Below are 72089 nucleotides of genomic sequence, written 5' to 3' on the forward strand. Positions count from 1 at the left end.
GCTGCCCCTACTTCTTATAATTAATTCTTGTCATTTACATTTTCATTCTCTCTTTAAGCTATTAAAAATGTTTTTATATATTAACAAATTTTGTAATTCGGAATGTTCTTCTTTGTCTCTTTCAGGTTGAAGGACAAAACATTGATTAAAGTCGCCTTGTGGAAAAGGCTTGGATGTACAATGATAGGGGCAATGTGCAAAGGAGGGCATTAAAGAGAGTTAATGAATTGATTGAAAAGGAGCAGGATAAGGGAGGAATGGTGGATGCCAGTTTTGGGTCAAGTGTTTGTGTTGATGATTCAGAGGGATCTGAGATGCAAATTAGTGATGAGGAAAGTGATCAGGATCTGTATGTTGAGGATGAGGAAGTATATGAAGAGACTGTAGCCTCTGTTGAGGATCTGCCTGATCTTGGAGAACAGTGTAGTGAGAGTAGTGGTGATCTGCAGAGCTCACTGGCCGATTGGGCAGTTGCATTTGGTATTTCTCTCATTGCTCTGTCTGCGCTTCTCAGCATCCTTAAAATCTTCCATCCTTCTCTGCCAAAGGATGGACGAACATTGCTGAAAACAAAAACAAGCTACAACATTAACACTTTAGCTGGTGGTCTGTTCCATTATTGTGGAATTCTGAATTCTATGGGGAAAATCCTAAATAAACTGTGGTCTTCTGTGCCTGACAGACATGCCTTTAAACTGCAGTTGAACTTTGATGGTCTACCTCTTTGCAAGAGTACCAGTACACAGTTTTGGCCGATTCTTGGTCTGTTGCAAGGATACACTAAGAAACCAGTGTTGATCGAACTGTTTTGTGGTACTTCTAAGCCAAATTCATTGGCTGAGTATCTTCATAATCTGGTTCAAGAGTAAAAAATGTTGAAAAGTAGGTTTCCATTCAAGCAGAAAACCTTCTTTATAAATGTTGTCGCTGTTGTGTGTGATACTCCAGAACTCATGACAGTTTTAGACAAGCAACAGATGAAGAACACCACATCCATCACTCACCTCTTGCAGATGTTGGCATTAACATGATCGCTTGCTTCCCATTCAAATATATGCACATGGTTTGCCTGGGTGTAATGAGGCGTCTCTTAGATTTGTGGATCGGCACCACTGGCCCCTTTCGCTGTCACATTTCGTCTAGTCTAGCTTACATGGTTTCAGACAGACTTCATGAATTTCTTAGGAAAATTTAAAAAATTGGTTTGGGGGCCATGCAATCCATGGAGTCAGGTGATACACAGATTATCAGAGATGGGAAGTGGCAGCTACAGTCCTGATGTTAACGAGGCATCTCCTAAAGTGGATAAAGAGCATACAGATGGGCCTGTGCCAGAGTGCTTATCACAGCAAGTTCGTCAATTAAAGTGCTCACTATTGATGATATAGTTGTGAAGTCCAAAGAGAGAGATTCTTGTATCAAAATTGATAACAAGTTGGTTTTAGTCCAAAACATAGTTGAGGATAAAGGAATAGTGTACATTGTGGGCAATGAATATAAACAGGTGGAACACTTCTTTAAGTATCCAACTGACTCAAAAGAGTTGGGAATTTATGTGGTTTCTAGCCTCTCCACCAATCTCAAGTGTTTCATGATTGGAAAGAAGCTGTAGAAGTATGTGAGATTACCATTCCAAAACAAATTTGTTGTTGTTCCACTCCTGCACTGAGACTAATAACCCTTATCTTGTATTTTAGTTGGCTATGGAATAGATAAGTTGATTAAGGATTAGGAATTTATGTGGTGATTGCCTCTCTGCAGATGTTTCATATTGTTGTCTTTGACAACTCAAATGAGGTTGAAGTTGTGCCTTCAGTCTGGATAAAAAAAAAAAGGAGAGTTCTTGTGGCCTACAAATAAAACTGATGTGGCAAAGCTGTAAAATCCCAAGAATGTCCGGGAGACGGATGGAAGCCCTATAGGGCCAGAATTATTTTCAAATCACACAAGTTAAATTCTGTGACCTCTACCTTTTTTAAATTGAACTAACAGTATGTCATGTGTTACTTAAAATGTTTTTGTTTTTTGGTATTATTTTTCCAGATGACTACAATGAAGCTAGGCTCAAACTACCTCAAGCTGTTGAACACACCGACCTTGGAAGTGATGGCAACGATTCACGAATTAAATTTAAAAGAAAAAGAATGTAGGTTTTGTGGTTGTTGTTTTTTTTTTTTTTTTTGTATTATTAATCTTTCATGCATAACACTGCAAATGATTAAATGTGTTGTTAGACCCAAGAACATTCTTTTCCCTGGGGAAGAGGATGAAGACGATGAGATGGAAAACACCCTGAAAATAACAAAGCCAAAAAAAAGGCTAAGAAGCTTCAACGCTCTTAAATTCTAATGCATTTTGTCACAGCAGATAAAGTACTAAGATTTGGTTTGTACTTCTCAACAGACTGGATTCATTGCCCAAAGTTCTGAAGATCCTTAGGCAGCACAACACTCCTGCATTAGACCCAGGGAAGCAGAACAGCCCCAAGCTCCTCCCAAGTGGCCACAGCAGTCCTGACCTCTTCCCAAGTGATGGCGACACTCCTGACCTCCACCCAAGTGGCCACAGCACACCTGACCTCCACCTAAGTAGACACAGCACTCCTGAGCCACACCAAAGTCAGCACTCCAGCACTACCAAGTTTCCTTCAAGCTCGCACTCCAGCAGTGAGAGCAGTACACCGAGGCACACCAGCAGTGAGAGCCATACACCGAGACACGCCAGCGCCAAGATGCGTCCACTGAGGCACACCAGCACTGAGAGCCGTTTTCCAAGGCACGACAGCACTGAGATCCATATTCTGAGGCACGCCAGCACCGAGTATGTCCACCCAAATGAGAAAATGTGATTTAAGGTAAAAAATACTGGGTCTCAAAGGTGGGGCGGACATTCGTGAGTGTGTTTGGAGGATCATGCACGCAACGATCATAAACTCCTTGGCGAAGAATATTAACATGAGAGGAATAAATGGAAAGATTGGCTTCCAGCGCCTACAGATATGAGATGTTGTGCTTGTTAAGTTGACCTTCATGCCAATAGCGTCATCCATATGTTTAAGAGTTATTGATATTTGGGTTCTTAGAGAAGGAGAGATTGAAAATGGGAGGATAAGATGAGGAAAAAGGAAGAGGAAGAGAAGGGGAGTGGAAAGGAGGGGTAATAAGGAAAGGGGAGGAGAAAGGAAATGGTGCAGGAAAAAAGGAGAGGGAAGGACAGGAAGAAGGGATCAGGAGAGGAGGGTGGAGGAAGAGAGAGATAGGTGAGGTGACAAGCAGAGTAAAAAACATGATTTATCTTTTATTGGAATAGATACAGTGGCTAGGACTCAGTTTTGTTTATTTAGAGAAAATTGATTTGGGTAGTGGAAATTAAGAATGGCCGTGCATTGTATCACATGGAGCCACACATGATTAAAAAATAAGTAGTCATATGTCTTCCTTGGGTCCATACTCAGCCACCACAGAACCTGGGATGGGACATAAGACTGTATTTATTTTTAAACTGTGTGTGGCTCTGTGCGATACAACACTCAGATATGCTTTCTCCTGGAGCCATATCAGAACCTGGTAGGAGGATGGTTACAGCTCATTACTGGACTGATCTGCAAAATTACAGTCCCTATGTGTAGATGTCACACCAGAATGTCAATAGGGCCTGGGCTCTGTTTTAGTGTAATTGTACAGTAGCCACATTAGGTGGTTATACAAAAACTGAATTTCCTGTGTGTATGTATGTTTTAGCTGCTGTCAGGTGTAATTGTCTGATATCTGGGGCCACAGACCAAGAAATCGATTCCACCGTCAAAAGATGGCTGCATCTGGCCCCAGATAGAAATGTCCTGCCACAGGAGACAGAGGATGAAGAGAAAAGAGTGTGAAGAGAGAACAACTGGCTAATGGAATGAAACGTCGCACAGATGTTCAGGAGTTGTCTGCAGAGTCCAACTGGTTTGTGGACTGAAACATGGCACAGATGTTCAGGAGTTCTGTGCAGAGTCCAACTGGTTTGTGGTCTGACAAATGGCACAGACGTTCAGGAGTTGTGTGCAGCAGAGTCCAACTGGTTTGTGGACTGAAACATCGCACAGACGTTCAGGAGATCTGTGCAGAGTCCAACTGGTTTGTGGACTGAAACATCGCACAGACGTTCAGGAGATCTGTGCAGAGTACAACTGGTTTGTGGACTTAAACTCTTTTTTTCATATTCATTCATTACACATACAGTGCTGATGGGGGAGGAGGGGAAGGAGGAGGTGAAAGGACATGAGAAGCAGGGAGGAGAGGAGGGGAGTGAGGGACTGCAAGAAAGATTATCTGTAGGGGTGTAAATCACAAGTTTCATCATGATATGATATATCGATTCTTTGGAGAACGATACGATATATGCTTATCACAACGTCTGCTACAATACGATTTTGATTCAAATCGGGCCTGCGATCGATATGAGGTGAAGTAAACATCAGAGATGCTTGCTACAAGCTACAACTAGGACCTACGCTAACTGATGCAGATCTTCCGAGATAGAACTCCCTGACCCTCCACTTTGTTGGAACCCTTCCACATCATCAGCAGGTATCTCAGGATCACAGGTGTTTCGCCCCTTAACCTGAACACCTCTCCTGAGTGGGGCAGCAAAGGCTGGCTAGCCTTCACCAGCAGAGGGGTTCCAACTGTGGGCTCTTTTCAGCCACAGCCATCTTGAGCTGGACTCGGCTGCTGAAGCAATGTCCCTGGTGGCTTTCTTCACCAGATTAGGTTCCAGCCCAAAACTCTGAAGGAAGTAGTTCACCGATTTTGCTGGGAAACCGTGGCAGCTGACTTCAATGGGGTAGCTGATTGCATGCCACCCCTTTAACGCAGCTTCATTGACCAGGTCCTGGTATTTGGCTTTTGCCAAACAGCTATGAAAGCCATTACTAAAACTGTGTTTTTGATGTGATTGCAGGTGAGATAAGTACACAAGCACCATATAGGGTCAGGTCAAATTCCCCTCTCTGCTCCCAGTGACTTGTTTTATGTTGTTTAATACGTGTTGATGATTTATATGAGAGTCGATAAAGCAGCTAACTGATGCTAGCGTCAGGCACTAATGTAGCCATACAGTCACGTTAGTGGCGGGACGTTATTGTTTTGAATGTCGACATTACTGTTTTGAATGTCATGTTCAGAGGATGTTAGGATACAGAATTCCAGTAAAATACTGTGTTTAACTTAGATTAATATGTTGTTAGTGAACACGGGTGCCCATTTTATATTGTTTATCCTTGCCAGGCGAATTTATTTTTATTTCTTTACATTGTTTTTTAAATGGATCTGAGTCATAGCTATGGTAGAAGCCTGAAGTAGCCTAGTCATAATGGGGTTTATTGGATTAAACTGAATCTCGGTAGAAGCCGGAAGTCGACTAGTCATAACAAAAATGGCTGTGAAGACAACAGCTACAAAAGCCATTACTAAAACTGTGATGTGATTTTTGATGTGATTGCAGAAGAATAAAATCATCTGGCACCTGGTTGTCATGAATCTCATTCAGTGTGTAACACAAGCTATTTAATAAGAAAAATAAATATAGACTTGTTGTACTCATCGTTCTTTTGGAGTTGTAGTTCAGTTTTTGTGGAAAAAGCTGGTCAATTTCAAAATAAAGGCATGTCTGGATGACGATATGGATCGATATTTTCACTTTGCAGCGATGACATTGGATCGTTGACCATTGAAGCGATATACTGATCCATATCGATGTATCGTTACACCCCTAATTGTCTGATAAATGTGTTTTGTATTGATGTAATAAATATTTGTTCATAATACTGTCATCACTGAGGCATTTTTTTTAGTCTGGGCCAAATATGGCAAGTGTGTATTAAAGAAGTGGCTTGGTTAAGGTTTCGTTGAGGTTGACATCTGGAACCAGTGCTGAAACTTGTCTGGTCCAACACAGGGCCAGAAGAGGGCCAGCTATGGTCATACATGTGGCTGAGATATGGCTATGTCATGGGCCATATGTGGCCCATTTCTGGCAACCAGATTTGGACCACCTGTGGACCGTAATTCATTGCGGTATGTGGGCCGAGTGTAAGTGAGATGTGTGGCCCACCACTGGGCCAGACCAATTTTGCTATGTGGGTGCATGGCCTCACTGTGGACATCTATCAAGGTGGAAGTAGGGTGAGCTCGGACGAATTGTGTAAGTTCTCTGCGTAGGGAACAATCAGACACATGTTGGACAAATTGATCTTGGAGTAACACATCCTTATGTAACAGGCCATTAGGAGCCTTTTTGACAACTTTATCCATTAAACACATTAATGCATGAGAAAATTCTTGGAGTGTTTCTCCCTCTTGTTGCTTCCTGGAATAAAAATCTTCCTGCAGAGACACATATGACTTAGTACACCCATACCCATGACCTCTTGATGAAATGATTTATAAAGATTGTTGTGGACCGGGTAACAGCGCTGAATGGTGAAGAGCATCCAGTTATGTTCATAGGCACAGGTATGCAAGTAGCATGTGTACAACATTCACACTGATAGAGAGTTAAGGATTTTCACTTTTGGCTCATTCTTGGTCCCTTTCTCCCTCAGACTCCGGCTGGCTGCAGAAAGCTGTGAAGTTGAATGTAGAGGATGGCCGGGTGATGGAAGAGCTGCAGCTGTTTGAGGCTCCCCACCCCATCAACTTTCTCCAGCTGTCCTCCTCCACTGTAAGGCTGATCACAACACACAAACACACTGCACTGACTGATTCATAAAGGATGCAAACTGACTGACATGATGGCTTGTTGCACTATTCTTCTTTGTGCTGATGAAATTTTCTGTGTATGAAAACAGAAAAAGTAGCCCGTCTACTAAGGCGTTGCTTACACTCTTTTCAGTGTGAATTTTATCATTCGATCATGCCAGGACACAGTAACTATGAAGTCTGTATGCTCTGAGATCAGATCTTGCTTGAATTTGGATAGACCAAACGCAAGCAAGACATGTGTGGACAGCATGTGGGCACAATGCAGACAATTTATCAATACACGTGTTGTGTTTCTACAGGGCCAGCTTTACACTGTAATCAACGATGTGATCGTACAGCTGAATGCCAGGGACTGTAGCTGCTACAAGTTCTGTTTGGACTGTGTCCTGGCCCGAGACCCATACTGTGGTTGGGACATGGTCCAACAGCAGTGTACATCTATTGCTAGCTTGCAGTCTGGATCCGTGTATAAGCTCTGAGCTTCTTGTATTTCCAACAACTCCTTCTGTAATGTGTCCTTTTACTCTGTCGTCTTCTCATTCAGGATATTGCTGATGGAGATGTGAGCATGTGCCCAGAGTCTGATAGTAAGTTGAATATTCACTTACATACATTTTTCAGCTTAAGATATACCTGTAAACTCAAGATGAAACATTCTTGAAGTGGACTCACTGAGTCTGTGTTTGTGTTTCCGCAGTCATACTCAACACAAGGCCATTCAACATCCCCCTCACCGTCAGTATCTCCCAGCTCCTCCCGTGCTCTTTGGACAGCAATCTGCCTGTGTCCTGGTGGTACTATGGCCGCATCATCCCCCCCGGCCCCCTCCACAGTGTACTCAAGCAGGGTCTGCTCATTGAGAAGCCCACCAAAGCAAACGCTGGCCTCTATTCCTGTCATACTATGGAGACAGTCAAAGGCAAACCATATTACAAGATGGTGGTCCAGTATTTCCTGCAGGTTCAGGAGGACCAGAACTTGATCTACCTGATAGTGCCTTTGGTTACCGCCATGTTCCTCTCCTCGTGTTGGTCATGTTCGCTGCATGTGTCACAGGAACGGTGCGGCTCGTCATTACATCAGCAACAGCCGTCACTGCATAATCAACATCGACGTTAACACAGAGTGTGGCTAAGCTGAAGAGGAGGAGTTGGTGGCAGAAAATGAGGATACATTCAGCTGCAGCAACAACTATATGGTCATCGAAATTCCGGAGTAATCACACACGCCTGTCTTTTTTTCCTGTCTCTGTCTCTGTTGTATTTCTCTCTGCGTTTTTCTGTCTCCTTCAGTTTTACTCTTTTTCTGTGAGTGTCTGCATCTGTCTTTCTCGCTCTTTCTCTCTGTCTGTCTCTTTTTGTCTCTCTTTGCTCAGACATGACTGGTTGACTGCAAGAGCTGCCAGTCCCAACCCTCCAACATGACCACACCAAGTCAGTCAAATTTGGGAAGATTTGAGACCAGACAAGGAACGACTGTGGCCAGGGACATCATCGAGACCCCGTCTTTCTCTTTGTGTTTTTCCATGTCTATCTCTGTGTTGTGTCTTTGTCTGTCTCTGTTTGTCTGTGTCTTTGTTTGGTTTTGTCTCTTTCCAGGGTATCTTCATGAGGTCAACAAACCGATGCCTTGCCATGGCGGAGGAAATGCATCGTCAAAATCAGGACCTCCAGCCATCGGAAATGAGGACATCCTCTTGCTCTATCTCTATCTCTCGCTACCTTCTTGCTCTTTCTCTCGCGCTCCTTCTGTCTTTTCACTGTCTGCTAGTCTCCGCAACTAGTGCATGCCCAGCCATCCTGGTGAGGGATCCCTCTGACTTGGCCCGCCCAAGGTTTCTTCCATGACAAGCAAGTCTTCCTTGGGAGTTTTTCCTTGCATGCTCTGAGGGTCTAAGGCTGGTGGTGCCAGGCAGGAATGCTAGGTTTTCAATTTCTTTGATTTTGTCCATCCTTTATTTGCTTTTGTTTTCTCCTTTTGCTTTTCCTGCTTTTCCTCTCTGTCCACAACCTTTTATTTTTATACTGGGCTATTATCATCCAACAGTAGTAATAAAGAGACATTTGAATATGAATGGAAATGACTGGTATAGCATGATGTCTTTGGCTGAAACTATGTCCATAAAGCCAAATATTTGACAGAGGTTTGTTTAGCTCAGTGAGTGCAGAGTCCCACACTTAAAATGTGCACATGTGCCTGTCACTGAGACAGGTTGGCTGGAAAAGAGCCGACCTTCATCAGGTAAGCCTCCACATGATGTTTTTAGCAACATTATGCAACCATTTTATGCATAGGCTATAGTATAAACAAAGGTGTCTGTTACCATTTAAATGAGACTGATACAACAAAAAATGTATGTTGCAGAGCGGGTTATCAATATGCAATGAAAACTGATTCCACCGCTGGATTTTTGCATGGGCTTGCCTGAGTTTTTAAAAGTGTTGTGTTCTTGTTTTCACATTAAAAATATCAATTTCAATTTGTGAAAAAAATATTGTCTCAATTTCAGAACTTCTCTGGTGCACCATTAATTTATGGAAGATTTTGTACCTTTGTATCGCACAGTGTAGTAAAAAAGATTACCAGGTTTATACATGGATGACGTGTATTCCATGAAGAAACTCTTGCTGCTCCTCTTGCCTTTTTTTTTTTTACTGCAAAAGAGAAAAAGACAGCTGGTGTATTCGTTAGGCAAGCAGGAAAAATAGTGATTTGTTGTTTATTGTGGAGGAATTACCTTTCCACTGAGGCCTTAGAGCACATGACCCAGAGGAAATCTTCCTTGGGGACCATGGAGTCCAAGACCTTGTTCACATCACTGGTGAAGGTCCCATCTACATGCCTCCTGCTGAAAGCCTCACCCTCTCTGTCCATTTCAGATCTGGATATGTAAACATGCACACAAGATAACCACTGCTCAGTAACTCCATAATGCTGAAGCTTGCCATTTGCAATTTGATCTGTGTTATATCTATAAGATATATAACATTAATTTGATTTTTTTGCAACGTTTGCAACGTTTCCGAAAATATGTCCTGCTGAATTACAAGATAATGTGTATAAAATAATGCACAAGACATCTAGATACTGTATTTTCATTTTGATGTAATGTTACCACCATAAAACAATAGCAAGGCTTGGTTTGGAATATTTCACTCAATGTAAGTGTGATGTGGTGTCAGTGAAGCATTTCAGCCGGCAGATACAGAATATGTATGCGACATTATACATCATGTAAAAAAATGTCTTTGTTTTTTCCAACTTTGAGGCTTCTTAAAGTGTTAGTTTGGATTGCTGCCCATATAATGATTTTGCTGGTTTATGCCAGGTCTAGTTCTGATCCAGTTTTTTAACTTTGTATCACAGAATCGTGTTGGAAAGGATTTAATAGATCAAAGTTGGTGGATGTATTACACTCACATGCAACAGCAAAAATCACTACATGGGTAAGAATTCCAACTATCTTTTCAAGGGAAAGACGACTTAAAACAAGGGGTTAAATCTCTCCACAGAAACCCAGACCCAAATGTTACACTAAACATACAAAATCACTGGTATGGTTCTTTAAATGCTCATTTTCTTCTTTTACATAAACTGAACTGAGTAACTGTAGTCCCATCTCAAAACTTGCTACCTATCTAAAATCCTAGAGTCTTTGGTAAATCAGCGTGACCTCTGCACTCCCAAATCAGTCGACTTTTAGACCTATGATATTATCCCTGCTGCTTCCCTGCCTGTAAACAACTTCTTTAGGTCTGGATTGCATAATGTATTGTGGTGACCCAGTTCAGATATCTATCTAAAGCATTGTCCCCAATGTCCAAATCGATTTGGACATAGGGGACATAGAATAATCTTTGTTCTCCTCTACCCTAGTTTAAAAGTCTTGACATGAAACATCTGTATCATGTCACAGTCCTTTCCTTCCAGGAGCCTTCCAGGCTCCTGGCACCTCTTGCAGCCACACATATTTAGCGTCAGAGCATTTAAATTAAATCAATTGCGACTGTGCTCATTTACATCATCAGTCCTGGTAAATCAAATGCTTAATTAAGAAACTGCAACAATCCCATACCCATCTTAACATAATGAACAATATTCCTCAGAAATTTCTCCTTTTATCAATGAATATCTTGTCTGAATATGTCTGGATAACAGCTACTACAAATAAGAACCAACAGTGAGCAGTACAGCAGTCTAGTTTCTCTCTTAAACCTAATTAAATTGCTTGTCTAGTTTGGCAACATGGACTAATTTTGTGTCATGATTAATTATTTTGATACATCTTCAGTGCTGAAATATCTCCTACACACACTACAGCATAGTGGTTTCTCTCCTTTGTGGAGTTTTTTTTTTAAAATCTACTTTCTGTGTAAAACTTTTACCACAGCCACAACAGTTATATGGTTTCTCTCCTGTGTGGATTCTCATGTGTAAACTCATGCTCTGTTTCTGTGTAAAAGTTATACCACAGGCTGAACAGCTAAATCGTTTCTCTCCTGTGTGAACTCTCATGGGTCTTCCCAAGTCTACTTTCTGTAAAAAAAAAAAAAAAAACTGACTGAGGCTCTCTAGTCTCTGTCCAGTTGTCACTGTCTTCAGTCTCAGATTCAGAAGCTGGATCTAAGCTCCCAGCTGGTTCTGATCCTCCACAGTCCTCTCCATCAGCTAACCATTCGTTCAGCAGAGCTGCTGGCTTGAGGCTCTGCCTCTCTGTTCTCTTCAGGGTGGCTTTGATAAAGCTGTAAGGACTGATCTTTCTCTTCATCATCCTCAGTCTTCACAGTGACAGGAGTGAATGGGAATTTGCTGATATCAGCCGCCTGCAGCCCTTGAAGCTGGGTACAGAGTTCCTCCTGGTTCAGACTGGGGCTGCACTCCTTCTGCTAAGAGGGAACCTCTTCATTACTCCCCAGCAGCTGCTGATGCAACTCTGAAATACACACATTTGCACATGTGTGTAGTGCACAAAGTGACAGTTAACCCAACATTTCAAACAACATTCGACCCATCAAACTTCTTAGCCTTAAGAATTTGGTTCACGCAAATTGTTTTTAATCACCAAGGTCCATGTAAATAACATGTAATCCATAGAGTTACAATTTTCAGTGTGCACAGCATTATAAAGACCCACACACACCATCAGTTCATGAGCACTCTGAAACTACACTACAGCCAAGTATGATGCAGAGGTAATAACACAAGTTATGGACTTGCTTGAAGATTTACATTGTCCCAAACTAATAAATGAAAAATGTATATAAAAAAAGGATACACAATGGTGAAACTGGACAAATAATTTTAATGAGTCACAAGATTTCATTTTACAAAATGATTTGCATAAAAGAATAATCAACAGCCGATTTACACTATTCTGTTTACATGTACTGGAAATTTCGCCCTTTACAAAGCCACGGTAGCAGAGGCTAGTAGTTTATGTTGTGGCTGTCACTGTGTCACTGGTGCTAAACTGGCTTTTCACAGGCATCTCACGCTTAGCTGATGTTGTAATGAATTTGCTGAAAGTATTTTTATGTTTGTTTTTAAATAGTGTGAATAGACTTTTGCCTTTGATAGACTATTTGTTCATTTCATATATTGTTAAGAAATCTCTGAATTAAAAAATGCAAATCCCCCCCCCCCCCCCCAAAAAAAAAAAAAAAAAATACAGAGAACATGGACCGAACCGTGGGTTTACTGAACCGTGCACTCCTCATGAGAATCACTGAATCATTCCTGCAGAAACCTCAGGGTCAGAGAGTTAGCCAGACAACTGTGTAAAGGATTAAGCTTTATCCTGGTGGCAGCACTTTGAATCTGTGGAATACCCCTCAGCTGTGTCAGCCAACTCACTCCACTGATATAACTTTGGTATCAAACACCATTTCTCCAAACGTGTTGGTCCAACGCGGAGGGGAGATGAGTCTGACCGACCCTCTCTGTGAAGCCACACCTCGGCTTTCTCTGCCGCTCCTTCTCATCCTGTGAATGAGACAGCTCCTCAAACAGACCAAACATCTCATCGACAGCTGCTGGTCGACCAACAGTCTCGGCTCCTGGAGTTTGGACATGTCTTCAGCTTTCTCAGTCCCTCTAAGGTCTTTGACTATGACTGAAAACATGAAGCTCCAAGCCAGTGTTTCTTGTATTTCCTGCCTTTGCTAATGTGCTCAACAACTACAAGCAGTAAGTAATTTCTTCCTCTTCTAGGTGCATTACCGCCACCTTCTGGACTGTGGTTCAGAATGACTTTTGCTACTTGGTTGCTTTAAAGTCTCCCATTTAGGTCAGTAGGCCTCAACTAGTGAACTGACCTGCCTCCACATCCTGTAAATGTGTGTGTGTGTGTGTATGTGTGACAGGACAGTTTAAAGATACATTCAGGATTCATTTCAACCAGCAAATTCTTCACACGTTGATGCTTGTTGACACTGAAGTATAATTTGTCAGTGGAAAATAATCATTTTAGAACTATTTTAGCCAGGCACAAAATAATAATAATAACGGTGCGTTTTATTCTTGCAATTGCATAGTCTGTGTAGGCACAACTTTTACAGCCCAATATTTCATCACATTCAGATGGCACTGTCCTGTAAGAAGCAAAAGTATGTTGAAGATCTCTAATAATTTCTTAAAACATCTTCTCTTGGCTGGCATATGGGTTCTGTGGGACAACTGCCCCCCTTTTCTTCTTTGGGGTTAAGTTCCTCCAGTTCTGTGGTCTGGTTTGAATTACAACTTTATTTTCCCAGGTGGACTCCCATCCAAGTACTGGCCATGCCCTCACCTGCTTAACCTCCATCATGGCTGCTAGCTGAAGAATGAGTACATGGAGAGACCGGAGAACAATGCTCTCTCTGCATGTGCTTTTTGTATTCACACTGCCTTCACACATACAGATGGTGTGATTCTGATGGCCGAGCGTAGCTGTAAATGTCTACAGGGCCTAAGCAGGGTTTTTCTGTTAATGGATTAACTAAAACAAATAGCAAATTCAGGAATCCCACATGAACAAATTAAATCAAATCTAGCTTTTTTTTTTTTTTTTGACATAGACATTTATTTTCATCTCACTGCTACTGCTACTACTGCTGTTTTGTACTCCTATGCACCATAATGCTGCATATTTTCTTCATACATTTCCATTCAACATTCTGAAGTTATATAACCCTGTATTCTTATTTATATGCTATTCTTCTTTGTACTAATATTTGATCGTGTTAGTATTTGATGCTGCAATATTTCCATATGGGAATCAGTCAAAGTCTAAGAGATTTATTTGATCTGACTTTATTTTGTCTTAAATTTTATCTTGCCCCTGCAAACCTTCAATCACAAATAAAAATCTTGTATGCTTTTCAAAAGGATGTTGATTGATTGTTGGTTGGAATAAGAAATTGCAGTATATCAGCTTGGATCTTTTTTCTTTTTTTCTTTTTTTTTTTTGCAATTGATTAGACAGGTGAGTCAGGAGATGGTCTGAATGAAAAGTCTTTACTCTTCACTCATTTTTCCTTTATAATATTTATTCTTAAAAATGAGTAAGCAGACAGTTCATGTGTTCTGTGAATACCAAAATGTGTGTAGAACAGTACAGAACAGTAAAACACTTTTCATTATATTTCTATAACAAGATCTTTTGAGCGGCATATCAAAAGTCAAAACAAAGGATGTATTTGTATTACAACAATCCTTTTTTTAAACATTTTTTTTTCATCTCAAGAAATAAACCACAGATTTCTAGAAAGGGATGTAAAAATATACATCGATCTGATCAGTGTTAAACAACAGGCTATAATTTCCAATGCAGTTTTTACTTGCACAAACTTTAGTGAGGAGGTGATGATGCCATAATGCAACCACACCAGAGGGACCAATCACGTGTTTCAGAGGACTTCACAGCTCAGACAGGAGGGGCTTCAGTCTCAGAAGACACTTCCTCAATCTCCCTCATGACTTACTCAATCACACACTTCCTCAGCTCAACAATTCCTTATTTCTTCCCTGCTTTCTGTGCCTCCTCCTGAGAAACTGTAAACAGAGAAATTTGAGTTTCCTCCCCTCTGACATTCTCATCTGATTGCATTTTCATGAGGAAACAAGGAAGAAGAAAAGAACTGAAGTGAGAAAGATGGACAAAGCAAGGAAAGAAGGCAGGGAGGGAGGAAGGAGTATTTAGAATCAGCTGAATCCTGATTGGATGCAGCTCTAATGGGCTGAGATTGATTTGAATAATGAGACCAGCTCATTGGCCCTTAAAACAACCAACTGGCTAAAAGAGGCAGGCCCTGGTGCTTCCCCCCCGCAATGGCTCAGATAGCGAAAATAAAGTGTGTAGCTCCTTCAGATCATGTTCAAGGCTTTAGAATGTCAGAAAAAAGTTGAACGCCACACATCACACCATCCATCACCCTCATCAACAGTAAAAGCATCACTGATGCGTCGATGTGACACCAAATGCAAAGCATTCACATCTGGTGTCACAGTTTCATATGAAGCCTGTGTCACTGTTGCATCCCAAAGAGAAGCAGAGGAGAGAAGTGAAGAATTGAAAGAGGCGGGCAAAAAGGAGGAAGAGGTGCAGATAAGGGGACAGATAGGTTTTGAAATGTTCATCTGATGGACGTCCATCTTCTTCTCTACAGGCGGAGCAGGAAATAAAAATGCAGGGGTGGAAGCACATCTGTTTGTCACTCTGCGTTAGGCTCAGCATAATTGCTGTGAAATGACAGAGATCCACGACTTACAGAAGGGCAGCTAGGGGAGAGAGAGACAGTTTCAGACTCAGCCTGCGAGTCAGTCAGAGCTATTTGTAGTAGTATGAAGCCTGGCAGTTCAAACCTAGAGATGTAGAATTAAAGGATCCTAAAACTGAGGGGATCAGTTTTGCAGACATGTTTACCTTCTGGAACTCTTTATGTTGCCAAAGAAGAATAGACATCTCTTTTGAAAGAGATGCACTGTAGGCTTGGGCCAGTATTTCTTAAATAGATATTTAGTAATCTTACGTTGCCACTTAAGCCATGCAATGTGAGATTTTGTCAGTGCCACTAGCAACATAATGCGATTCCAGCAAGGAAGACTTGCAGGAGGCCCAGACAGATTCCACACCCCTCAGAGTCACAGCGTTTTTGTACGGCGTCCATGATTTAAAAAGCAGAACTCTTTCAATAATACAACTCGAGGTTTTACTCGGAGGGGTACGCAGTGCCCTCCTATAGCTTTAGTACTAGGACAGAATATCCTCCCTTAACACACAGAACTACCTAGAATGGTCCCCAAGCTGCTACATATTAGTCACATTTTGTGTACCTAGTACTTAATAGGGAGATACAGCACTTTGCCAATACAAGTGTAAACCTTTTACAGCACAACACATTGCTTTTGTTCTAAAGGCACAGACACTAGTGTGACCAACACTGACAAGGTACCAGGACAACTTCAACCAACTATGTCAAACAGATTTTAAAATATTAATAGTTAAAAAAAAAAAAAAAAAAGACAGAAACAACTGACTTAGTCATGTTAAAACAACAAATGTGTTATCAAAGTTTGTGCAAAACAGAAACAGACTACATAATCATGTGATAACTTTTCCTTTTTTTTCCTCATTTTTTTTGTACAAAATATAACACTCCGAGTCATTTATTTAACTTTCTGTTTCTTGTGGTGGTGGATAATGCAGTTGTTGTTGTTTTGTGGTTTTGTTGTTGCGTCTGTGTGGGTGACAGGCAGCTTGGTCGGTCAGTCAGGTGGTCAGTTAGAAATGTGTCTCCTTCTCTGAGATGGTGGATATTTTTCCATCACCCTTTAGTTTTGCGTCATTGGCAGCATAAGGACTGAGGGCGGCGTGTTTCCCCCTCATTTTCAGGTCTGGGCTGGGTGTGGTCAGTTTCTTCATTCTCTGCAGAGAGCGAGGAAAAGAATTAGAGAGATCATGTGAAATTAAGTCAACATGAAAAATAAAAATTTTAATATTTGTGCTATAAAATTATGTTTTAAAGGTTCTAAGTGTAGCATTTTAACATCAGTAAACCATTACCACAGTAATTTTGAGACATTAGCATAAGCAACATGGATATTGGCCAGTATCCCGTTTGTCATTGCTATGATAATGCGAAATTGGGCCCCCTCTTAAAAGCTTTAAATAGCTTCCTTGTAGTGACCCTTTCACACATTAGGCTGTTGTGTGTACTATTCATACATGGTATCCATAATGCTGTTGAGATTGAAAATGAATGTATGAGCATCTTAAGGTTTTATTTTGTTTGTTTTTTTTATTTATTTATTTATTTATTGAAATGTTATACTTGTGAATATGTTGCCTTGTTTTGTCATGGATCCTTGATGACTGTCTGTACACTATGCAGCAAATGGTAAACACTTAGATAAAAGCTTGTGTGTGGAAAAAAAAACAAAAACAAACAAACAAACAAACAAACAAACAAAAACATATACAAACATGACCATTGCCAAAATGGCAGCATCTACACTGCATTACGCCATGTGCCACTGAGTCAGATTTTGTGCAACATTTGTTGTACTTCTTTACAGTACAAAGGAAAATTGCTTTAGGGCACAAAACAGGCCTTCATAAACTGTAATCAGAGCTAAAATGTCTTGGACTTGCAGATGATGGAATGAAAAAGGCCTGTGAAAAAAAATCACTTTCATCATGTTCATCTGTTCTGTAACGTGAAAGAGAAAGGGGGCAGTGTTTCTCATACTTCTGAAATATACTTGGGAGAGGGAGTAGTATACAGGAGTAGGAGTATAGTTTATTAGTAGGATATAGAGGAGTAGTAGTAGGATATAGTTTATTATATCTATTTAGACATGAACTGTCTGTGAGCATCATTAAGTAAAAGAGCTCAAAACTGAGTCAAACCTTACTTGAAATTAATGGGAAAGTCGTATAGTATACCATATACTGTATAAAAGCTGTAATGCATAAAACGTTTGTGTGCTGTATATTCATCATGCTGAAGTTTCATTGTGATAGGATTAAAGGACATTTTTTGTCCAGCTCATGTGTGGTACCTTGTTTTAAAGAAGATTTCTACATGAGATGGCGTGTCTGAGCAACAGTGTGCTAACTAGGAGGGTGAGGGGGAGCACCCTCATTCTTCCCCTTAGGTGGCAGGAAAAAAAAATATGAATGGGGGACTGATGGGGAAACGTCATGTGCTTGTACCTCAGTGAAGGTGCCAGGAGTCTTCCAGATCATCCAGATGATACCCAGGGGGATGCAGACCATGGACGACATGGCCATGAACCAGCCAATACCGTAGCCCCAGTCAGGGTAGATGTACACATTGTTGTACTTCAGGGGTTTGTACTTAATCAGGAAGAACAGAAAGATGCCCTGCAGCAGACAAAAATGACATCCTGTATGTATAATTATCTCTCACAGCGTTAAGACAGAGAGGAAAGATGTCCTCTGTGAATAGTTACTCTTGAGTCAGAAGTGATATAGTGCAAAGGTATAAATATATATAATATATGTGCAATTTTCCCAAATCCAGCAATATACAAAAGATTATTCACTGAGGAATGAAGAAATGAAAAGACAATTAACCGGGTCACGGGTTGTATGACACACCTAAAGCTTTTAACCAAACACAGGAAAGAATGCACTCTAAAGGTTACAAAATAAAACAACAAGCGCCTCCTGCACGTCACTGTCTGTCCTTCACGGCCGTTTTGTTCATCTAGACGATGAATCTACTCCTGCTGTTTATTTTGCTGAAGTGTTTGCAGTGAACTCACAGCACAGATGCCCGGGGTGAGGATCATCCAGCACCATTTGATGAAGAACACAGGCTTGTAGCCAATCATGTCCTCAATATTTAGGTAGAACCTGTCACTTCCTGAAACACAAACAAATGTCACTGTCACACAAAGGAAGCTCAGGGTTTCTCTGATTGATTTGATTTGACAATGCATCACCATCAAAACAGGACTGCACTATCTGTACTATCAGTCAATATGTGAATGTCAGCTGATACAACCCATCCTGCTGAGAGCACATTTAGAGACAATTTCAACCTGTGTTGCTGTTAAATGTTGCCCATATAAAAAATACTGAGCATAGTGAATGCAACTTGTCATAAAGGCAATTATCAATATGTATAATATGTCCATGTTCACATAAGTCTAAGACTAGTGTAAAGTTTTTATGTTTTCAATCCAAAGATGAAAGCCAAATGTTTTTGAACAAACAATCAACAAAATGCAAGAACATTTCAACAAAGCATGTTGTAACATTTTTGCTCATGTAAACACAGCATTTGTGTACCTTGTATATCACGCAATACAAGCTGCATGTTGTGTAAGACATTCTCCAGTAGAGGGCAGCAGTAATATTAAAGAACCAAGCTCAGACTAAGTACTGCAACCTGCTTTATGCAATGGCATCCGGCTGACATTGGGCTCTACGTACGTGTGTGTGTGTATGTGTGTCAAGATGAGGTAACATGGATATAAAAAGTCTGCTGTTTACTCACATGGTATGTGGTATGTAGACACACACACCCCAACGTAGAGGACGGGAAACATTTTATCTTGCTGGAAGGTTTTGTTGGTGAATAAACTCACTTCTCTAAGATTTCTAGTTATGTTTCCAGTTGAGCGTTACATCTTACCATACACCCAGCCGATACATATGGATTCAAAAATGGCCACAAACAGCAAACACATCCCACTGGCAGCATACGAATCAAACAACTGGAAGACATACATCCCTCCCTGAAGAGACAGGACAGGACAGGAGTCAGTTTACTGTCACAGCCAACAAATGCACACACAGTACGGATTTCATCCACACATCATCCGTGAAATCAGTGGTGCACTTTAATTTAGCTTGTCAGTAACTGATGGTCTTATGGTGGAGGCCAGTGTCACTCATGTTGCTATTTTACTAAGTACTTTCAGCAGTTTGGCTGGGTGATAAAATATTTCATACGGATGGAAGGCAATGAAAAAAGAAGGCAATGTGATGAAATCCAGCAACCGATTATGTGCAAAAACAAGACCAGTTACTGTTTGTACAAAACTTAAAGCAGAGTGGACGACAACAGCTGTCTTCTGTATGGGATGATACTGTATGGACTATCATGTTTAGAGCGGTAGTATATCCCAATGCAAACACAGCCAGCATCCAGCTGTAGACAAGCCATGATCTCTTCATTCAATTCCTGCTGAATGGAACTACCTTTTTCACAGGATTACAACTGCAATGACTGTAGCATCATGAAGTCACAGCTGAAGTCATGGTAAGAAAAATTTACTGTAGGTGCCTGTTTCTAATGTAATGCATCAAATGATGGATTATGTCCCTGTGAGGTGGATCTCATGATTTCTGGGCAGTATGGAAATAGTGTTACAATGGTGTTAAACTTTAAGGTTGCCCTTGTTACCAGGGGTTTTGCTGCACGTGATCATCCACTCTGCCCTTCTCCTTACAAGACAACTCATCCTTTATTCCTCCCTGCTTCCACTGAAAGGGCCGTCATGAATAAAATCTTACATAAATGCTAGAGCAGGATTACATCACAGTTCAAAACTACTATTGCAGAAGTGAGAGTGCATTGTAAATATCTTCAGTGTTACAGTGAATGTCTCCAGTCCCAGTGCTTCAGCTGCTGTTTGAGGCTGTTCTTTAAGGGCAGCACAAATATATAGTAATGTTAGTTGGTATATGCAATACGAGTTCAATATGTTTTCTTAGTATTGTAGAATAAATAAAATAAAATAAGATAAAAATATGATCAAATAAATGAACATTGAATATGAACTATGCAACTCGTCATGAGCAACAAAAATAAACAGAAGCATAAGTAGCACCAAACATCAGTGTTGTGTTAGCTGCTGTGTCTGAGCTACACCATGACTACAGAGTGTCAACCAGAAAAATGGTGACACCATAACCAGCGTGATGCTGCCTGTGGCATCAACATTAAAACAAGTCACTGTTCTGCGTTAGTAGGCCGGCGTTGTTGCTATGACAACCAGCGTAGCTTCACCAGCAAAGTGCTGTGCTGCTAGAGAAGATAAATCTGATCCGATCAGTTCAGTGTGCAGCTTGGACAGCGAGCCTAAAATATCAGATTTGAAGAAGTAAGTGGATTTTGCTGCTTTGTGAACATCGCTGAAATGTCAGAAGATGTCAGAAGAAACCTTTCAAACTGTGATATAATCCTACTCTGGGCTTCATGTGAGGCTTTATTCATGATGGCTCTTTTAATGGAGGCAGAAAGGAATAAAGGATGAGTGGTGTCTTGAGTGCAGGCAGGTAGAGTGGAAGATGAGATGTGAGTAAAAGCTCGGCAACATGGGCGGTTTTTGATGCCGTGGTGACGGGTCAGTGGGGATGAAGATGGGCGCTGAGACACAGAGCTAAAATCAGTGGATAATGCAGTGGCCCACAAAGGACAAAATACTAAAGAGAAAGAATTCATAGTTGGTTGTAATTTGCCATAAATATTCCAATTTATACTGCATCTAACTGGCCCCTGTTTATCATGGCCATCATGGACCAGTGGAGAACAGCACAGTGTGTGGCGGGGCTTGACAGAGTGCAGTGCATGTGGAGACATGAAGAGCTTTCAGTGGAAAGCCTTTCTGGAAGCCTCCAGCTTCTTTTACATTATTGCAAGAAAAAGGTGGAAGAACTCAGAAATGCAGCGGGCACCATAAATACTGTTGCAGAGATGGATGACTGTAAGTCTTCACTGACTGTTAGGCCAACCTTAAAAACAAACTGGTTAAGCGACAACCATTCACCTGGACAGGATTCACCTCGGACTTGTGTTTTCACGATGATGGTTATGATGATGATGACGATGATGATGACAATGATGACAATGGTGATGTTGTGTCTATGCAGAAATAAAAAGATTAACATGATTTGAGGGTCACAGCAGAAGCAATGGAAAGCTGTTTTAAGTTTTGGGTAACCAGTCCTCCCTTCCATATCTTATATTTGCTGCTTACTGTGGTTTTCCTCATTATATTTAATGCAGGATATCTACAGTAATATAATTGTGTCTAATCATTATTTGATAACAATAAACTGCAAATATTAGATTGCAACAGCATCGAGAAGCTGTTTCATGCTATCATTTGATTTGCTTTGGGACACATCAAAATATTATAATTACTCGCTTGCGTGCAGGTAATAAATCTAACAAAGGACAACTCATGGAAAACAGGTTGAGCTTGAAACCTGAACACATGGCATGTTTATGCTAAGCAGTGATGAGTCTTACCTCTGTACACATGATGAGTCCTATGAGGAAGGACACCACAGACATGCCGAGAATGAGCAGCTCTCTGCGGTAGCCTCTCCTGAAGGTCTCGGGGTACATGTCAACCACGGCTGTCACCAAGCTCTCCACACACACAAACTGCAAAGACAAGGTGCATCCCCACTTACATTTTGATTCAGAAAGATCTCAAGAGCAATATCAAGACATTATTTCACTCAATGCTCATTTCTTATGTCTATAAAACTTGCTTTACTTTGGAAACACTATGTGGGATTACCTTAAAGGAGTGTCTGATTACTCAATGCCGTTTTGATATAACGCTGGCAAGTAGATGACAGTTTAGACAAAATTTTAATTTGAAAGAAAGCATTTTGAAATGTCTTAGTTGTAGTTGGGTATTTCAAGGAATATAAAACAGTTAATAAATAGTTATTTTGAGTGATTATCATGAATATACATAAAAATGTAATCTATTATCATTTATTACATTCAATCTGGTTGTGCCACTGAGATGAACTGAGCAGGTGTGCCAAAAATCTAAAGATTAAAGGTGCACAAAACTCAAAGGACTGGACTCAGTGGAAGCTCAGAGAAAAATTAATACATGATAACAGTTTGTTTTTTTAATTTTTCCTCTTAGTGGGAGCAATGTAGCTGAGATGTTGAGTAAATTCTTGCACAAGTGAAGGCACATCTTTTTTTCTCATCAGATGCTCCAAGTCTGAAAAAGAGCGACATACAAACCTAAATCCATAAACAGCACGTTCTTTAACTTGAAGTGTCAGAACCATATGAGTTCCAGTGTCATATCATTCACCTCATACATGTATATATATTTTTAACTCACACAGCTTGACCCAACTTTCTGAACCTCAACAGGCCAACACGTCAAATGTGATTTAAACTGCAGGGGTCAAGAAAACCCAAATTTTCTGTTTTAAAGCAGAAGCAGCTCAATGTCCTGACACCAGCGGTCCTCACTTGACTGTCCAGGCCGAGGAAGATGAGCATCATGAAGAAGAGACACGCCCACAGCGGAGACAGAGGCATCATAGTAACAGCCTTGGGGTACGCAATGAAGGCCAGACCGGGACCTGCATCACACAAGATACACACGCACACACACACACACACACACACACACACACACACACACACACACACACACACACACACACACAGCAATATTACTATTATAGTGTTGTCAAGAGTTTTCTGACATAATGAAAGAGAAGGCAGAGACATGATGGCAGCAGGCTGTAAAGGTTGGGGGTTGGGGGGGGTTATATTCAGAGAAAAAACTCAGAATTGAAAATTGAAAATTCTGAGATAATAAAGTCACACATTTACGAGAAAAAAACTTGGAAAAATACATTTTCTTATATGTATCTTTCATATACTATTATACTTATAAAGGAAGCACATGGCTTGATTTTGCGAGGTTGGATTGGCGACACGCTGCAGATGCTGCTGCTCGCCGACTATCAGGCCTGCAGCTGATGACATCATCAAATTCTACTTTTCAATGGGATTTAGGAACAAGGAAATCCTGCTGATTTTAGCCAAAATCACAATATTATTTTCTTCTGAATCAGCCCAGTCACAGCAACTTCTCTTCAAAGTCCAGATTCTGATGAGAAGATTGTGATTCTGGGCTCAAATCAGCAGGATTTCCTTCTTACTTAATCCGATAGGATAAGGAAAACAATTTTTCCTCGATTTTTCTTGCAAATTTGTGACTTTATGATCTCAGAATTTTCAAGTTTTTATCTCATAAATTTGTGAGCTTTTTCTTGTAAATCTATCACTTTAATCTCAGAGAATATCTAATTTTTTTTCATAAATTTAAATTTTAATTTAATAAATTTAAATTAATCTTGGAAATTCAGAGTTTTTTCTCGGAATATTACACCCCCTTCCTCGGTTACATATTTTTTTTCTCTCCCTACAGTGACCCTGGTACACCGTCGCACCTTCTGTCATTCTACTAACAGACTAAAACAAAAATAACAGCAAAACAACAACATTATGGCCACAGTATTAAAGTAGGATATGATGGCTCCGAGGGATCTTTACATACACAGAGGTAAAATTATTAGTGGTGAGATGAGATTTTGTTACAGAGTGGCATGAGACCAGCTGGCTCAAAACCAGGGCTGACATGCCGTTGTGTAATGTAGCACCAGGGTTTGGTGGCAGCCCCTTGGAAACACATTATCTAAAACATTAAGCTCTGTCCTCACTCTGCTTTGAGACAAACATTTCAGATTGCTCTCTCGCTCGCTCTGTCACATTCACTAAATCATTCATGTGGACTTGAATAAATCATTATATGGCAGTCTAAGAGCCTAGGTGAAGAGTGTGGAGTTATATAACAGGTTGTGTTTCTCTGTGTTGGGACCGTGCGATGGATGGCGATGCTGAAATTCAGATTCAAAAGTGGCTTCATCCAAGCTGTGCTCTGTTTGCTTAAAGATACGTAAAGATGTATTTCTGGTAATAATTATGCCATATTCTTTTCTTAATGGCTTAATGGCATTTTATCACAAATATATCAGAAAAGTTAAGATCATAATGTAATTTTCATTCTGAATCAGACACTCTGTGGTGACAAATCGTTTGCTCTCTCACCAGATTCTGCCACAGCTTCGATGGGAACGTTCTGCTCGTAGGCCATGAAGCCCAGGACCGAGAAGATGGCGAAACCTGCCACGAAGCTGGTGCCGCTGTTCAGACAGCACAGCATGATGCAGTCTCTGAGGAGAAGGACGGAAAGACAGAGACAGAGAGAAAGACGTCACAGCCACTGAAAAGCTGTCATTATTTATCTCATATCACCATCCTGATATGAGACTAGACATCGCCTGGGATTTTGGATATCATGATGTTGTGATATGACAGAACTTTCCTGCTTTTACAGGCTGCATCACAGAACAGGGAGGCAATTTCTAAAAGTATTAGACTGTTTTCCCTGTAATATTATTTGTTTGATCCACATTACAAACGTGTTTTTAATAAAAAAATCTCCAGAATATCTTATGAAAGCACCAAGTCCTGACAATATCATTACAAAATCGATACTGAGGTATTTTGATGGAAGACATCATAATATTTGCTTGCGTCCATATCACCCAACGCTAACATTACATCACAAATCAGACAGACATTTCACATCTTTTACTAAGAGTGGCTTCTTGTTTTTATTAATAATTTATCCATTAATGAGCGTGGAGACCCTCACCTGTAGCAGTTGTTGTCGTAGGCGTTGTAACTGCCGAGAGCAGTGAGACAGCCCAAACAGATGGCATACGAGAAGAAGATCTGAGTTCCTGCATCCACCCATACCTGGTGCAAAAATGTGCATGAACACACACACACACACACACACACACAGTGGATTAAAGGATGTGAAACTTTGCTTGCAGTTTAATTACAGCCTCATTAATACTTCCCGGCCTCTTCGCATTGACAACATAAATTCTTTTGTGATGTTTTATTAACTGAACCATAGAATTAACAGGAGATTGCCATCGAGGAGTTACTTTTTATCTGCTCTAATTACACCCCACATTTCTTTTGCTCTTCAGCAACTTGATTTCATCATTTCAGTGAATCTCTTTTGAAATTATGGCTCAGCTGAACTTTTTTCCTCTGAAAGTTGAGCAACATAAATCATGGATTCCCATCCTAAAAGTAGATACAAAGTCATCCAGTGCCTAAATATTAATATTCCAGACCATCTCCATTCCTTTCAGATGTTTGGTTGGGACTAAGGGTGGGGTTGCTTAAGGTTGTTATTTCTTCTTATATCCTGGTATTGTGAGCCAAGGCAAAGACAATTATATTTGCTTAAAAATTCATGTTAAACTACTTAAGAGCAAAAACCCATGTTTAAACCTGTGTGTTGGCAATCACCTGCCCGACTGAATGGTTAGTGAGTAAGACACTGAATCCCTATCATTACCTGAGTCTATAGCTGACACAATATTCTGAGCAAAAAGGAAGTTTCCGTATGGGAGGCTAAAACAGATTAATATCATTCACAAATGCTCTCTTCCCACATAGTCCTTTATAAAGATAGAGGGAGCAGGAGCAAGGACACAAGGTACACAAACATCCTGGACAGGCCCCTATTCCAGGGCAGATCCACATTAACGGTAAAGGACAAATCTGTTTTCTTTCAACCTGGGCCTTATTTCCACAGTGTTTAAAGGAGATAGGATGAACAGGCTCAACTCGCATGTCAACCAAGATCATCACCTTCAGATACGTGCCTTCAAACCAGTGAAGAAGTCATGGTGATGAACCTTTTCAACAGTGTTTTTAAACAGAGGTTTTTGCCATCATGACGACTGATAACGCTGGAAATTTCATCACTTATTTCACTTTAGAGCTCTCATACCATTAGTGTTTTTAGTGTTCCAACACACACCACACACACACACACACACACAACCACACCACACACACAGGACCAACCAACACCTGAACCCACAAAACACATCTTCTCAACACAGTGACACGCAACCTACCTTCATGACATGGTCAATTATCTGTTGCCTGTAACTTGAATATCGTGTTGTTAGATGTTCATTTAATTAGTGCGGATTCATTGGTAAATAGAAGTATGACTGTCACCCTTGTAAAAAACATCTATGTAAACCAGCTAGTGCTAACTACTTGTAGGATATGCTGGAATTGTTGCTAGATGGCTATGTTTCTATAAGCAGTAAAAACAGCAAGAAATTCACCAGTGAAGGTGATCCAAGGTAAGAACAATCACAATTATTAGTCTGTTTCACACTAAGAGTCAGCCAGCCTCTCAAAAAGCATCAAATGTGTTGTAGTGCATTTATAGTATGTTTTAAATCTACAACTACAACTAGTTTGGATGTGGATGTTGGCAGAGGATCAGCAGCAAGCAAAGTAAACAAGGTAAACAAGTAAACAAGGAAATAAACTCTTCCAACTGTTCATTTGTAGCGGTGAGAATGCTTTTGTGTTGAAAGGATGTTGAAAGCAATAATTTAACTCCTTTTTGTAATAAACTGAGGATTACCAGTTGGCCCTGTGTGTGTGTGAGTGTGTATGTGTGTGAGAGAGAGCGAGAGAGAGAGAGAGAGAGAGAGAGAGCGAGTGTTGGACAGCCTCACTCTCAGTGATTTGGAGGTATGAAGTAAGTTATGTAATTTGAACACATCGTCATGATGCCAAAACCTAGCAAACTCAGACCCAGTTTAAAAATAACTGGAATTATCCTTCAGTATTAGATGAAGAGCTACTGTATAATACAAGCCTTCTTTAGTAATAGTTTGAACTTAAACAAAGACAATTTTATATTGAAGGTTTTTTTTTTTTATTATTTATCTGAACATGTGGTATAAAGTGCATTTTGCATGTGGAAACTGATTTGTGTTGCAGTACAGGAACCCAGCGGATCGCGTAGGGTGCAAGCAAATTCAAACTTAATGCAGCATGGCTCTTTGAAAACTCTCTCACATCACCATTCAGCCACTAATCTCATTTCCCCACCGGGAAACATTAACAAACGCCCGGTCTTCTCTCCCTTCTGGGAGTAACCACGGTAACTTCTCTGACCTCACAAACACAAGACTGTTCTGTGGAAGAACAGGCCTTTCTCTCCTAATGTTCATTAATGTTCCCTTTAGTTCACCCTCGGCTGATGGCCGCACAGCGCAGGGAAACCTTAAAGGCCCAGGCTCGGAGAGAATCACTTGTTGATGTTGTGCCTAATTTGGACGGCCTGTGTTTGGTTATGTTGAGACTGTGGCTAGAAGGAACTTTTTTTTACTGTGTGAAAACTGGACAACCTTGGCTCTTGTTTTATGCAATAGTGTGTTCTTGCAATAAACCAGTCTCAGTCCATCCGCTATATCCATGAGATCATATGGGGGGGTGACTTCAGATATTGACATGAGAGTTGTGACAAGACTTTCAGGAAGAAATCAAAGGCAATGCAGTGAACACCTGTTGTCCCTGCGGTGTGCTTTAGCGGCGTTCAACTGCAATACACAAGGATTTGGCTGAACTGGGATGAATCAATGACAAACTCGTCAGCCCAATTAGCCACACTGCTTCTAAGCCACAAAACAAATCTGCAACAATTACAAACAAGATAAATGTATCTATATCACAAGAGTTTGCTGTGTGAATACTGAATGTGTTAGTGATTCCATGTTTTTAACTCCGGCTGGAGAGCTACATTGTCTCCTATGGGGTTGAGAAAATCCTACAACACTTTAAAAACCCTGTAAAAATCCCATCAGATGAACTAAAAAATGAATGGCATTCTATTTTTTCTAAGTTCCTGAGAAGCAGACATTCTGGGCATAACAAGATTTTCACTCCACAGCAGTCAGGAGTGCATCAAGTGCATCAGGAGACTGCATGCCATCCAGTCATTCTTTTTAGCTTCTTACTTGTTTCTTTTTAGGGCCATTCTTTAAGAGGATCACAAACCAATCAAGAAAGTTGGAAAAGAAAAGAGTAATATTCTGGGATGTGGTTGGCTAAGTGCAGGGAGGTAATGAGAGGAGTGCTGAGAAGGGAGCTGGTGTGTTAAAGGTGGGTGGATGGCAAAAGAAGGGCCCTGAAGAGGGGGATGGCTTTAGGGAAAAAAGAAAGGAAGGAAGGTTGGACCAAAAGGAAGAGCAGGAAGGCCTTGAAAGGAGAGAGCATGGAGAAAAACAGTGAGATTAGGGGGATGACAGAAAGGAGAAGGCATAGGGGAAGGCACATAAACTGATCTGTCGCAATCAAATCAAATCATGTGATCAAATGCTACTAAAAGCCTGTGTAGGTAACTTTTTTCCTGACACATTTTGACAAATAACCATTAAACACAGAGGGTCCAAGCCAAACTTAAAGCACTGACGAAAAAAAATCTGGTCCTCTGGGCTGCTGGTGCAGTTTCATTTAATAAAAAACCTGTCGGTGCGACTCAAACAACAACCAATCACCTCAAAAAAGTGTCACTACCTCCGTGCCCCTTGTGTATCATTTTGCTTCCCCTCCCCAAACAAATTAGCTTTAGTCTGCATAACTACGGTTCTCTAGCTTAGTTTACCATAGACACAAAAATGGCAGAGAAGGGAACTGGCTCGTGAATTCCTGCTCCTCATTGCAACTGGCACTGGAGTGCATGAGGGTGAGAGTGTCTCATGTAGGAGCTGTTTCAGTTCATCTTTTTAACAAATTCCTGCTCACTCTACAAAGTTACCAACACAAGCTTTTCAGAGCTCAGGAGTCCTTCCATCAGGAGGGTATGAGACTGCCAAAAGACCAATTAGCAATCCAAAAAGAAAAATGAAGTGTCCCTGATTGCTACAATAATATATTTTTAATAGTATTTATTAACTTCTATTATGCCAGCTATTCCCAGCGAGATCATTTGTCTTTTACAAGAGACACATGGCCAAGAGAGCACTCGCTAAGGCTGTCTCAAAAAGGTACAGAGCCTGTGAAGTGCAATGAGAAGAAAAACAATCAGGGTGATGAGATATAACTATAGAGATATAATTAATGGTCACAACATAATACTCCTCCCTTCTCCTGGGAGCAGACTGCAGTCAGGGACAGAGTTTGTCCTTGACTCTGTCTTGTCTCGGGGCACAGACCTGGCAACGTTTGTCAAATGTTGTTTCAGTCGCAGTCTGCTCCAGGAGAAGGAAGAGTACCACACACTTATCATGGCCATGAAAAACCTAAAACATGGGAGCAAGTGAATAAAATTGAGGGAGCAAGTTGAATTCATGGCCACAAATTAGTAAATGGTGACCTTGCAATATATATTTTTTTCTTTTTACTGCACTTCTCAGGCTCCGTAAAAAGGTGCTCTTTGGATCCCAGGAATATACACTAAAAACAAAAAGGGTCAGGCTTGTTACAGCAGAGAGATATGGCTTGCTTGTGCAGAATCAAAAAGTTTTATTTTTCTGGCTGGGTGACAACATGCAGTAACAAACCTTTTTGTTTTTTGTCTCAATAAATGTATGTTCCACAGCCCTAACCTCACCACGGGCGGACAGTTCCTTATTGGTATTCCACCCAGAGTGGAAAGAGAGATTTGAAGCTTTCTTATCCATCTCTGTGTAAGCTGGAAGCAGAAACAGCAGAGATGACTTGCAGAACTGTGGGCCCTGACGTAAAACCAGATACTGAATATGGATTTTTGGGTAGATATTAGCTTTTGTTAATACTAGGATATCAGCCAGTGTTGTCTACCTTGACGATGCAAATGGATGAGATGGATTTTGTTAGATTTCACATATAGTTATTGATGGATAGTAGACTATTGTTTATAAGAGGCCCTCCATTCCTGCTGCTTTGAATGATAAGAACAGAAGATATTAAGAGGCAAGGGCATGAGGAGGGAAATGGAGGTGATGAGAGGATGGAAGACAAGTTTAAGTAAACAGACTTCATTTCTTGTGCCTGAAGCGATAACAGGGAGGGGTAATGAATATTTGGGGAGCACATCTGAGGAAAGGGAGGGAGGGAGGAGTGTTGTGTGAGGCATCGCAGAGGGACAGAGGGTGAGAAGTGGGGAGAGACGGAGAAATGTATAGGAAAACAGAGACAAGGGAGGCATGATGAGGTCCTGGGGGGTAAAAGAAAAGGCTAACACACAGGGAAAACGCCGCTCCACACAGCCTGGGGGAGCAGAACAGAACCCGATTGTCCTTGAGGAGCTAATTTAACCTTGGTGTCAGAAGTAATGTCTTCCTCTGCCAAACAGCAGCACTTCTTATCACCCTCCTCCTTCAATCTGTGGCCTCTGTCTCTGTTTACCTCCCCCCTCTCTATTTCCCCCCTTCGTCTATCTGTGCCTGTCTTTACTAAATTCACACATCTACAACCATCTCACTGCACAGCAGTGGAGGAGTCGTCCAAAGACAAAAACACAGACTAACATTGGTGTTACAACACAAACTGCTTTTATCGTAGACACGGTGACAACTTAATAGTGAATCGCATCTAAGATTGGTATCAGTACAGATTAAACTATCTCTTTGGGCAAACTGAATCATAGGCAACTGGTCTGACGACTAGTCTGACGTCTTCCTAAGACAAATACAAGTCCAGTTGCCGACAATTCAATTTGCCCAAGAGAACGATGACCTGGATAAATAGAATATCCATAGACAGATTCAACTATCGTATAAAACCTTTATTTTTTTCATTGGTGTTTGATTTCAACATTCAAAATGAAACATGTTGTGGTAATTTAGTGAGGGTCATGACCTTGGAAAACTATGACACCTGATCAAATCGTATCAAATACTCTCTAAAACACAGACATGAAGTCAATGAAAAAACAATCCAGTTAACTAGTTCTGGAAGAGTTTGGGTTCTGGGGTTTATTTTACCACATGAACCCGCTTTGCCAACCTGAACAAAACTCATCTGATTAACCGCAGTACACAGTCCAAATTATGATTACAGCACCCCACTGTACTTTCTTTTCACTCACCACATGGAGCTGTCTTGCCAAAAAGGCAGTGTGAAACAGACTGAGTGGTCTGTCTGTGAAGCTGTAGTGATTGATCGAATATCTAGTTAGTTCTGTAGCTTCGATATGCCTTATTACCAGATTCATGGCATTTTATCCCTGGACTGGCTGGTGCCAGGCAGAGTGTGAAACAGGTGTTCAGATTGGACAGGACTTCATGATAATTGCTCAGACAGGATTCTGGTCTCCTCACATTTGGTGAAATGAGTGTGATCTGGGGCTCTCGCCTGCTTTGGTGAGAGTGACAGATCCCATTCGCAACCCTGGTTCAATTCTCAGCTCGTGGCAAGAAGCTTTCTACTCTGAGCAAAATCCTAATTTTAGGAAAAATGTTCTTATCTAACCACAGCCAAAACATTACCCCAACATTAATCAAACTGCTTTAGTTGCCAAAATCTAACCTTAACTTTAACCATACCACTTCAATGTTAACTAACCTTTTCTCTTTATGGACAGCTGAATGTGGCCTGTATAATTTGTGCTATCATCACATAATCCTTGTGGTGAAGTGTTGTGTAATGTTGTATCTATCTATCTATCTATTGATCCATCCACCCATCCATCCATCTATACACTGTTTCCCTCTTACTCTCTCTCACTCAACTCTTTTTCTCTACTCACGTTGTCATGACACCACATCCACTGACATTTTCTGGCGCACTGTTGCCTAGCGACCCAGTCCGTCTGTCTTTTCCAGACGAGGTCAAGGAGTCTGCTCCGTATTTGTGTGTGTGTGTGTGTGTGTGTGTGTGTGTGTGTGTGGTGTGTGTGTGTGTGCTTGTGCACACATACACACGTCTCTGTATGAGTTTATATGGTAATGAGTCACCTCTATTAGCCTCAAATCCTGATCGCTGAAGCCCTGTGGGTTTTGAGGCTGGTTATTTACCTGACCCCAGATCATCTCATCACCAGCAGGAAGTTGGAGCACTGCTGTCACAATCTTGGCTCCACTGTAAGCGACACTATGACTGCCACCAGAATGAAATGCACAAATGCCACCCTGTACCATGTTTATTACAAATGTGGATGCAGTATCCGCCTGGTGTTGCACTTTTTCTTATTCCATAGAGGAATCATTCAAGTGGGAAACAGCTGTCAGAGTGTCCATCAAGTGGTCCAATTAGCAGCTGTTTGATGGATAAGTGCTTTGGGAAACAATATGCTGTCCTACAGTAACACTGATAGATGTATAAAACGGCTGGTCCCCAGTAGCACTGAACAACAACACCACCTGTCCCCCTGGCAGCTGCTACCTGTTTTGCTTTACCACCTGATAAAATGACACAACCTGGGGAGCATGCATAATTAAAGTGGCAGCCACTGCAGACCCTGCCCACCCCGAGTCCGTCCTGCATTACACTTACATTCACCATGATTGAATGTGGACCATGTAGACTCAATCACAATACAATTCCATTAAATATTAACAAAATTATAACATGGTCACATTTCAGTCTTGATGAACGCAGCATTAAGGACGGTGAAACTACCGGCTTAACTGATTAGTTAGGAAGGGAAAACTAGTTTGACAGTTGGAGAAACATGAGATTGGTGTGATAAGGTACAGTGCATATGGCAGTAACAAACACAGGAGTTTCCACATGTTTTGACCATCAGTCAAGTTCCATACATGCATCTCACATGTGCATCCATAACAGCTAGCTGTCAGCTATTTGCATGTTTGCACAGCTGTCTGACTGGTAGGTAACTTGATGATAATTACGTGTGTGGGGATATAAAGAGATTCAAAGGTCATTTGAAACAAAAACAAAGAACACTGGAATTTTTGCAAGTGTGTACAGTGAGTCAACTCTGAGAAGAACTGGCTGATCACACAGTGCGTCAGTGCTGGGCACACTATACTGTGGTGTACACGGAGTATAAGGTGCTTTCCATTACACAGTATCTGCTCTTATCGTCTCTGTTCTACTCACTTTCGTTGCCAGTTACTTCTGGATTTCGTTTTCCACTTTTGTTTGCACATAGTATCTCCACACAGCAGAAGTCACACTGGTCTACCAGAGCCCCACATGAGTTTTTAATTAAAACAACAACAACAACAACAACGACAACAACAAACAAAACCAACTTGAAATGGCTATAACTAAGGGATTCACAACAAAAATATTTTTTTAGATAGATAGATTAACAATATGACACAAGTTTTGCGAGTCTTGCTTTTTGCATGTCCTGGTCGTGAGGGGCTACGCTGCTTAATTTCACTCTGATCAATCAGTCTGCAGCATTTCATGTCACATTTAAGTTGTTCAAGCAGCTCAACTGGAACATCAGCGGGGGTGATTCCAAAAGTAATATTCAGTACCAGATACTAATCCAAACTTTTACCTAATGGAAAAAAAAAGCAGGTAGATCTGAAGAGAGTAGAGGTGATGCCATGTAATGGAAAACGAGCCATATTGATACTGTGGTTATGAGCCTACCTGAGGGTCTGAGAGACGGGAGATGTCCGGGTAGAGGTAGAACTTGATGCCATCGTAGGCTCCTGGCAGCGTTACTCCTCTGATTAGCAGGATCAACAGCATGACATAGGGAAATGTGGCTGTCACATACACAACCTGGGGACACACACATGCACACATTCAGAAAGTTAACTCAAATCCACACTGCAAAAGAACACAGTTAACACTGAGCTGTCAGAACTTGCTGTGGTATTTGCTTACATAACTGGCATAATGAATTACAGAATAAATTCAAAGCAAAATTAGTCGTGCAAAGGGAAGAGCCTGCCAACAGTAGCTAATGCTGAGCAATATAAGGCTGTAACCAAGTCAACCTCCTACTCTTATTCGAGGCACTGCTGTTCCTCTGTAAGATGAAATCTACAATCTATCCTGCAGCAGTCCTGCAGGATAGATTGCAGTGAAAGGTGTTTTACTGCAGTACAGAAAAAAAAAACTTTGGTTTGAAAGACTTTAGAGAAGAGAGAGGATGAAGATGCTGGGAAGAGGCTGATGGTGCTGTGTGTTTTCCTTACAGTCCATTCAACAAACTACTGCTTAGTGCCAGTGGTGAGAAGCCAGGTTTTGTTCAGGCATACAGTAATAAAAGTTTCCAGCTGCTGTGGTCAAACTCAGACCACACACATCCAGACTGAGAGAGTGGAGTACATGCAGAGAGAGACAGAAGAGGACAAAGATGATGAGGAGGAGGAAGACTGGGAGGGGGGTTGCTGCTGGCACTACCATTGGCGCATACACAGCCACACATACACATACACACAAACAGCGAAAGAACAAAAGACAGAAAGACAGACAGAGAGAAAAAAAAATCTAAAACGAGCCAGGAACAGAGGTGGTGGATGTGATCGTCAAAATGATGTGAGCCACAACAGCCCTACCATCTTAACAATCCTTATACATCAAGGGAACCTTTTTCAAGCTTCATGATCTCTGGCGTGTGTCCATTTTGGTTGGACTGATGAAGCACAATACCAGTACGGCCACCATCAAAACTTGGCCAGTCCTGATCTGAACTGATCTCTTGCACTCCGCCGTACATGCGCATCACATCATGTCTGTCATTTGCCGAGGCAACCATCAGTGGACAGAGGCATTTCACTCAACCCAACAGAGTCACGTAAAAATAAAACTTTAAATTGCACGCCTCAGTATTTTTTTTTTATTATTATTATTTTAAAGTTGTACAACGCAAAACTGGTGAGGGTTGAATTAAGTGAGACTCAGCTGACAAACTTGGTCAAACTCATAAATTCTCATAGATAAATTGCCTGCTTATTCCCCAGTTTTTGTTGGTTGAGTCTCAAAGTCATTCATTCATTCATTCATTCATCTTCTAAACCGCTTATCCTCACTAGGGTCGCGGGGGGGGGTGCTGGAGCCTATCCCAGCGCACATAGGGCGAAGGCAGTGAAACACCCTGGACAGGTCGCCAGTCCATCACAAGTCTCAAAGTCCTCATCTAAAACTTTCCACAGTGCACCTTTGACTGGAGATACATAAAACTGCTCAACTTAAAGATTAAGGGCTCTATTTTCGCAGACCAGGCGAGGCGGCGCAGCGCAGCTGCGCTGCGCCAACTGGGAGGGCCAAGTGGATTTTGCTATTTGGCACGCCGTGCGCCTTGGCGCAACTACTGCGCCGTTCCTCCTACCGGCGCAAGGGAGGAGAGAAGGCGTGGAGTGGGTTTGACACAGCCGATTCACTTTAAAACCAATCAAATGAGCCCCTGTCCTCACCTTTAAAATGCGCTGCGCGAAGGCGTAATGAACGTTCACACATTGACATGGAGAAAGAGAGCAGCCGCGACACACACGCAGTGAGCCAGTCTTGGCTGCTGGAATGTCGCTGGAGCTACCTGCCATCCATCTGTCCATCCATCCATCCATGCATCTATCCTTAAATTCGTCTTCCTGAGTCCCCTGTCTTTCATTACACCTGCCTCGCATCTCTCTTTTTCCAGCTCTGTCACCGTCTGTTAAAGTTATTGATTTTTACAAGCAAATATAAATTTAACTGTGAAGCCCCCATTTTTAATGAATGTTTTTACATCAAAGGATAATCCTCGCAGTATTCATATAAATACATGTTTGTTTTGCAACTTTGACTCCCGTCACTTACTGATGCAACGACATACTAGAGATTTAACAAAATCCGGTTCATGAAAGCTTTTACATTTGCTGTTCTAAACGCCCAGAGTCTGGCAAGGAACCGATGCATTTTACATTTTCTATATGTGTGGAATCAGGGTTTCCCCTAGAAAAAAAAAAATTGGCACCGGACAATGTGACCGGCAGGTTTTCAATTTACCGGACACATGTTTGAAATTCCGGTCAAATATTATATGAATTTATTGAGCTTAAAATTATATGCAGGCTACATAAGAATGACATCAAGGCATGTCATTTATAGCGTAATATTTTTATGAAAAGTAGGCTATATCAAATAAAATGAGTGCCGTCAATTGACTCAAGTGCGTAACGTCTAAAATAAATAAATAAATGAATATTACACAAGCCTGTGCTCTTTTAACATGAACATTGCATACAATTGCAAACAAATGCAACTACAATTTGCAAACAAAAAACTGGCTCATACCATTTTAATAACGCTGCGTGCTGCCAACTTGAAATCAATTGATGCAATAAAAATTTAATTCAGCAGCTGAATTAAAATCGAAAGTCTCAAGTGTCTCTCCGCATCAGTCTGCGACCTTGTTCTCCCCCAGGCGACTTTGCTGCGCTGTTTTGATCCGGTTCTGCAGAGAAAAACCTCTCTCTCTCTCTCTCTCTCCTCTCTGGTACACTGGAGACAGGGATCACGCAGGCTATTTTTTTTTTTTTTAAATAAATAAATCAATAAATAACTACGTGAAAATTGACTGTTTTAAAATTCAAATTGTGCTTAGAGGGAATATTTTCACCGGGCATTTAAAAATTACCGGACTTTGGCTGATTTTAGGCTACCAGTCATAGTCCGGTGATTACCGGATAACGGAAACCCAGTGTGGAATATTTATATATATGGAAGAAGAACTGTGTAGTTAACACGAGCAGTGCCAGACACCATGACCGGAAAAAAGACATCACCATACTGGACACATTGTTTGACTGACAGGTGATCAGGTTGGGTTTCCATTACGCTGCCAAACGGTGCCAGTCTCCTTGATCTGACATCAGTTGTGTCGGGACAGTCGATATGAGATACATTTATGTGCTGATTGAGATTATAGCATTGAATTGTGTTTTTTGTGGTTATTTATTGCATTGTTACTGTGCCTGACAATCTGTGAGGTTTTGGAGACATGTCGCACTGCCCGCCTGCCAGCCAAAATTCCACTGCGCCGGCCCCGCTGCGCCTTGCGCCGAAGTAGACGTGTTTCAGGAGGCGAGCTTTTGGCGCACCTCGGCGAAGCCTTTTGGCACGAAATGTCACTGCGCCAGGTTGAATCTGTCGGCACCTCCCCCTGCTGCGCCGCCACTCCCATCTCGGCGAACCTCGGTCTGGGAAAATAAGAAACTGTGCGCCCCACGGGTTGCGCTGGTCGAAAATAGCTTTGCGCGGGTGCCTCACTGCGCCACCCTGCGCTGCGCCGGGAAAATAGAGCCCTAAGAGTTAAGGGGCGCACTTTTGGCTCACATGGTAAGGTGCATACTAAGGTTGGGCGACATGTCAAAGTTGTCCTAACGCCAACCATCAGCCCAACAAGTGCTAACTCTGTTACTGAGCCGCACACAACCTATGCACTGAACTTTCCGTTTAAGGAGCTACGCTACTTCTATTGCTCAAAAAATCATCAAAACAAAAACAAAACAAACAAAAACAAACAAAAAAAAACCCCTGGCAACAGACTCAGCCCATCCCTGATAGCTGATTTGTTTGTTTCAATCACCAAGTTAACCCTATAAAGCCTGAAATATGAAGAATTGGCAGAAAATTCAAATTTTTTGAAGCTGAACCCTTTATTCAGTCCTATAACAAAATGTAAAAAAAAAAAATAAATAAAATAATGAAAAAAAAAAAGAATATTTTTCAAAAAATATGTTATTACATACGGTTTTTTTCTGTTGTATCATATATGACAGTACTTGAAGTGCCAATGGTATGATACAGGGTGAACAGGGGAAGTGTCCAAAGGTATACAACAGTATTTTGGTCAAGTATTGATTAACTGAAAATGGAATGTGTTATTTGATAATGTGTATCATATACTGATACAAATGGCTTCATAGGGTTAATATCAAACACCAAAAAACCAAAACAAAACAGAAATGCCAAAAAAAAAAAAAAAAAGAATCTTAAAAAAAAAGCTGAGGCATTAACATTTGTGTTCCCCTGAATAAAGTCCTCTCACTGTAGGTAAGATCAAGTGATCAAGTCTATTGAAACCAAATCCCTTTCCTAAAGCAGCCACTGCCACAAGTAAACTGCCATCCTGTGGGAAACACTTGGTAACAATAATGTTGTAATAAATTACACTAGCTTTAGTGTTACCCAGGACTCCAGGTTAAGGACACACCAATAGGAAACAGGTGGGATATCACACACAGTACTGGAGTCAACTGCACGCCAGTGAAAGTCACAAAACCATACCTGTGTTACAGTGGCTAGCGCTCTCTAACCCTCAAACCAACACTCCTCCTTTATGGAACTATTCAAGCTTTGCAGAATTGTGCTCAACATCTCAAGGCTCTTAGAAACCCCTTGAACAAAGACCCTGCCTCTTGGAAGGCAGCGGCGGGCAACGTACATCCCCTGGCTTGTTGGCATCCAGTCAAAGTCCAATTGAGGACAGAACAGAACAGGACAGAGCAGAGCCAGGCCAAGAGACTGAAAAGAAAAGAAGGCTCTTCTGGCCCCTTCTCTTAAACAGGAGGAGCCCAGAGGAGTGATGCTGGCAGTGTGGGAAAATGTGCTGCTCTTCGAAACATGCACAGAAGTGCATGAGTACACACACACTCACACATACAAGAACTTCATTCACAACAAACGGGTGTGTACATAGACACAGACACACACACACTACACACACATAAACTGGAACACTTGCAAATACTTGCTTGAGCGTACAACACACGCACACACACACACACACTCCAATTACCCATGTGACCAAGGTCATCGTACTGTACTTGAAGTAGCAGTTTCATGAATGGTCATGAAAGGAAGCTGCTGTGTTGTTGGGGGAACAAATATTTTGTGTCTAGCTTGCAGCACTTGATGCAGTGAGCTCGTTAATCTCACTCCAGAGTTCAGTTCACGCTCACAATGCTGGGACACAAGTGTGACTGCGACTGTTAAAATGCTTCTTACTGGCCAAGTCGAGTCAAGCCAGGGCCGTGCAAAGCATCTGGCACAATGCAGGTTTGGTTTTTCAAATATATAAGTAAACTCTTCATAGACGTGTGCTGTAATAAAGCAAAATTATGGTTTGAATTTGAAGACATTCTGCCTATGCATTTGAAACAGCAAGCTAGATTAGCAATCAAGGTAAACTTGATTATCCCAGTCGGAAAATTCCTGAGAGGTCCAACATTGGTTACTTGAAATAGAGTTCAGGAAAGAAAATCTTAAACAAGGCAGTGTTTGAACGGTGAAAACTGTCCAGTCTAACTCTGTTAATCCTTGTATGGCCTACAGGGAGAGTGTGGGAAAACTTGTCTTCTGCCTAATTCATCCCTCCTTCAATTAGTCAAATAAAACGATTACACATCCTAAACCATCCTAGTTTCTCTCTCCTCTCTCTCTCTCACTCTCTTTCTCACCCCCCCTCTCTGGGGATGAAAAGGAATATATTCCATCTCTCCATGAACTTTTGATGCTCTGCGTACTCCCTCCAGCTCGCCACGGGAGTACGTTTAAGCCACCCCAAATTTACTGGTCAAACTCACCCCTGCCTTGTCGTAAATCTAACAGGAGGGCTTAAAATGTGAGAATGGCTGGCAAACATGGCTCACAAAGCAAACAGCTTAGCGGAGGGGGAACTGAATGGTCTGTGGGCTCTCTGCAGAAGAAAGCATCTCTCTCTTACGGCTAGTGATCTGTGGTAATTTCTCATAGCAGACGAGGAAGAGAAGGAGAGGGAGAGAGAGAGGCTACAGAGGAGGGGCTGAGGGTATACTCTGCATGCTCCTCATGAACGCTCTCCTTTCCTCCAGTGAATACAGGAATCAATCTTGGACCGGCTGCTAAAGCCCAGCCATGAAGAAGCATTCTTCGCTCTTACTTCACTGCCACACAAAAGACACTTCAGGGAGATATAGGCATTGCTGCCTGGTCGTTTTTTCCTCGTCATGTAGAAAGTGAACCCATTAATTTTTCCTCACACATCTCTTTCCCCTGCTCTCTCTCTACTCTCTGTCTCCTCTCTCACTCTGTTTTTCTGTCTCTTTGTCTCTCCATCTTCATCTCTCTATCTCCCTGCTCATTCTGGCTCATTGAATCTGTGAGGAGTTACTTAGGGGCTGCTGAGTGTGGAAGCAGAGGTGCAGTTTCCTGACTGCTGCTGGAGTCTCAGGGAGGGACATTAGAATGGACGGGGGATAGGAGGAAAGGCAGAATGGTGTGAGGGGGTTGCAGAGACCTCCTTTTGTCTACTTTTTTGCAAGGGGAAATGCATATGGCTTCCTGCAAAAGAGCTCTTTAGGCTAAAAGGGAACAAAGCGCTTTAGGCTGGAGCAATTTCATTGGACTGGATTATTCTTTTTTGTTGTCTTCAAATGACGAGAGGAGAATAGAGACTGCTACACTAAAAATGTTGGGAGTAATGGCAAACTAACACACACATGCATGCACGAACTCACACAGACAAATGCCAGTCTCAAGACAAGTCCTTACACTGAAAACTGTAACACAATCCAATGAAAAGACAGTGAGACAATGCCAGACAGGTCTCACAGTCTTCATGCCCATTTGTGAAATGAGCACAAACTGTGACATGCAGATGTCGTGGACACAAATCAAGTGAATATACATTTCTCATTATATTCCTCCACCATTTGTCAAATGAAACTGTTATGACTGTCATGATTAGGTTTAGGCAAATCAAATAACTTTGGTTAAGGGTAAGGTTCAGCCCGATTCGTAGCTGAAAAAAGGGATACATTCTCTGTATCCCTTTTTAGCAAGCAGACCCTGAGTCCAATTTCACACTTAACCTTATTATAGGTTGTACATGACCTGCTTCCTTTTGGATATATGCCACTATTATTTACAATTCATGCACATGAATTGGGAGGAATGCAGGTCTTTTGTAGGTGTGTATGTTTTCCCTGAGCGTCAGGGAGAAATAATTGCAGACTAGTCAGTCAGGTACACCTGCATTTTGGGGTTAAGGGTAAGTCTTCCCTAAAATATATGTAGTCAGCTCACAGTGGAAAACATTTTGACATGAGCTGAGTCCAGGAGGTTGTTGCTGCCTTACGTATACACCCATTTTATACCCATTTACCACCCCAATCACAACGCTTTTACTTTCCAGCATGCTACTGTATCTCAATGTCAAGCTACTTCCTGTTTGTAGTTGTGCCTCCATCATGTTTTCCTTGGTGGGAAAATATATTTTTCTCCTTTCATGCTATTTACAACACCGTTTTTCACCAAATGTTGGGTGACCAGGATTGAAAACATGGCTGTCGACAGTCCTGATATGAAAACAGTGGAAGGATCTCAAGAAAGCTCAAGGTTAACTCTCTTATCATCGCTTGTCTCAACACACATTCTCATTCAAGCACAACAGAGACCGTTCCCACACACACTGATGATAGTAAACATGCATTGCTCTGTCTTACCTTGCCAGTAGACTTGGGCCCCCTTCCAGATGCAGAAGTAGCAGATGAACCAGGCCAGGGCCAGACACATGGCCAGCTCCCAGCGCATCCCCCCAATGTGCTCGATGCCATCTGATATCTTCAGCACTCTGGCTCTGTTTTTGGCCCGGAGACACAGAGCAAAACTCGTACTTATTTAGATTATATTTTAGGCATTTAGCTAATGCTTTGAGGCACATACAGTAGAAAGCCACTTCAGGAGACCCTTTGGTGTGCATCTATCCCAAAGCAGCGTTGGACGATGTTCAAAACAATTCCTCATGGAGAATGAGCAGCACTGCAGCACACATAATGAACAGGATCTCCACAGAGGATATGAGATTAATCTGCAGCACATTTAGCTGATGCTCCTATATGGAGTGTTTTAATGCAAATGCAGCTACTGTACACACAGAGAGAGAGAGAGAGAGAGAATGATGAAAAATAAATACCTGCTTGAGGTTGCTGTATATAAATAGAATATAATGTCTGCTTTTTGAGCACACCTTCAAAAAACATTAGCTTTCCACCCATGCACTACCTCATCTCCTCACTGCCCTGCCCAGCTTTGAGCACGCGACACTGGTCTATTTTTGATGTAATGGTAGACTTTGATATAGCTGTAAAATGATTTGTTCTAAAACATATTTTCATTAAACTCACAACACCTCTGGCTCCTGCAGACTGACTTTATGTTGCTATGGCTTGCAGCGGCAAAAATTTGGTGTGTTGTGGCATGTTAATGATTATTGAGGTATTAGTGTAGGCCTGCACTGTTAACACTAAAAAAAAGAGTAATACAGTGCCTACAGGTGCAATGGTGTGGTAGTGAAATACAGGCAGTTTATCAGTGATAATGACATCACAGGTTGTCAGCGGCGGTGAATCAACAGCGTATTTCCTGTTTGTTGAATCATCGCCAGGCAACAGCATAGAGGGAGGAAGAGAAGAAGAGCCACAGAGCTACAACGGTGCTGCCAACGCTTTGCCTCTGAGTTCACCCCCAAAGCTCCTGACCAGCCATTGATCATAGTGACATGTTCTTGGTGGCCGGCCACCAGCTAGGTCCAACACAACCCCTCCTCTCTGCCTCCCTGGTCCGTGGAGAGGGCAGGATGTGAACACCTATGCATGTAATATACTGGCGCATGTTTTTATGTGTACGTGTGCATGTTTGTGCATGTACGCCATATTTGTGAATGTGTGACTTTCCACGTGAGTGTGATGGTGTCAGTGTCGGAGCTCGAGACCGACATCCACTGTGGTTCTTCGGGGTTCAGCGTGGGTGCAGTTGGAGGCAAGACGACAATCGGCAGAAGACAGGAGTCGTCTACCTCACCACAGCAGTGTCACCAGGCCTTAGACAATTCATGTTTACATGTAGGTCATTTTCACAAACTAGATATTTAGCATTTTCCTTCTTCTTTGTTACCTTCTTCGTTCTTGTTTTAGAAAAATAGAGAAAACCACAAACACCACTGGAAAACAAAGTAGATGGGAAAAAGTAAATTCCCACAGAACTCCTCATTTCTACATTAATGAATAATTTAAGAAGAGCTCAGTCTGAAGAGGATCCCCACTACTGGCTGACCCTGACCTCTGACCTCCCAAGAGCAGAGGAAGTAAGAATAAAATTCTTTTATAGGGATCAAAAAGTATTGCATTATAAATTAGATAACTTCATTAATAGTGTTTCTTTATATCAAAGAATAAAAAGCAATGGCAGGGAGCAAAAGAAAGAGAACTAACATAATAACTTTATGAGTGGCTAAACTAAGTAAATTTTGTTCCTACTGCTTACAATGCTTAGATCATTGACATTGAGCTCAATAATGGAAATTTCAGAAGTCTTAATGTGACACTAGTTCTAATGGTTGATGTATTCTTATTGCAAGTGTGTGTTTATCTGTCCTCATTGTGTTTTTGCATCTATATGTCTGTGCAAAATATATTGTGTATAACAATAATGTATAAAGATGTTTTATGCTTGTTTTCCAGAATATGGTTATGATAAATCCATGCACTGAACATCATATCTGGAGCCCTGGCAGAAAGGCTCCACACACAGACGACAAACTGCAGCTTGAGCTCACAGCTCTGATGTTTGTTTGCGCTGTACATACAGTAGAAAGCATGACAGAGTATCTTGGCACAGTTTATCCGCCTGGGCCTGGTCAGTTGTTAATTTGCCAGCAACATGGTGGTTGGACCTTTGGCCATTTCCTTTGGGCATGCCTTTCTCTCTGGTTGGGTTTATATTGCCAGCTCAAATCTGTTGTTTCCATCGTTGTTATAATGCTAATCTCTTTTAATTGTGGTTTACACACGCCAAAATACACAAACTCCTGAACTGATCTGTTTACAGATCAATTAAGAGACTGAACTATTTTTCACATTGGTTAAAAAAAAATCAGATTTGAGGCAGCAGTGTAAATGGGGCCTCTGGCAGCGAGACATGAAGTGTGGTCAGCATAACACACTGACAAGGCCTGATCTGCTGCCACACACATGGCTCTAGCTGGGAGACAGCTGGCCCACCAAGGCCCGTTGACACAGAAATATGAAAAGGCCTGACTAATTATTGGGGGAAAGGTTAGAAGGGACAGTGAAAGAGACTACTGGAGCTGTCAGCAGCTCAAATTTTCAATTATAGCGGAGAGATTGGCACTAACTGTGTAGGTTTGACAAGCTCAAGACCACCTACACTAACAGTCTCCCCCTTGTGTGACAGGATAAGTAATGATCCATCAATACATCATATATTGTCTTAGAGATGAAAACCATCAATGTGGAATGTGTTGGAATGTGAAACTAAGCCACAACAAAGGGTGTAATGCTTAAGCTCAAGCTTTTTTTTTTTTTTAGTAATATTATTTTCAAGTTTCTAGCTTTCCCTCCATCTAACTTCCGCTACGCATGAGTAAACTCTTGCAAATGCAGGAGAAAGACAATGATGAAAAAAGATGTACTCACTCCCAGAACTCCATGACAGGAGAGGTCGCGTTGGGATTTGTGATGTTGGTGGCATTTTCTCCATAGTAGTCAACACAGTTCTCTGTGGATACACAATGTCTTGTTATTATACTCCAGACACTGCTGCAGGTGTACAGGAGGCGTAGGTATAGCACTGTATATTGCAATTCATCACTTCAAATCTTCTAAAAAATTAATCTTGATACTAAACAATCAATGGTTTTCAGACAACAAGCTTCACTAATTTGGCTTAATTTCACCTTGGCAGCTTATTAATTAAAGAATGATATCAAATGTTACAAATAGCCTCAGGCAAATTCATCTCAGAAATCATCCATAGCGTCACATAGTTCTTTGTGGATACACAATATCTTGTGATTATATACTTCAGAAGATGCTGCAGGTGTACAGGAGGTGCAGGTATAACACTGTGGATTGCAATGCATCACTTCAATCCGCTTCAGATTGGGGTCAGTAGTTTCAAACAATGTGGAGTATGGGAGGAAAAAACATTTTATTTCTTTATTCCCTGAGAGAGGGATGCACATTACAACTTATGTTTGCAAAAAAAGCACTGTCCGTCCCTTCACTCAATTCTCTGTTCCCCCTCTCACCTGTATTCCAGTAGTGCCCGCACCAGCCCAAGGCAGCTCAGTGGTGAAGCAGTTGAAGAAGGTAGAAGATGGCCCCAGGCGAGGATCACCACATAGTACACATTTAGATGAGCTTCAATCACCTGGGTTGCATAGCCAATACCTGAAAAAAATCAAAGATTAAGAGGTGAAAGAAGAAGAAATGATTAATGTTGTTTATTTAGCAGCCACAGATCATCTACAATGGGAAAATACAGTGAACAAAGATATCACTGCAAAGTGATTTGATAATATCCATTGAACGGTCCCTTAAAAAGGCAAGCAAAGGACCAAAAACAGCTTTTATAGTCCTGCTTTAAATGGAATCTGTAATTGGAGTGCTATATGTATATATGTGTGTGTGTGTGTGTGTGCCCCTGCTGACCCCTCACTTTGTCCCTCTTTACTTTCCATTCATCTAAGCACAACTTAATAATTCAAGTGTGGACTGCCTGCTCCTCCTTAAAACACGTCCACACATAAGAGATAAGGCGAGCGTGTTCTCACCCTCAAACAGCGGGCAGACCTTCCTCCAGCAGGTGATCCCTCCCTCACTGGTGAACGACCCAGGGCGGTCTCCAGGAAGAACACGGGGATACCGCAGCACACAAAGAAGATGACATACGGAACGAAGAATGCACCTTCACGCACACAGAAACAGGGGGGCAATAAGAATATGCACCAATTAAAAAAATATGCATGCTGCTGATCTACAGTGGAAAGGTAGTCAGGCAAATCATCAAAACTTGAGGTAAGGTAGAGGAAAAAACAAACTTCGGAGCACCATTTGGAAGGAACTATACACAAAATAGCGATGAAAGTACACAGAATGATGCCACACACATACAGTGCAGTACAATGTGCACAGATGTGGATGTATATTGTGTTGGTTAATGAGAGAGCCTGTCTTAACTGTCCACTTTTATAACAGAGGAACTCTGTCTTACTGTCTCATCTTTTTAATAATATCATTTTATAATCACAGAAGTGATTGTGTGTAATGGATGAAACGATCAGGGACAACAGAATAGATGTTAGGAAACTCCTCTTGCATCATGCATCCTTGAAAGCTCTCTGACATGCCTCATAGTAGAATAAATATTTGACAGAATCTTGAATTTTTCCTTTTAAAACAACCCATCCCACCTTATTCAATGTTGTCTGTTTTATACTTCCACATTTCAGACAAAGGAAACTGTCTCCTGACCTCCATTCTATGGTGCACAATCTGATTTACATCCATTCCAACAGCCCAGGTAATATAAACCGTCTTGCCAGCTCCATTTTTGTAACAGAGGTAAAGCAACCTGCCTTACCTCCTCCATTCTTGTAGCAGAGGTACGGGAACCTCCAGACGTTGCCCAGTCCAAATGATCTCTCCAGCCACAGACAGGACAAACTCAATCTTGTTGTTCCAGTGGCCTCTCTCGTTGTACTCCCTTTGTCCAGGCTGGAGCTGGACCCTTCCGGATCTCTGCCATCCTCTGGTTTACCGTTTATAACAGGCCCGCTCTTCTCGCTGTCATGACTCTCCAACAGCCTGCTGAGACACAAAAAGACACATGAACAGATATAAAAGGATGTGACCTCATAATCAGACCTTTAAACGGACTGAATGACTTTTCTGGGATTTATACATCTTCCCTGGCACAACAGAATCAATAGGACTGTCCCCAACAGAGCAAATCCCCGCCCATCGTACACTCCAGACTTAACTCAAAGGTTCAAATCAATTGAAAGCATTCCAATTAATTTTCATTAATTTTCAGTGATTATGCAGCAACGTGGCCCTATTACCATTCATACATGTTAATGGGAGGGAGGAGAGGAGCAGAGTGGAGCCAACAACACCACTCCATTAACTATTCACTTTACTTCTGGAAAATAAGAAGGACTAGAATAGAGTAGAATAGAATGCATGTTTAGGAATGGGGATATTTGTGTGGAAAAATCACAACAAGCTCTCAGGACAGCTAAACCACTAACTTCCATGCAAGCTGTCCTACTGCTCTGCATGCAGCTTATGATGCAGCGTTTTCCACAAAATAACTTGTTGATATGTGTGTGAAAAGCAATCAGTCCGGTCCAGTCCCCTGCACAGTCCCAACACGAAGGCATCAAATACCAGATCAAGTAAGATGCAATTGTACATGCAGAGACAGGAGGCTGCGATCGCCGCGGTCGGAAAAAAAAAGACATGCAAGTTGAGCTGCGGTCTACTCACCGATCTCCAATGGAACAAGTGGCAAACCTCTTTTTGGCTCCCGCGATGATGCGCGCTAACAATCAGCTTTACAAAACAAGGGACGGTTAAGCCTGACCCGGGGGCGAGAGAAGAGAGCGGGGGGTAAGAAGAAAAAGAGGAAAAAATGCGGGTCCGCTTGAGTGAAGTGGTTTTGTTCGGTCTCTTGTCTATATAAAGGAAGATCCCAGAGGTGGCAGAGTGACGGTATCTTGCACCAGGCGATGGATAACGTGCGACTGCGCTCCCACTCTCCAAGCGGTCTACTCTCAAGCGCCTCTACTTGGATAAAAGCCATGTGGTGGCCAATGTAGCTCTCAGTCCAGCGTTACCACGGTAGAGAGAGCAGGGTGAGATGGAGAGACGGGCGAACCACGAGAGAGAAAAAAAGTTGAGTGGATGTAAGTTTCAGCAACGAGCTTAAAACCCCATTCATTTAAAATCAATGTAAAGCACAGCCTCAAGTGGCTTATTACCGGGAGCAGCACGCCACTGTAATAATAATAATTAAAAAAAGAATGCAAATGTTAATTAATATTATTTTTCAGATGATAATCCTGCCAGTAGTAGTTATGGTTACCTCTTATAGCTGTGGAACCCAGGCTATTCGTTTATGGTGTTTTATGGGTTTGATGGTGAATGTTTTCAAACCTTTTCTCCCAAATTGGGTTTATGTTGGTTTTATGGATTCCTGCATTCTTATGACACAGTTCATAATAGCTGTACTGGCACTTAACCTGTCTATACTGCAGCAGACAAGTTGACAGTCAGTGACAGAATTTTCTAATGCACTTTTCTAATGCACTTTTGCAGCTTTTGGAGGTGAATGTCAGAATTAAATCCTGACACAGTGTGTGTGCTCTAAGATATTTCTCTAGATACTTAACAATCTATGGTTTTCAGACAGCTTGTCTCACTAATATGGCTTAATTTCACCTTGGTAGCTTATTAATAAAGATGTTATCAAAAGTACAAATGGCCCATATGCAAATGTCAGTCTCAGAAATCAGATCACAATTTCCAGTAGGCTTCTTTTACCTTTGCTGTTGTTTAGTTGGAGGTTTGTGGGAAGTCAAAGTCTTAATCTTCAATAAAAGGCAACGACCCCAGTTGATTTATGAATTGATGTCACCAGTCTTGTTCCCTTTGTCAATCCAGTGCCCCTGGGCTTTGCCTTCAGAATACCAACTCACGACCCTTTGTCCCCTCTAAAAGTCACCATGCACTCCAACACACAATACTGATGGATTTCCTCATTAAAAACATCGGTTTGTAGTCGTCTTCGGCTGATGATGAATGATCGGCTCGTCATAAAGTCTTAATAACCCATGCTGCTTCTAAAACAAATGTTTCCTTATGGCTTAAAAAGGGGGTCTTGTAGGGTTTGTTTCATACACAAGTTGATTGCCTGGTTTCCAGGCGTGATAGACTTGTGCACTAGGAACTCCCTGGCTCTAAAAGACTGACCTAGTCTCTAAGAATCCCTTCACATCAGGGTCACTCGTCATTAGGGGCTAAAAGGAAGTGCCTTGCATAAAAGTATGGCCACCCAAAGCGGCTGGCAAACATTCACTGTGCTTTTCAGGCAGAGTCAAGTTCTTTATGTTGCCTGGTACAACATTATCAGAATGGGAATGCTCGATGAGGGTGGAACCAAAATGGTTCCTTGCAGGTGTGAAACTGAGTCACAGGCAGTGTTTTCCCCACTCGCTGGAAAATGTTTGTCTGCTCTGCTGTAGAAGTGTTGCATGGAGAGCAATAATCATAGACATGACAAATGCACCGCTACTTGACTGATGCATAAAATTTTATCATTTTCTGGTCCAGTGACAGAGCCCAGCTTCTCTGACTTTAGGAAAGTAAGGAACCAGCTGTGTCTACGCTTGTGAGGAAGGTTACTTCCAAGACACATAAATATAAAGGAAAACCTTTCACTCCTGGCCTGTTGACATGACTGCAACAGGTCATTCTCCACAGCCTACCGACTGCAGAAGGACCAAGGATGCTTAGCAGTAATTGGCTGTCCCGCTCCTAAGGGACCAGAAAGTTGTTGTCCCATTGGTTGTTACAGTCCAGAGGGACCGAGTCACTATCATTCCAGCTAGGACACCAGAAAAAGCCTGTTGCTAGGATACTATCATCACATCTTTTACAAGGTGCTGTGATTGAGAGAGAAGTGAGGGATAACAGATAGGTGGACCGTGTGACACAAATGAGTTAGAGGCAGAGGACAAGAGGAAGTAAAAGAACGGGTAGAAAAAGGGAGGACAGACAGAGAGGAGAAGCGGAAAAGAAAAGGGAGAAACACACACAGGCAAATGTACAATCCTCAGGTTTCTTTTTGTCTGCTTTGTTAATTCATTATAATTTCCCATTTTAGTATTTGTCTTGACACTTATTGCACATTCAGCTATCTTGGTGGTGCATCCCTCTATGAGTGGGCCCACCAAAGATTTACTTAATTTTTTTTCCTAGGAAGGGTTTTTGGGAGTCATTTTCAAGCTGGTTATGTCTTCTAACAGCCATGTTGTGTCTTGTGCTGTGTTTTATGTGGTTGCTTGCAGAAATACATCACATTGTTGATGAATTGTTGATTAGGTAGATTTAGGTACGTGTGACCTTTCTAAAGAGTTGCCTGAAGTGCTGCATACATAAGCCTGACTTGACTTTATTGACTAGAGGAAGAGGGAAAAGCTGTCTGTCTCTTCTCCTCTCTTATCACATGGATGTTATATAACTGTTTTTTTTATTTTTGTGAATGCTGCTAGGTTCTTTGCTTGAGTCGGACCAATTTGTTGGGTCTGTAAAAAAAATCCTTTTTAGCAAGAGAGGATAGGCTGAGAGAGCATTTGCTCTTTTTCAGAGCAAGTCTCACCTGACAGCTGCACCTTACAACCAGAGTTTTTACTCTTGGGCAGCTAAGCATCTTCAGTACTCAGTATTCAAAGAAATGGCAGAGGAAGTTGTTGGACAGCAATACATATTCATTGACCTCTCTTGTACGATGTTTTGCTGGCTGAGTACAAGGATTTGGACCAGAAAACCGTGCACAAGTTCTTCTAGCACATTACGTTCTGTCTGAGGCCTTATTGAGTTTATTCAGATACCCAGACTTTGCTGAAAAGGGTAGTAAATCCTCCCCTGTCGACCAGAGACTTAAAGCAAATGATGACGATGATGATGATGTTGATCTTGATGCTTTCTCTCACATATTTCAGTGACAGTCTTGTAATATGTAATCTCTGTATCAGTGTTAAATGTCCACCTGATTTACAATGGTAGCCAACAGCTAACATAACAATTATATGGCTGGATGTCAACCCAGAATCTATACAATATAATTTTACAGTTATAAAACTGTTACTCATTGGCATGGAAAACGTTAGGATGAAATTATGGCACAAAAATGGGAAGCCCTCTGGATTCACTCTTTGGAACCTCTTGCCTTTACAGAGTTTAATGTGATGTTGCATTTGATGTATGTGTAATATTGGACATTTGTTAAGTTCCATTTAGTAATGCTTTCAAATTGCAGGCTTCACAGAGATCTGGTTTTTGGGTTCAGTTGCTCTTTAAGAGCTGTTGAAATGCCTCTGGCCAGGCATTTTTTCACATTTAACCTCATCAGCTACTCACCAAAATTAATTAGTTGCACTTGAGCCTGTTGGTTCTGCCCATTCACTTTTTGATGCCCGTGAAGGTCATTGCCCACAATGTTGACTTCCAATAACATTTTTTTCCTTGCTGTGGAAGTGCAGACAGTGTGCCTGTGTTTTTCACTATTAAGACTCATGAATACAAAGTTAATGTCACTTTTGCCCAGTGGCTAGAATGTTTTCCCCACATGGTGCCTCCATGAACCCATTCTGATACACAGCACACGTTTTGCATGTGTGAGGAAGAATCCAGCCAGCCTCTGGTTGGTCTCTTGGCTGGTCTCTTGTTTTGTGATGTGTTGTATTTTAGTTTTTTTTTTTGGTGAAGTGCACTTTTCCTCAATCTTTCTTGTCTACCCATATTTTACTTTGTAATTTTCCATAATAACTTTCAACAGCCCAGAGAGCCCTCCCAGGACTTCTTGCTATGCCACATCACTTACTCAGAAGGCAACATGTAGCTGCATTGCATTCTGGTCTACTGAGACTACTGTTAGTGGAGGAAAAGGGTGAAGGCAGACAAGATTCCTGCACAATTGTCCTGAAACTTTCAATAACCTTATTGAATACAACATTTCTGTCTTTAGACCTCATCAGGTAAATCTCGTGCAACTTTAAAACACCAGTGTGCAGGAATCTTGTCTTCTTTTGCCTATATGGACTTGTTCCCACACATCTGTCCTGCTAAAAACCTGAAGGTGCACATTAGCCTTTCCAGTCAGACTCTGAAGGATAACGAACCAAACCTACATTTACTGTTGATGTTTGAAATACTACAAAAATGTTCTGTCACACTCCATTACACCGTGCAGTGCAGTGCACATATAATCAACATCGTGTTACAGTGTCACTTAGATTTAGCTGGTTGTCCAGAGGAATGAGAGAACACACCACCAAGCAGTAAAAGGGCACAGGCATGCAAGACTCATAGCCAAGTATTTTAGGATGGATTTTTCCTGTAATCTTGATAAGCAAGCAAACTTGACTTTCGGGTGGATTCCAGGAAGCCCAGCACACTGTCTATTAAACATGACAGTCCATACACTGACTGCCCTTTCACCAAGCTAAAAAAGGAGGAATCCAGAGTGTTCATAATTCACAAAGGACAGATTACACTGCAAAATGGAAGTAAATATGCAGCAGTGAAAATACATATTAAATCGAATTTTGCAGAGGCTTTATGAGGTTTTGAATGTAATGGCACACGACTCCATACCAACAATTCAAACACTTTCCCTTTAGGTGGAAGTTTGAAAGAATTTCGTCATTCCTCTGAAAAACTCCATTTGACATGGATGTATCTTTGACATGTTTGAATTTACGCCCACTGGAAGCAAAGAGCCAAACTGAATGACAAAGACAAAGTCATAAATGCAGCCAGATCGGCCTTGCGGTGCCAGCGCCTGCTGAAAGTGTATAAACCTCTGTCTCAATAGAGACACCACCCCACATCTTCATATCAACAGCAATTTGTTTGAGCGATTCAACAAAACACCCCGAGAACATTCAAACACGGGTCACTTCACTGAGAAAGCTTTAGACTGCATTGATGCGCAATTTTCAACAACAACAAAAGAAACTGAGAGGGAAAGTGTAGCAGAAAAGGAGCGAGGGGAATAGGAGACAAAGAGCTCAGCTCAGTAGATCCCAAACTCAGGTTCAACAAACTAACTGCAGCCAATCCGCTGCATCAATCAGTTCAGCTTTATTCTATCCCCATGGGACAATTAGCAGGGTGCAACAAGGGAGAATATTACATCCACAACAATCAGGTGTCATAGAAAGTATTAGGCTACAGCAGCGAACATTATGGCTGATAATTATGTCTCACAGACTTTATATGTGCACAGCTCATGCACACACACAGACCACCGCACCCATACACAGACACACACACACACGCTGACCCCACCTTACGCTTTCCTCGGAGCGTCCAATAGTTTTTTTTCCTGCTTGCCAAGAGGGGAGCGCTGAGCAGCTACCAACCAGGCCACCCAGTAGTGAGTGAGACCTGCCAGCAAACACCCGGGACATGCCAATAGAACAGAGAGGGTGATATTGGTATGCTGAATATTAATGCTATCAGAGACCACAGCCAGGATAACAGCACTTCAGTGTCTAATAGCCTTTTACCAGAGAGGCAGCAAAAAACACTATCCTTTAAATGGCATTATTCAACATTATGATCAATCAAGTAATGTGAAATATGTAATGAATTATTTAGACTATTCTGATCAAGGGTTTTCTGATGTTTAAGAGTGTTGTTAAAAGACGACCATTTACAACTTAACATCCCATGACTCAGAATGTGACACAAACAGGGCTTGCGGGCACTGATAAGTGAACGCTGGCGCAGCATGAGCAGGAGCAGACAGACATGAAAGCACAAAGTGTCTGAAGTGTCAAGGAAAAAGCTGCTCATTTTCTGATCTAGTTTGGTTTTATTCATGCAGGCGGCTTAGCCGGTTTGCTCTTTTTGTTGACCAAAATCTCTCTCTCTGGCTTTCTAATTAATCAGCGGTTCCACTGATGAGACATCCTTAATCAGCAGATCAGTAGCTGACGGGGTAGACAAGGCAAAGCAAAGAAGACAAACATTACGCATCATGTTTGACTGTGCATATGAAAGCTGGATCTTTACTTATCATGCCAAGCAGCCTGTTTGAAGTCCTAAGGGTTAGAGAGGAGAGGGAAGAGAGAGAGATCAGATAGTCTACAACAAGGGCAAACAAACAACAGCGGTTGAGGAGGATACTGAGCTGTCTATTTGATCTACAGTTATTTCTAACTATTAGAAATGCAAGCCATTGTACACTTTCACTGTTAATCGCATTGGTAAATGCAAAAGTGAAAAGCCTTTCTTTTTCCCTGAAAGGAAATGTTGAGAATATTCACGCTTCTTCCCCATTTTTTGGCTGTCTGAAGCACGGGACATGACCTGCTTTGTAGTGTTCCTCATTCAAAGCAACATTTCAGAGAGAAGCGGCGGCAGTGGAACTGATGGCACCTAATCTAAGATTAACATCTACCATGGCTACCGCATATATGTGTGGGAGAAAGAGGAAACAGAGAGAGAGAGATGCAGACAGACAGAGTGATAGGAACAGCAGAGAACTTAGGCTGAATAACCGGAGACAGCGAGTTGTGTCAAGTGAAAAAAAATGTTATAAATGAAATGTTATACATCACATTATGGTCAACTTGTTGGCCCATATTGACCCTTGGTTATACAACCACTCACACACACATACACAGGACATGAGCAGTATTTCTCATATATCCAGTTGAGGCAGGTGGTTAATAGCTGCCTTTTGTGAGATGAACCATCATTCATTTTCATACCAACTTATTCCTAATGATGACTGCAGGAGTGGAAGCTTATCCAACGCACTGCATGGGTAGAGGGCAAAGAAAAACTCAAACTATGATCAAATCATTACTTAATTTCTTTTGGCAGGAGTGCCAAAGATTAGATTACAGTGTCACTATTGACAAATGTAATGCTCTGACACCCCCAATGATTTTCTCATAGGGACTCAATAATATTATAATCGATGTGCAATTAATACATTCAGCGATTATTAGATCTGTCTGTCTCCATGCGCACCTATCAGACTTTCGAGCCCTTTCCTGCAGGAGCTGTTAGTATTTTCTCGTGTGCACCATGGGTCTCTCTCTCTCTACTATCTCTCTCTGTCTCTCATCATTCTTTCGCCTAGATGGAATGCTGATCAGCTGAGGAACTATGATACCCTCAATCTGTCATTTCACTTATGACATCTCAGCATTGGACAATGAATAGTGAATGGGACCATTATACCCTGGGGTCTAGAGGTGGCATGGAAATCAGAAAACCCGTCCATCTACCATCACGAGGAAATTGAATGTGATTGTGAAAGTGAGAGCCAGCGAAAGAGCATGGCTGAAAGTTTGTGTGACTTGATAGAGAGCGCTTTCCTGGTTAGGTATCTTGTTTCAGAAAGGAACCTGACTCTTAAATTTTCATCACAGTGAGCTGAAGAAAATAAATCTGATGTACGGACACATCCCTGTTTGTTCACCAGTAGCTGTTTAATCATGTGTCTTCAAAGCCAAATGTATGCAGGTTTTCATTTCAACTAATTATTAGCCAGCATGATTCCACCCAATTAGTCCCTCCTCTGGGTGGAGGTGTGCTAATGATGAAAATGAAATCAGGTGCCTGTGTCAGGTTGGGGTGAAACCCTGCATTGGGCTCAGTGCAACATGCCCATTCTGCCAACTCCCATCAGTAGTGAAGGAATCATAGAAAGGCAAGTCAGTGCTACAAGTATGCTGCAGCAGCAAGCAGTAAGTATTCAGATCAGTTTGTCAAAGTAAAATCCATTTGAAGCTTATAATGAAAATGAGATAGAATAATTTTTTGGCTCACCCATTTCACCTTCCTTCTTACCTGTAAACCCAATCTTTTACCCTTAAGTTCACCACACTGAATTCATGAGGACAGCTTATTTCGTCCTCAAACATCACATTTTGATACATCTACATTACAAAACGAGACTGGAAACAAGTCTTAGGGCTATTTTTCTTTTAGGGGCATGGTATAGCTTCGTCCCCAGATCACACTGAAGGACTTTAAGTCCATAGTGACATTAAATATTTTAAATGATTAATTTTAAAATAATGGATAATGTGAATTCTTAACTCAAGCAGTATTTTCCATGACAATCTTAGCAGCACATTAAAGGCATTATGGTTATGAGTAATGAATTTAGGGGGAAATGAGTGTAAGCTGTGATTTAGCTGTGACCATCCATTCAAATGATCAAATCAATTACCTTCTAAACTGATGGTTCTCAGTCATGCTCCTCAGCATTCAGAGTGATGCTGGTTTTCATTACAGCCTGCTAATCAGGGACAGATTTACACCTGGGATGCAAGGTGAATGCAATTAATTGTAATTAATTAGCTGGCATGGTCGCAAACCAGCAGCACTCTGGGCCCTAAGGACCAGGATTGACAGCCACTGGATCTTAAATGCTCCCATAGACACAGATGACCCCTACTGGTAACATCTCTGCATTGCAACTCCCCTACGATTCCATTAAAGTCTTTGTAATCTGCGTCGTTTTATTCTCCTTGAATGTAACCTTCTCTCAATGCGCTCAATAGAGGGAGCTTAGCACTGTCTGATATAACCAACAACACTGCAAGGTTAGGCTACAAGGGATCTAAAGCTCATGAGTGTGTGTGTACTGCAACACTTAAACATGGCACAATGTTGTATCTTTGGTGATTAGTGCTGTGTCTGTTTTTTACACACTCTGGTGCCCTGAACTCTAAGTGCAGCAAGAATGTTTACACACCTGAGTTGTGTTGGGATGGAGCACATTTCACCTCTGCTTTCTATCAGCCAACAACACAGCTGTAATACAATGAATGCACCGTGCGTGTGTGTTTTCCCATGTCATTCCCACAGCCCCATCCCCCCCAAGAGGAACCATAGTCTCCTGTTTATCCCATTAAGACAATTGCCAAGACTGGCATTCAAAACACGTGGCGCTGTGTGTGCATACATGCAAACACCCACCAGCATGCGCACACACATACACACACACACACACATATATACGGACGAATGCACACAAATATACTCACACATACACAGACTGGGCAGAGAAAGAGTAATTTCAAAATCAATCCTTTTGAAGAAAAAAAGAGTGAAAAAGAGAGCCCCAAAACCTCCACCAGTGTTGGCTGATTGTAAAGGACTGTCAGTTACTGCAGGCTCTATTGGGCCAAAGGGAAGCAGCAGGATTCAACTTGGGGCCCAATAAAGGGCTATTCTTCCTGGAAATCAGCCCTCAAATGGACTGAATGCACTCAGCGCTAATCTTCAAGCTGTGGGAGCCCACTCTATATTCACAGGCTGTGCCACCCCACCAGGCGCAGCCCTGCATGCTGATGCCACTATGCTACCAGGCAAGGCGAACACAGGGTTAACGCTAACGCTATGTGGATATCTGCCACACACAAACTGGTCATTATTAGTCTATTTGTTTTGCTTTGTCTGTCTGATTCTATCTCCCTCTCCTCTCTCTCTCTCTCTCTCTCTCTTATACAGGAGGTTAGATGTTGATTTGAGCCAGTATCTGTATTTATTCATATCCCCGGGTTTTGCATTTCCAGAAGTCACATGCTTACCTGTTAACTTTGCCTTGTATGTAACTGTCATGATTATAAACTGATGCATGTAAGTTGAAAAAGCGCACTCATCTTCACATATGAAAGGGCGTTCACAGGAGCCTTTCAGTCGATTCGATTAAAGAAAAGTTAATATATTGATGCATAATAACTATATTCAGTGAGTGTAAAATGAAGTGCGTCATGCAAGGTGTTGCAGGACTGATTCTGTATTAGAAGCACATTCATGTGTCCACCTTTTGTCCTTGTTTGGAAATACAAAAAAAAGAAAAAATAAAACTTAATGTGCACTCCCCAACCCCCCTTCAAGTCTGTGTTATGTCTAAAATCTGTGAAGGTTAATCCTTTGAAGCGTGACAGTCATCCCCATCCACTGACCTGCAGACAAACACTATTCACCATCATCATCATACACTAACCCTGTTTCACTGCCTCATCATCAGTGTGAATCTATTTCCATTCAACCTGCGTTTCACCAGGCAGTTGTCAATTAACCATCTACTTATATTGCAGTGCTGCTGCAGCAGATGAATACATGGAAGAATGATTGTTCCAGTTTGAGACGGGCCTTCATTGTTACTGTGTCAGTTATCGCCTGGACCAGGATTCATCAACCACGTAGTCCTCGCCATCATCATCACAAAAAGGCAAAGAAGATGTGTCATTAGCTGGAAACCTTTTACTCACCCACCTTTAAAATTTGACTGTCTCCTTTTATCAGTATCCACTAACCCTGCTAGCTGTTGGCCTAACTGGGCACACACATGCAAAACAAACAAGATTTGGTTGTCTTATAAACTGAATTAAAGAATTGTGCAGTCACTCACTGATGTGCATTCTCCCTAAGCATTAAATCTTTTTTAAATACCAAACATTTTACTTTCTTTTTTATATTATTCTGTTGTATATATCTTTTTTTTTTTTTTTTTTAATCCTGTCTTAATAATGGCATAGATAACTCCATCAGATTCTCAGGTTTTTTGTTGTTGAGACAATTCAGTATGGAATTACATAACTGTTTCTATTTTGGGAGGAGTCACCACAACGGTGGGTAGAGTCTTCTGTGGTCAGCTGTCTTTACACACTCTTTTGAATGTGTCTACCTCTAGGAAGTGTAATTATAGTAAATTAAGTTGAGGCATTCCTCTATTTGCTGAACCTGAGCAGTTTAAGCATTCAAGACCTGCCATTGTGAACTCCTGACCCAGACAGAGGTGCATTAACCACATGAGCCACTCTGGAGAGAACACTTATTGGCATAATTTACAGTAAAAATTAAATGTATTAAAATAGGAAGACTGAATTATAGTGAGTTTGCACACAGTTTAAGAGATCATCAACACAGCCCAAATGAAATGTGTAAATCAGAAACTTGACCATTGCACGGGTTTAACAGGAACGTGAGGCTGCATTAAAATATCTCCAGTCAAATGCTGCCCTCTAGTGGACTACACATTTGAGTAAAATACCTCTCCTGGCCTCTGTTATGCAAAATGTTCAATCTGTTATTCGCTAACCCATTCATCATCTATTCACTGACTTACTAATTCCTTCAGCTAGTCCCCTCAGCCACATCCCTCTCTAATCAGAAGTCTAATCTGGAGAGCATGAGTAAGAGTAAGCTGATTTTTGGTCCAACCATAAAGTATGCAGGCAATTTCTGTGATTGGTGCAACTTGAGCAAGAGATAAGGAGCTCATCAGTGAAATCATCAGTCTGGCATTTAGTTGGGATTAAAACCTGGATACTTGCAGCCCTCACCACACCTGATTTTCCACCTCTGATGTATCCACTTGTGTCATCACTCATCCATCTGATTCCTGCCTTGCTAAAGGGACTGAAATGGTCTTGTCATAATTTTTTGAATTTACAGACAGCAAGCTCTGTAAGTGCCACACTTGGTGGTATGCAGCACTTTCTTGATTTACCTGATGCTCAGATCCAAGAGTAGAAAAAGCATACCAACACTCGATCAGCTTAGCCCCATTTCAAATCAAAGGGACAAAGACAATACTTCGTGCCATGGTATATTTACACTATTCCCTTCCCCTGGAACTGGGTAGGATAAACTCTGCACTAACCTTCTTTCTTTAGCATGTTGCAGACATCGGCAGTGCAGGCACTGAGAGGAAACTGGCCATGCTCAGCTACTCCGCCATATTGCTTTGCCCCCTCTCTTGAGCCCCACAGGAGTTGGCTGCAAATTATGTGACACCCATAGGATTCTTATGGTCACAACACTTTCAGTAACACCACTACAGTGAGATGCCCAACATACTAAAAGCAAAGTAGCACAAAGGAATGAGTTACTTAGCAACAGCCACTGAGAGGAAGTGTGTCAATACCTCAGTTTGAGAGAGCACCTGGAAACATGCTGGAGACACAAACACAGTTATAACAAATATCTGTCTATCTACCTGAGACATAATCAAAGTCATACACATCACTGGTTGGGGAAGTGCAACCAATCAGAACAGGACATGTCACACGGGCCAGGACACACCATTCTGGGTCATGCTGCTCTGGGAGATTTATTTAGTGCTTTTTCATTTTTTGTTTTATTATGTTTTTCACTTGCGCTCCTGTCAGGAGTGTGGTAAATGGGACAGTCAAGCAGCAAGAGTCACAGTTCATCATCAGTGTCATCATCATTACGAATATCAGCATCATCATCATCATCATCACCACTGCCACCACCACCATCATTATCATCATCCTCTTCATAGTATTATCATTACCATAATTTTCATAATCATATAACTTTTTCCTCAAGCTAGAAAATAATTTACATCACATTGTTGTACTGACTTTTGAGACCACAAACATTCCGGCAACACACTCTAGGATAAGGGTGGATAACAATCAGAAAAGCATGACGTTTTGCATAGTATTAAATGAACAAAGACATTGAGTTCTTTATTTACAATTATTGTATAGATAAAAAAAATATCATAAAAACAAGATGAATGAACACTTAATCACTTACCCATAAATGGCTAAGAATGCCAAAAGTTATCTATTGGCATTTCTCTTTTTCTTTGTTCCACAAACTGCATGCTGCTAAATACAGTACATCGAGGCAGGTGAGAGTATATGCAAGACGTATCATTGATATCATCTATCATCGTCATCATCATCATCATCATCTTTATCATCACCATCACCATGGTTGTCATCATCGTCAACATAATTATTGGTTGTTACAACACATGTTGCCGTGGTGTCTGACATGTGCCTGACAGGAGCTGTGATTGGTTACATACAGCCAAACAGCTGTGTTGGCAGTATGACTCGTGGTGCATGATGGTAGGTGCAGTCAGGAGGAGTTCCTGTGTCACACCGGTCCGCATGGAGTTTCCGTCCTCAGTGGACTCATTGCTCTATTTACAAAGAATACTCTTAACTTGGTGTCTCTGCATCTTCTTAAAGCTGAATGTCCTCTTGGATGTAAAAGTGGTTTGAGAATGTTGGCTGAAGTTTTTTTTTTTTTCTTTTGAAAATGTTTTGTTGTTGTTGCAGTTTTTTTGTTTCGCATTTTTTGTTTGTTTTTTTACAGAGAAACGAAGAAATTGTCAAGTTAAAACATTTTTAAAGTAAAAAAAAAAAAAAAATTAACAGCTTCTAAGCAGAACATCAGAATCCAGACTATAGTTAAACTTAAATAAAAGAGATTTTATTCAAATGGTCCATGTTGCTTTTTCAACACGCCTGAGCTGACTGGTAAAGCTTGTGCACCCTCTCCAGATGGACAGATCGAATGGGAAATGACAGAGGAGGAGGATATATATATATATATATATATATATATATACATATATATATATATTTAAAAAAAGAAGATAGAACTGCTTGGATAAATGATTGTATATACTGTGAGTAGTAGTGTATATGATTTTTAAATGTAGAAAAATCTTCAATTGGTTCAAGTTGCATAATGAGCCTATCACGTCATGCTTGCCACTGACTCTGATTACAGTTAACTATAGTAGTAATGGTAGTACTGGGTAGTTAAGTGGCCTTGTCCTTCTGGGTGCACTAAGACTGGGTAAATGTGCCTTCTGTATGTAGCTTCTCTCTGGTAATGTCTGGTCAGTCAAAGCACAATAAATAGATTACAACTAGTGAGTACAGTTGAGATGCTAGAGTACTGTATATTCTGTGACGGCAGGAAGACAAGCTTGGTTAAAACACACAAAAGCACATCTAGAATTACACCACAGAGTTTTTCATTCATAACCAGATAGTGCAGAAAAGGATCATCTTTTTTATATAGAAAAAGAGTCAAAGCAACATTCCATTTTGTTGTCATTTTTTTTCTAGTTTTTCTTTCTTTTTTTATAGATGTTCAAAATGCCTACAGCTTCGTGGGGCTGTATGTTTCTCTCTTTTACAAGAAGAGGAAAATAATAATAATTAAAAAAAAAAAAAAAAAAAAAAAAAAAAACTCCCCAAAAAATCAACACAATATATCCCAAAATTTCAACACAAATGTTTGATTTTCATACAGAGAAGCCAAATATACCTTAGTCTGCAAATTTCTAATATGACTCGACTGCAGCCTTTGATGGTCACACATATCTTAAAGCAGCAAGTCCTTCAAACAAGCAGATTTATCTAGAAGACAGTTCACTGTAAAGGTCCTGATGTAAGCCTTTGACTCAAGCCCTGACCCCAGGCCAGGGCTGAAGCACAGAATTAAAAAAAAAAAAAAAAAAAAAGATAATTATAATAATAATAAATAATGAAAAAACAAAAAACAAAACAAAACAGAAAGTAGAGAAAAAGTATTGAAAAAAAAAAAAAGAAATATACCCCCTCTGTCACAAAAAGAAGGCATCCGTTTGGAAAACCATAGACAAGCCACTCCAACTTGATCCCAACAATCATAGAGAGTAATACTAAGATTCCACATTTACTAGGTATCCCATTATATTTTGGTTTCTTTTTGTTTGTTAATCCTCTAAAAATATCTACAATATTTGACAAGATAGCAGGCAAGTTCCAGCACATTTTTTTTTTCAGTAATAACACACCAATAGAGCTCTGGTCCACTGAAGCACATCTGAGCCGTGAGCTTCTCCACCCCCCCTTTCTAGAAACCAGGAAGTATATCTCTACGAGGTTGTAAACAAATTACATTCTCTTTAAGACATAAATAAGTCAAAGTATTTTGAGCCATTGAAGCAGGAACAAGGCAACATGCCGACAAACAAAGATAAACTCTCTCTAAATATATTTATTATATTTATAGAATATACCCCATAAATGCTCATCATCGTTATTACTATGGGTTCCTCTTTTCCAACAGGTGCAAAACTACTGTGCAAGTTGTGCCCTACCACCTCAGTACACATCTCCTTTCACGGATGAAATAAATCTTTACAGTTGGGTACATGTACATGCCACACAGAGGGAACCCGCAGGCCAGGAACTCAGAGAGGCTGTCTTTAAAATAGCAGTCCGCCACATTGCCTTAGCCAATCAAAAACAAAAGAATTCCAATAAAATTAAAACCCTTTTAAATAAAAACCTGGGTAATGTACATTCATGCAGGAGCAATAATAACAATAATATAATAATATCAGAATAATAACAATGTTTTTCAATTTAATTTAAACTATCATCAGTATTGACAATGTTATTGTTGAGGAGGGGGAGCGTAAAGGGAGTTAAAAGTCTGTCCTGTTTTTTTTTTTTTGTTTGTTTGTTTGTTTGTTTGTTTTTTTACGTTTTTTTGTTTTTACTCCTCGGCAATTCTCCCATCCTCATCGTCCTCCTCTCTTCTTCTTCACTCTGCTGCCCACTAATGACACAGTTCAACATATGTCCTGTCAGGGGCACGCATATACATGCTCACACATATAGTCACACACACTTACCACCATCATACACACATAACCACAAAAACAGCATGGCTGTGTGGGTTTTGTGGTTTTGGTTGCGCTTGTTGGTTTTTTTGATTGTAGATAGTGATTTTTTCCCCCCTGCCTTGTCATATTACTTTCGATTCTCTCCAATCAGAGGAGTGGAGAGCTTGACGAGCTCAAGTTAAGGGGATGAATGAAATTTTTGCCACGGGGTCTGGATGGGAGGGTGGAACATGAGGACTGAGCTGGAGGGGAGACAGGTTTTAGGGCGATCAGTTAAGAGTTACGGTTACAGTTAAAGGGTCAAGGGGATTGAGGAAGTGCCCCCAGACTGCAAGTTAGAGGTCAAGGATTGGAAAAAAACATTAGAGGTACGGCTGAGGTGAAGGTTGAGGCGGTCTCCAGCTGTGCAAAGGGCTTGCGGGGCTGAGGAAGCAGCTGATTTACTGGTGTCCGATGGTAGATTGATGCGCTGTCGATGGCGTTGTTGTTCTTGTTCGGGGACGAGGGCTGGCTGGAGTACTTCCTCCTCCTCCGGGCAGACTCCTCGTCCGTGTCACGATGAGGGGGATGTTGGGCGTGGAGTCTTCTATCCTAACTCGGGTGCGTCATGAAGTGTGTGATGGATGTTCTGGAATCGGGTTTTTCCAGGCCTCGTAGAGGAGCTACGGAACGCATTCACAACCAGGATCTGTTGCCAGAGGGAGGGAAAGAGAGGAGAGAATAAGAGATGGTGCCAGGAGTTGAATGGAAGGGTGGAGGGACCTCTTGGGATGAGAGAAAAGAGGGGCGAGGGAGAGAGAGGAAGGGACAGAGGGGAGGTAGGAACCTTGTAGTTGAGGAGGGGGATTGGGGAAGAAGGTGAAGGAGAATGCAGCAGGAGAGAAGGCCAGCTGCAGTCTGTGTTCTGCTTCAGAAGATGGCAACAGTTCACAACTCACTCAAGTGGCGGCTATTAAGACAAACCTGTGAGAAACACAACTGTAAAAACCACAACAAAAAAAAAAGGTCCAAATTATACGTCTCAAGAAAATAAATACCAAAGCAACACAAACGCTCGTTGTAAGTATACGCTTTAGTCCAATGTGCTGTATACCTAGAAACAAGCCATGTTAATAAATGGAATGCTCACAGAAAAATTAAAGGAGAATAACACATGCAAGTTTGAAGAGGTCTGGTGGACGAGGTCAGTAAAAAGGAAGGAGGTTAGATCTGAGAGATCCAATCAGGTGGTTTAAACTTCTGAGGGCACCAGAGCACTGTCTGGGACAATATCCACACAGACTCTGAGTGGAACACACACATACACACAAAGAGAGCACAGGGTGGGTAAAGCATGGTCCCAAAGGGGCAATGGAAACAGTCAACTCAAGTTTGGATGATACTGGTTCAACACAGGCATGGTCGTGTAAAACTCAGAACAAACAAGACATCCAAAAATAAATAAACAAACAAACAAACAAACAAAAAAACATGGCATTTAGACCACAAGCTTCACAGCAAATGAGATTTGATGAACAAAGGGAGTAAACAAGAGGTAAACACAAACTAATGCAACAAGACAACATGATGGTGAGGAAGAGATGAGCTGGTGATGACACAGGCACACAGACTGCTGCAACAAAACATCATGGAAGAGAATATGGAAATAATAGTATTATTGTCAGAGGACTGACATCAAGCACGTTTTCAACTCCATGCACATCTAAGTAAACACTCAGTATAGGCCTCAAAGATATACGTGACCCTTAAATGAGAAAAAATGCAAAATACCAGTTCCTTTACCGAAGTAAGAATATGGGAAAGCATTTTTTAGCCAAAGCATCCCAAGGATTTGTGGATGTGCAACTCGTTGATTCCCTTATTTCTCAATTTAAAAACATGTTATTTGATCCTTAAAGGAAAATTGAATCGTGTTATCAGTTGGTAAAAAGTGCATCATAACATTTTAGGTTGGATCTATAATGTTGACAGCTCTGAACGTTTTCTGATAAATTATTCCATGAATTGCTTGAATGTCTTGTTATTGAAGGGAAACTTGGCATTAAGTTGACACATGATTAATCAAACAATAAGAGGATCTAATCACTCATTATGTTGTCTGTGTGGCTCATTATTTTTATCCTCGTCGTACTCAATTATAAGGCCTAACAATTCTTGAAAAATACATGACACTGCAATTATTGCGATCTTAAATGGTTTCCAGACCAAGGGTTGAATTATTCGGGGCCACAATTTCAACTGACTGAGCAACACACAAGCATTTTTAATCCAAGCTATTCCCAAACTGGCCCATTATGGGTTTTGATTAGAAAGTATGCAAATATATTGCAACATGGTATTTTGCACACACAGGAAATGCTCGTTTATAATTGTACTTAAGCATTTTTACAGTATTAAACTCTCTAGTACAATTTAACCGATTATGATAGTGAAGAAACATGGCAATGTCTTTCAAAATAATGGGCATACTGTCAAACTGCTTCTGTAATATGGGAAGATTTCAAAACAGACAAAATAAATAAGTAAACAAATAAATGAAAAATAAAAAATAAAAAAGGAGGGGCCAGTCGGGATGAGGGCATGGGACAGGATGTCTGACAAATAACACTGATGGGGTGCCAGAGAAGGAGGGGGGGTGCATTTACGGTGCTGCAGAAGATCTACGTTCAAACTATGGCAGCGAGACAGTCAACTACACCGACAGCATGAAGCAATGAGACAGGATGGATTACTGGAATTGCTTTATGGCGATTCTCCTGTCCCCTCTGCGCACCGTAAACAGGACTGTGGATCTTACTTTCATCAAACAAATACAAAGACTAAATGCAAAGAAGAGAGAGAAAGAGAGGGAGAGAGAGAGAGATAGAGGGGTACATGGTGCCAAAATCAACATGTAGATTGATTTTAGCTGCACCACGTGGTGCCCCCATTTAAATTAGACATGAATGCTTACAAAAAAACTGCAAAGTGGCCATAGTGAGATTCTTTGGCATCAAGACCTCACTGGCACCACCCTGCCTCGTTCATGTCTTGTTGTCTTTTGTGCTGATCTGTTAGTTGGAGAATACATAAAACAACAGACCTATCAAACCCTTCTATGGCAGTGTTTGAAGTTGAGTTTACCCTGGCCCAGGCAAGCCTAAGCTGCGTCTGGTTACCAAGGCTGTACATTGTGCATCTTGATTCAGAGAGATCTGACTTAAAAGTAACAAAAATGACCCAAAATAAGAGCACATGGTGGCTTATACTTGAATGTTTACCCAGTCCTTTAGTGAGTTGGTTGGAATTAGTTCACATCAATTTCTGTCAAGACATAAAAATGGAGGGATTGGAGGATGGATGGTGGGGTGGGAGGTGGGTGAGGAGAGGGAGACAAACTCACAACCTGAAATGTCACGCCGTGGGTATCACCCTTAGTCCTGCGCTCCTAGCACTCTGGGGAAACAAACACACATTCACCAATGAGAGGACAGTACACCCAAGCGTTGGACGAGTTATCAAGATGAATTTGAAATCCAGTATGAATAGCAAAAAGACAGAAAGAGAGGAAATGAAAAAGCAGATAGCAAGAAAGCAAAGAAGATTCTTCAGAGATGCCAATCCCAAAATGCATACAGTAGGTGTATTCACTTTTAAGAATAATGAACCATACCATAAAAAATAACTTTGTCAATCTCTCAGTCAGTTCATTCCTACAATAATGGGATGGCGTCCCTGAATTAAAGAGAGCAGAGAAGCAGACTGACAGAGATCTGACTCACGGCCAGTAGTGGGAGGAGCAGTAGCAGCAGTAGTGCTTGTAGGAGAGGAAAGGGCATTGGACAAGGACACGTGACTAGGACTAGAAACATTGGTTACATCCTGGGTCTGGCTGGTGGTGGATGATTGGCGTCTCAGAGCCCCAGCCCCCTGAAAGGAGGTGCCACTCTTGAAGGTGTTGACTACTTCAATCTGTTGAAGGAGAGCGGGACAGAAGAGGACAAATGGCTGCTCAGAGAGACAGACACTAAATGGCAACACAGGCTGACTGACTGGGTGATTTTTGTGGTAAGAGAGACCAAAGTATAACGATGAGTCGCAATCATGACACGATGAGGAGGGGAGGGGTGGGGGGGGCTTAAGGTCAGGGTGTAGTTCCCCCTCAACAAAATGGTTAAATATATTTAAAGAGCTGACTGTCCAATGAAAGGAAGACTTTATAATAAACAGATTCTACACGAGCACAGAGCCTGGATACCAATCTGCTCCAACCTGCTGTTTATTGACAGTATTTTGAGCCCTCAAACACTTGGTCAGGTAAAATTCATGCTCATGTGCCTCACCAGTATGGGAGTACAGGAAACTGTATGTCACAAGAAAGGGTGGGATTTGACAGGTCTATTAATAACATATAATTCCATTCAAAGCTGTCATGTGCCACCCTGTCCTGTAACATACAGTGTATGACATATTTGTAAATATGGGTGGGTTACATTGACCATAAGCATGACCTGACAAGGAGTTTGGGCAAGGAAGTTCTCCTTAGTGTTTTTGGATTTTGGCTTATTAATTACGGTAGTAACAATCACAAGTCAGCCGGTCTTGTTTGCTGAGACATGCCATTAGAACCAAGAAGAACTTTTCTTAACACCAACACGTGAAGCAGAGTGCCTCAACCAATTCACTGGCATAGTTTTTCCTAGAAGAGTCTGGGGGCTTGAAACATTGTCAGTAAGTGGTATTTTGGAGCAGATTAATCAATAGGTTCATTATGTTCATTTTTCATTTTTTATTAAATTTGAAGTCCAGCACTCTTTGCAAAGTGTTGCGCATACTCATTTATTTAATAATATACTGTGTAGATGCAGCCATTTAAATCACTCAAGGAATGTTCCATTGTGTTGCACTGTGGCATGTTGCCCATCAGTGCATGTCAATAAATGCCAATGGCAGCCTCTGTAGCCAGCAAGATGCTTGGTTTGGCTGCCTCTGTATGGTGCTGGTCCATGGTACTGTGTCGTGGGATAGCTTCACCCTGGACCATCAGTGACACAGAGGTGAGATGAAATCGTTAAGACACCCAAATCCCATAAAGATGTAAAACTGTTTTGAATGTCACAGTGACAATGGTCTGGAGAGTTCATCGGAGAGTGCTCCCCTCAGTAACTGTTTCCGGCTGCACTGAACCGCGGGGCTTGAATGTTGATTTTCCGTGAGTCCACGCTGATATTCACATAACTCCAGCATGCAACAGATGCATCTTCATGTACTTGAACAGGCTACATTGAGATAAACAACTTTAAGACTGTTACTGGCTACCATGGACACCCCTGCACATCTGAGTATGGTCTAACATTTCCACTCAGGGTGTGGCAAACGATCAGCAACTTCCCACACTGAAAACTGCTTATTTGACAAAGACATACACTATATTGAAAAGTCATGTCAGCATCAGAGAAACCAATATATCCTCATAGGTGGCCAAAGGTGAACCTTGCCAGTTTTTATAACTTACTGAGCTACAGCAAGCCTTCCATTCCCATCATAAAGAATAACACAAGGGCCTGTGTTTCCTCTGTCCTGTCGCTTTGAGAGCAGGTCCTGTATGAATCAGACCTTCAGCATGAACTGACCATATCTTGTTTCTTTTTAATTCTCAGCTTCTTCTGTAGCTCTCTAAAGAAATGGATTCAGTAGAAATTAAATCCCTGTATGGAAATCCCTATTCGAAGATAGCACCCGTGCCCTTCCCTTGTTCTCACCTGAGTCTGAATGCGGTTGAGACCTCTGAACCAAAGGATCTGTCCTCTTCTCAGCTCCCTCTCCGCGTGGTCAATCTCTTCGTTTTCTTCGTTCACGTCCTCTTCTGGTAACTCATCTTTTTGACTTAACTGGCCCGCCCCCCGCAGGAAACGCAACCTGCTATTGGGTATGGTGGCTATCACCTGACCCGTAGAGAAAACAGAGCATTGACTCAAAAGGCAATTTAAAACTATACAGTACAGTTAGAAAAACATACAGGGAGAGAGAACAAGAGAGTAAGAGACAGACAGAAAAACACAATAAAGCACTAGTCCAAAGCTAGAATGAAAGCAAGAAGGCAAGCAAGAGAGGAAAACAGAATAGTGATGACATACAAGCAGACAAAGATAGCTAGTTAGACAGCCAGACATTACCTGCCCCCAGATTAGCTCTCCTATTCCAAGGAAAACACACCACATCCACTTTTCAATGTCCAGAGGGTGACAGCTGAATGGCTTCCCTCCAAACTGCACAATCACAATCTATATGAACCAAGCATAGGTTAGACCCAAACAGCATGAGGACAATGTGGAGAAAAAAAAAAAAACACACACACTTTGGAATCACGATCAAAGTCTAAAGAAACAAAGTCCAAATCAGCTGTGATGCTGTATTATTCCAACTTAGGTGGACAAGTCATTTATGTCAGGAGTTATATATTTAAATTAGGTGAGACATGAAGTGATACCACATATTTTATTCATGTCCATATCTCACATCTATCTGATAACAACAACATAAAACATGATTAATAAAATGAACTCAAAATGTATATGCCTACCTGGACAGCAAAGGTGCCAAACACAATGGAGCAGAAGATGGGGTTCCTGAAGATGCCTTCAAAGACATTCCTCTCTCCATGGATTTTTCGGGCATTTATCTCGTTGAAGAGCTGCATCATGACAAAGGTGTTGAAGATGATGGTGTAGTGCTCAGACGGAGGGGAGTGGAGAGGGGCATTACGGCCACTGTCAATGTCAAAGATCTTCTCACCTGGAAAAAATAAGTCATCAAATTTTGAATGACATTCTTAACTTTAATCATCAGTGATCCTCTTGGAGAGAATAAAAGTGCACGTGACAAAGAAAATTGAGGCAAAGCAAAATGACATAGCATACCAACGAAGAGCAGCGTGAAGATGATGACAAGCTGGTAGACTCCATGTCCGAAGATGTTCTTTGTCATCGTGCTGGAGATGAGTGGCTTGTTGCGACCGTATGGCTTCCTCTTCAGCAAAGACTCTGTGGGAGGCTCCGTGGCCAGAGCCAGGGAAGCGAAGGTATCCATGATCAGGTTCACCCAAAGCATCTGCACAGCCTTCAGTGGAGAGTCCTGGACAAACACAAATACTGTTAGATTTAAAACCCCCTAAAATGCTTACAAACCTCCTTAAACCCCCTAACATGTGCATGTACACAAACTGGGATATTAGGAATTGTGACTAAAATTATTATTCTATGCAATGGAACCAACTTAAAGATTCCCTCAAAGTGGATACAGTGATTGTAATCTGGGACAATAGCTTCCATTTAAATGTCATAGATGATTTTATTTATTTTGAGATGTATTCAACTGAATCTGCTTTAATTTTGTGATTTTATTTTTATTGCCTAGTGTACTTTTTGTGGTGTTCTCAGGGTGCCATTATTAGTCTCGCTCTCATCTGGCTTCTCCCTGGCTAAATAAAGGTTTATTTGTCTATTAGAGGCCTGTTTCTTATTTCCATACATTAAGAACACTGATGATGTGCACACATACAATCATGCACACACATGTGCATCCACACATTACACACATCCTACTGACCTGTGTAATGCAGGCTCCGGTGAAAGCCACGATGACAGCAACAACATTGACAGTGAGCTGGAACTGGAGAAACTTGGAGATGCTGTCGTAGACATTCCGTCCCCACATTACGGCTTTGACGATGCTGCTGAAGTTGTCATCGGTCAGAATGATGTCTGACGCCTCCTTAGCCACATCTGTGCCAGCGATACCCTGCAAGAGAACAGGCAAGTGCGGGGATGGGAGACCAGAGTGAGAACAGGGTGTAACATTCCAGTCTCAGCAATTGGAGATGTCCTAATCGTATTTTGCGTTGTGCTGCATCATGCCTCAGCTTACCACAGGAAACACAGCAACTACTCGAACTGCAATCTTAGCTAACCATTAAATTATTCTACTAGTTCTTTCATGTCTATCTCATTTTCATTCCACACACAAACTTAAGAAAACCTTAATGAAGTAAAGAACAAATTAAACTAATTTGATTTCAATTAATTTTCATTCAATTTCATTAACTCTGAGGATTGTTTCTGATGAGAGGAGTAGAAATAGAGACAGGAGGGTAACAGTCAGTGAGCCAAAATGAGATGTATACTACTAAGAAGAGCAAAAAAGCAAATATACAGCTTTGTTATGTAAGAAACTTCATTTTATCTTATAGTATGAGTACTGTATTGCTCTGAACAGTTTAGAACATTTGCATTCTGTATAATATAGCTTTTGTGAAAATATTGTAGTTGTTGCATAGATCTGGAGCTCCACTAGGGGGAGATCCTGATCTATACAGTTGCGTGCCGAGAGGAAAAAAGATAATGTGATGTGGATAACATGTTATCTATAAATGCTGAGATGAAGCTGAACAGAAAGAGAGGCTGCTTACCATGGCAAAACCAACATCAGCCTTTTTCAGGGCTGGTCCGTCATTGGTCCCATCTCCTGTCACAGCTACCACCTGCCTCTGATCTACCATGGTGCTGTCAATGATGCCTGTCGCACAAACACACACACAAGCAGCAAGCACATTTATTTATGACAAACCTGGTCATGGCAATATTATTTTTTTTTTTTACTTTCTGTTTTTTTTTTTTTTTTACTTTCTGTGGCAAACCTGTGAAAAAAACAGGGAGTACTT

General features: G+C 41.3%; 1 protein-coding gene and 1 pseudogene across 1 annotated transcript in view; both read right to left on the minus strand.

Moving 5' to 3' along the window:
* Nucleotides 1–14277: 14277 nt before the first annotated feature.
* LOC115359210 (sodium- and chloride-dependent GABA transporter 3-like) lies at nucleotides 14278–49190 on the minus strand (annotated as a pseudogene).
* Nucleotides 49191–66788: 17598 nt separating this feature from the next.
* The window catches only part of atp2b2 (ATPase plasma membrane Ca2+ transporting 2), a 74291-nt gene continuing 68990 nt past the window's right edge, over nucleotides 66789–72089 (minus strand). Inside the window, exons 16-23 of the mRNA XM_030052453.1 lie at nucleotides 71838–71944; nucleotides 70979–71170; nucleotides 70291–70504; nucleotides 69954–70165; nucleotides 69547–69654; nucleotides 69133–69315; nucleotides 67153–67342; nucleotides 66789–66826 (exon numbers count right to left, since the gene is read on the minus strand). Of these exons, the coding sequence (XP_029908313.1) occupies nucleotides 66819–66826; nucleotides 67153–67342; nucleotides 69133–69315; nucleotides 69547–69654; nucleotides 69954–70165; nucleotides 70291–70504; nucleotides 70979–71170; nucleotides 71838–71944 (1214 nt within the window). The 3' untranslated portion in view covers nucleotides 66789–66818. The remainder of the gene's footprint in view (nucleotides 66827–67152; nucleotides 67343–69132; nucleotides 69316–69546; nucleotides 69655–69953; nucleotides 70166–70290; nucleotides 70505–70978; nucleotides 71171–71837; nucleotides 71945–72089) is intronic.

This window comes from Myripristis murdjan, chromosome 5, assembly GCF_902150065.1.
Source record: "Myripristis murdjan chromosome 5, fMyrMur1.1, whole genome shotgun sequence".
In the NCBI taxonomy this organism is placed as follows: Eukaryota; Metazoa; Chordata; class Actinopteri; order Holocentriformes; family Holocentridae; genus Myripristis; species Myripristis murdjan.